This window comes from Capra hircus, chromosome 3, assembly GCF_001704415.2.
Source record: "Capra hircus breed San Clemente chromosome 3, ASM170441v1, whole genome shotgun sequence".
NCBI lineage: Eukaryota > Metazoa > Chordata > Mammalia > Artiodactyla > Bovidae > Capra > Capra hircus.
The window spans coordinates 88,653,398-88,714,606 of NC_030810.1; the positions used below are offsets into that span (position 1 = coordinate 88,653,398).

The window sequence follows — 61,209 nt, forward strand, 5'->3', positions numbered from 1 at the left end:
TGAGTTTGAGTGAACTCTGGGAGTTGGTGATGGACAGGGAGGCCTGGCATGTTGCAATTCATGGGGTCGCAAAGAGTCAGAAACAACTGGTGACTGAACTGAACTGAACTGAATATTCCATTGTGTATATATGTACCACAGCTTTCTTATCCATTCATCTGCTGATGGCCATCTAGACTCCTTCCATGTCCTGGCTATTATAAATAGTGCTGCGATGAACACTGGGTTACACGTGTCTCTTTCAATTCTGGTTTCCTCAGAGTGTATGCCCAGCAGTGAGATTGCTGGGTCATATGGCAGTTCTATCTCCAGTTTTTTAAAGGAATCTCCACACTGTTCTCCATAGTGGCTGTACTAGTTTGCAATCCCACCAACAGTGTAAGAGGAATCCCTTTTCTCCATACCTTCTCCAGCATTTATTGTTTGTAGACTTTTGGATCGCAGCCATTCTGACCAGCATAAGATGGTACCTCATTGTGGTTTTGATTTGCATTTCTCTGATAATGAGTGATGTTGAGCATCTTTTCATGTGTTTGTTAGCCATCTGTATGTCGTCTTTGGAGAAATGTCTGTTTAGTTCCTTGGCCCATTTTTTGATTGGGTCGTTTATTTTTCTGGGAATTGGATTCAGGAGTTGCTTGTATATTTTGGAGATGAATTCTTTGTCAGTTGCTTCATTTGCTATTATTTTCTCTCATTCTGAAGGCTGTCTTTTCACCTTGCTTATAGTTTCCTTCGTTGTGCAAAAGCTTTTAAGTTTAATTAGGTCTCATTTGTTTATTTTTGCTTTTATTTCCATTACTCTGGGAGGTGGGTCATAGAGGATCCTGCTGTGATTTATGTCGGAGAGTGTTTTGCCTATGTTCTCCTCTAGGAGTTTTATAGTTTCTGGTCTTACATTTAGATCTTTAGTCCATTTTGAGTTTATTTTTGTGTATGGTGTTAGGAAATGTTCTAGTTTCATTCCTTTACAAGTGGTTGGCCAGTTTTCCCAGCACCACTTGTTAAAGAGACTGTCTTCTCCATTGTATATTCTTGGCTCCTTTGTCAAAGATAAGGTGTCCATAGCTGTGTGGATTTATCTCTGGGCTTTCTATTCTGTTCCATTGATCTATATCTCTGTCTTTGTGCCAGTACCGTACTGTCTTGATGACCAGTTGCTTCGTAGTATAACCTGAAGTCAGGAAGGTCAGTTCCTCCAGTTCCATTCTTCTTTCTCAAGATTGCTTTGGATATTCTAGGTTTTGTGTATTTCCATACAAATTGTGAAATTTTTTGTTCTAGTTCTGTGAAAAATACCATTTGTAGCTTGATAGGAATTGCATTGAATCTGTAGATTGCTTTGGGTAGTATACTCATTTTCACTATATTGATTTTTCCAATCCATGAACATGGTATATTTCTCCATCTATTTGTGTCATCTTTGATTTCTTTCATGAGTGTTTTATAGTTTTCTGTATATAGGTCTTTTGTTTCTTTAGGTAGATTTATTCCTAAGTATTTTATTCTTTTCGTTGCAATGGTGAATAGAATTGTTTCCTTAATTTCTCTTTCTGTTTTCACATTGTGAGTGCATAGGAATGCAGGGGATTTCTGTGTGTTGATTTTATATCCTGAAACTTTACTGTATTCATTAATTAGCTCTAGTAATTTTCTGCTGGAGTATTCAGGGTTTTCTATGTAGAGGATCATGTCATCTGCAAATAGTGAGAGTTTTACTTCTTCTTTTCCAATCTGGATTCCTTTTACTTCTTTTTCTGCTCTGATTGCTGTGGCCAAAACTTCCAAAACTATGTTGAATAGTAGTGGTGAGAGTGGGCACCCTTGTCTTGTTCCTGACTTTAGCGGAAATGCTTTCGATTTTTCACAATTGAGGATAACGTTTGTTGTGGGTTTGTTATATATAGCTTTTATTATGTTGAGGTATGTTCCTTCTATCCCTGATTTCTGGAGGGTTTTTATCATAAATGGATGTTTAATTTTGCCTAAGGCTTTCTCTGCATCTATTGAGATAATCAAATGGATTTTATCTTTCAACTTCTTATTGTGGTGTATTACATTGATTCATTTGTGGATTTTGAAGAATCCTTGCATCCCTGGGATAAAGCACACTTGGTTATAATGGATGATCTTTTTAATATGTTGTTGGATTCTGTTTGCTAGAATTTTGTTAGGGATTTTTGCATCTATGTTCATCAGTGATATTGGCTTGCAGTTTTCTTTTTTTGTGGCATCTTTGTCAGGTTTTGGTATTAGGGTGATGGTGGCCTCATAGAATGACTTTTGAAGTTACCTTCCTCTGCAATTTTCTGGAAGAGTTTGAGTAGGATAAGTGTTAGCTCTTCTCTAAATTTTTGGTAGAATTCAGCTGTGAAGCCGTCTGGACCTGGGCTTTTGTTTGCTGAAAGATTTCGGATTACAATTTCAATTTCCTTGCTTGTGATGGGCCTGTTAAGATTTTCTATTTCTTCCTGGTTCAGTTTTGGAAAGTTGTACTTTTCTAAGAATTTGTCCATTTCTTCCAAGTTGTCCATTTTATTGGCATATAGTTGCTGATAGTAGTCTCTTATGATACTTTTTATTTCTGTGTTGTCTATTGTGATTTCTCCATTTTCATTTCTAATTTTGTTGATTTGATTCTTCTCCCTTTGTTTCTTGATGAGTCTGGCTAATGGTCTGTCAATTTTATTTATCTTCTCAAAGAACCAGCTTTTAGCTTTGTTGATTTTGGCTATGGTCTCTTGTTTCCTTTGCATTTATTTCTGGCCTAATTTTTATGATTTCTTTCCTTCTACTAACCTTGGGGTACTTCATTTCTTCCTTTTCTAGTTGCTTTAGGTGTATACTTAGGTTATTTATTTGAATTTTTTCTTGTTTCTTGGGTATGCCTGTTTTGCTGTGAACCTTCCCCTTAGCACTGCTTTTACTGAATCCCATAGGTTTTGGATTACTGTGTTTTCATTTCCATTCATTTCTATGCACATTTTTATTTCTTTTTTGATTTGTTCTGTGATTTGTTGGTTATTCAGCAGCATATTGTTCAGCCTCCCTATGTTGGAATTTTTAATAGTTTTTCTCCTGTAATTGACATCTAATCTTACTGCATTGTGGTCAGAAAAGATGCTTGGAATGATTTCAATTTTTTTGAACTTACCAAGGCTAGATTTATGGCCCAGGATGTGATCTATCCTGGAGAAGGTTCCATGTGCACTTGAGAAAAAGGTGAAATTCATTGTTTTGAGATGAAATGTCCTACACATATCAATTAGGTCTAACTGGTCCATTGTATCATTTAAAGTTTGTGTTTCCTTGTTAAATTTCTGTTTAGTTGGTCTATCCATAGATATGAGTGGGGTATTAAAGTCTCTCACTGTTATTGTGTTATTGTTAATTTCCTCTATCATACTTGTTAGCATTTGTCTTACATATTGCAGTGCTCCTATATTGGGTGCGTATATATTTATAATTGTTATATCTTCTTCTTGGATTGATCCTTTGATCATTATGTAGTGTCCTTGGTCTCTTTTCACAGCCTTTATTTTAAAGTCTATCTTATCTAATATGAGTATTGCTACTCCTGCTTTCTTTTGGTCTCTCTTTGTGTGGAATATCTTTTTCCAGCCCTTCACTTTCAGTCTGTATATGTCCCTTGTTTTGAGGTGGGTGTCTTATAGACAACATATATAAGGGTCTTGTTTTTGTATCCATTCAACCAGTTTTTGTCTTTTGGTTGGGGCATTCAACCCATTTACACTTAAGGTAATTATTGATAATTATGATCCCATTGCCATTTACTTTGTTGTTTTGGATTTGAGTTTATATCCCCTTTTTGTGTTTCCTGTCTAGAGAAAATCCTTTGGCATTTGCTGAAGAGCTGGTTTGGTGGTGCTGAATTTTCTGAGCTTTTGTTTATCTGTAAATCTTTTGATTTCTCCTTCATATTTGAATGAGATCCTTGCTGAGTACAGTAATCTCTTTCATCACTTTAAGTATGTCCTGCCATTCCCTTCTGGCCTGAAGAGTTTCCATTGAAAGATCAGCTGTTATCCTTATGGGAATCTCCTTGTGTGTTATTTGTTGTTTTTCCCTTGCTGCTGTTAATATTTGTTCTTTGTGTTTGATCTTTGTTAATTTGATTAACAAGTGTCTTGGGGTGTTTTGCCTTGAGTTTATCCTGTTTCAGACTCTCTGGGTTTCTTGGACTTGGATGATTATTTCCTTCCCCATTTTAGGGAAGTTTTCAACTATTATCTCCTCAAGTATTTTCTCATGGCCTTTCTTTTTGTCTTCTCCTGGGACTCCTATGATTCGAATGTTGGAGCATTTAACACTGTCCCAGAGGTCTCTGAGATTGTTCTCGTTTCTTTTAATTCTTTTTTCTTTTTTCCTCTCTGCTTCATTTATTTCTACCATTCTATCTTCTACCTCACTTATCCTACCTTCTGCCTCCATTATTCTACTGTTGGTTCCCTCTAGAGTGTTTTTTATCTCATTTATTGCATTATTCATTACTGATTGACTCTTTTTTATTTCTTCTAGGTCCTTGTTAAACATTCCTTTCATCTTCTCAATCCTTGTCTCCAGGCTATTTATCTGTAACTCCATTTTGTTTTCAAGATGTTGGATCATTTTTACTATCATTATTCTGCATTCTTTTTCAGGTAGACTCGCTATCTCCTCCTCTTTTGTTTGATGTGGTGGGCATTTATCATGTTCCTTTACCTGCTGAGTATTTCTCTGCCTTTCATCTTGTTTAGATTGCTGTGTTATGGGTGGCCTTTCTGTATTCTGGCAGTTTGTGGTTCCTCTTTATTGCGGAGGTTTCTCACTGTGGGTGGGGTTGGATGGGTAGCTTGTCAAGGTTTCCGGGTTAGGGAAGCTTGCATCGGTGTTCTGGTGGGTGGAGCTGGATTTCTTCTCTCTGGAGTGCAATGAAATGTCCAATACAGAGTTTTGAGATATCTATGGGCTTGGTGTGACTTTGGGCAGCCTGTATATTGAAGCTCAGGGTATGTTCTTGCATTGTTGGAGAATTTGCGTGGTATGTGTTGCTCTGGAACTTGTTGGCTCTTGGGTGGTGCTTGGTTTCAGTGTATGTATGGAGGCTTTTGGATGAGCTCTTATCAATTAATGTTTCCTGGAGTGAGGAGTTCTCTGGTGTTCTCAGGTTTTTTAAGCCTTCTGCCTCTGGTTTTCAGTCTTATTCTTACAGTAGCCTCAAGACTTCTCCATCCATACAGCACTGATGATAAAACATCTAGGTTAATGATGAAAAGATTCTCCACAATGAGGGATACCAGGAGAGGTTCACAGAGTTACATCAAGAAGAGAAGAGGGAGGAGGGAGCTAGAGGTGACCAGGAGGAGAAGAGGAGGAATCAAAAGAGGATAGAGCAAGCTAGCCAGTAATCAATTTCCTATGTGCTCTCCACAGTCTGGACCCCTCAGAGAGGTTCACGGAGTTACACAGAGAAGAGAAGAGGGAGGAGGGAGCTAGAGGTGACCAGGAGGAGAAGAGGAGGAATCAAAAGAGGAGAGAGCAAGCTAGCCAGTAATCAATTTCTTATGTGCTCTCCACAGTCTGGACCCCTCAGAGAGGTTCACGGAGTTACACATAGAAGAGAAGAGGGAGGAAGGAGATAGAGGTGACCAGGAGGAGAAAAGGGGGAATCAAAAGGAGACAGACAGATCTAGCCAGTAATCAGTTCCCTAAGTGTTCTCCACAGCCTGGAACACACAAAGAGATTCACAGAGTTGGGTAGAGAAGAGAAGAGGAAAGAAGGAGATAGAGGTGACCTGGGGGTGAAAAAGAAGAGTCAAAGGGAGAGAGAGTAATCAACCCAGGAATCACACTCCTAAGTAAAAATGGGTAATGAAGATTGGATTCTTAAAGGTACAGAATTGATAACAAATAACAAAAAGCAAAGATTAAAAATCTAGAGTAGAGGTTAGACTCTCAAAAATATAATCTTAAAAAAAAAAGTCACAAAAATTATAAAACATATATATGAAGTTTGCTTTAAAAATTGGGTCTTTTTTTGCAAGGTGATAATAGGTTATAAAAATGAAAATTAGAGGAATAATAGAGGGCTTTAAAATAAAAAAGATTTTTTTAATTTAAAAAATGATAATAGTAAAAATATATCTAGGAATTCCTCTGGAGCTGTTGTGGGCAGTGTGGGGTCAGTTCAGTTTCAGATAGTTCCTTGATCTGGCTTATACTTCTCAAGATCTATAGGCCCCTTCCAATGTAGTCAGTGCTAGCTACAGGGTTTTAATCTGTTGCACCTGTCACTTCCAAAGCGGTTCCCACTGTTTATTTTAGCTTCTTCTGTTTGCTGGTCTCTTCAGTCTCTAATTTCCACCCTGACACAAGGGGGTGAAGGTGGTCACTTATTTAGGCTCACTTGTTCAGTTGTGCTGGGGGAGGCAGGAACACTGCAAACAAATATCACTGGTGTGTGTGGAGAGTGCTCACAGTGTCTCAGCTGCACTGGGTTTGCCCCCACTCACGGCATGTGTTCTTTCCCAGTCTGCACTGCTCAGACTCTAGGTTGCTCTGCCAGGAACTGTCTGAGGTGGGCCCTGGGTTGTGTGCACTTCCCAGGTCTAAGCTGCTCAGGTTCAGGTTCTCAGGTATTCCACAAAGGCACAGACTCAGTTGGGCATGTGTTTTGTGCCCTTCCCAGGTCCGAACAGCTTAGGTGACCAAGTGCTTGGCGAGAGCAGTCTCCCCAGGTGGGGGGTGCATCTTATCACCTCCCCAGTCCCAGCGCTCAGTTTTCTGGGTGGTAGAGGGTGTGTCTGTCTCAGGTGTGCCGTGTGGTTCTTTTGGGGAGCTGGCCTCTGGCTGTGACCCTCCCAGCAGATGTCAACCATCCAGAATCCCAAGAAGTCTTGGTTAGCAACTGGGAGCCAGTTGCAATTTGGTAGAGGATGCCATCTCTGAGGCCGAGATTGTGTCTTTCCGGCTCTGGCTGTCCCCCTCCTGCCTTCCTGCCTCCGGCAAGAGATGGGCCAGTCCACAGCTGGCTAGCTCTCCTCTGATATTCGCTCAGTCCTTTGTTCTGTGAGTGGGCCTGGCAGTGCCTTAGATTAGGGCTTTTCGCAGGATAGTTTCTCTCTCTCTCTCTCTCTCTCTCTCTCTCTCTCTCTCTCTCTCTCTCTTTTTTCTCTCTCTCTGGCTATCCCATAGTTTGGGTTACTATCTCACATTTGTTCCCTCAGATTGCCCTCAGGGCATTCAGGCCCGTTCCTTACCCTAAGCAATGCAGCCTGCGCCTCCCTGTTCAGCCCCCACTTGCTGGTGGCGGATGCAAGCGTCTGGGCTACTTCTCTGCTGGGAGTTGCCATTAGGCACATAACAAATAAATAAATATTTATTTATTTATTTTTCCTCCTGGTTATGTTGCCCTCTGGGATTCCAAAACTGCCCACAGACCTGCCAGTGAGAGGCTTTCCTGGTGTTTGGAAACTTTTCCTCTTTTAAGACTCCCTTCTTGGGATGGGTCTCCATCCCTAACTCTTTTGTCTCTCTTTTTATCTTTCATATTTTGTCCTACCTCTTTTCAAAGACAATGGGCTGCCTGTCTGGATGCCTGGTGTTCTCTGCCAGCATTCAAAGGTTGTTTTGTGGAATTTTCTCAGCGTTCAAATGTTCTTTCAATGAATTTGGGGGGTGGAGAAAGTGGTCTCCCCATCCTATTCCTCTGCCATCTTAGGACTGCCCCCCTAAAAAACTATTTCGTCTATTGCAAAGTGAGCTCTTTTAGTGAGGATACATGATTAATTTACCTTTTTAGCCCCAGAACAATTAACTAGTCTGCCTTTGGAATGCATGAGATAAGAAAATACACAGCCAAGAGTACACTCTGGCTTAGAAAGAGGCAACTGGCATTGTTACAGAAGCAGGGGTTGTAACAGGTATATTTTACATTACTTGTTTTTACCTTCCCATTTCCCTCCTGCGACTTTATCTGTTTTTGGATAGCTGTTTAGTTTAAGGTGATTATGAACAAATGAACACTGTCCCATGATGATAAGTTGTTGAGGGAACTTCGGGCATCTCTGTTGAGGACATGAAATTTTCCCTGCATTTCAGACAAGAGAGGGCACTAGAGGCAAACAGGGTGGATCGTACCAGATATTTTCCAATTGTCCCTCTACCTCCCCAACCTTCTCCACCTTTCTCTCTGACCCTGGAAGCCTGTTTGGACTACATCCAATAGCTCAGTAGGCTCTGTTTGAAAGAAGGGTAGAGTAAGGAGGAGAATGAGGTCAGGGTGTTTACTCCCCTGATCTCAAGGTGACTATATCCCTCCATCAAGGGTCACTGCTCCTCTCAAGGAGGACTGCTCTACCTGACTCTCTCTTCTTCCAGCTTCTAGAAACCTCTCCCTGTACCAGCTCCACTGTTCTAGCCCTGGTTTCATGGACTAACCCTGTGGTTCCCCTACATCACTAATCTTTGTAGTTAGTCTTTTTGCAAATAAATCCCCCTCAAATTATCTTGAGTGTACTATCTATTTTCCTTAGGATGCTGATTGATAGACTGTATAACCTTGGATCATGTTGCTTAATATTCATGAGCCTGTTTTCCCATCTATAACATTAATATATTGATAATTATCTTACAGTGTTTAGATTATTAAAAGTCTTGCTTTAAAGGCTAAGTACTCAAAAATATCATGCACTATTAACTACTTGTATTTGTTAGATGCAATAGAAAACTCAACTAGAAGCAATTCAACTAAAATAAAAACTTATTAACATTCACTACAAGAAGTCCAGAAGAGATGGCTTAATCAGCATTGCCTAATTCAGATGTTCAGCAGAATCATCCAGGACTCAAGTTCTTCATGTTTCTTCTCTGAAGGATGTGACTACCTGTGGATGAACAAAATCAAAGTCCATCAGTAAAGATGGAGGAAGGAAGGAGAATAGATGTTATACAGCCAGCTGCACCTGCTACACTATGACTAAGTCCTTCTCTGGTGTTTCAGGTGGTAAAGAATCTTCCTGCAATGATCCCTGGATTGTTAAGATCCCCTGGAGGAGGAAATGGCAACCCATTACAGTATTTTTGCCTGGAGAATCCCATGGACAGAGGAGCCTGGCGGGCTACACTCTATGGTGTTACAGTCCGTGGGGTTGCAAAAAGTCAGACAAGGCTGAGCAACTAACACTAACCAGCCTCTCTGACAGCACATCCATCAGAGTGGATGGGCCCCAGAAAGAATATTGGAAGAGTAGGGGCTGGAGTAAGCAGAGCAGCGTCAGAACAAGAAAGAAAATACCCCTAATAGAAACCAACAAAGAGGGGCTCTTATTCCTGATGACAGTGATGAAAGTTTCATCACATGACAGAAAGAAAGTTTCCCATAATTCTGACAACAGCTTCTACTTCACTTCCAACTGTATGGAACATGCAACATTTTCAGCACTGACCAAGACAATTGTTATCAGGGTAGTATGGATGCAAACAACAGACAGCAACTCTGGCTAAATCTATCCAAACAGAAAACCAAAGGAAAGCCTGTAAAGCTATGTGGAATCAATGGACATGTTGTGGAATAGTCTTAAAACACAGACAGGAGGCAAGAAAGACTATTTATAAAAGACACTGCCAGAGTCCTGCCATGGGAAGTCTGGTTAGGAGGTTCCAATGATGGTGCTGGTGCTGCTGCTACTGAGCTGTCCTCATCATTGTCAGATACCCATTCTTTGAATCTTTGCAGCTCTGCCTCCAGATTTAAGTTCCAGATGTGAGGAGCCAAATTACCAAGCCTAGTTCAGCTACCTACACCTTAGCAGCTCAGGTTAAAGGATAAAACAAAAACCTAGTATCCATCACGTTTTCACAGTCTCCCCTATAAAGTCCAGCACTGAAATCCATTTCAAAAGCATACCCAACAGGTCAATCACCTAGAGCCAGACATCCTGGAATGTGAAGTCAAGTGGGCCTTAGGAAGCATCACTAAGAACAAAGCTGGTGGAGGTGACGGAATTCCAGTTGAGCTATCTCAAATCCTAAAAGATGATGCTGTGAAAGTGCTGCTCTCAATATGACAGCAAATTTGGAAAACTCAGCAGTGGCCACAGGACTGGAAAAGGTCAGTTTTCATTCCAATCCCAACGAAAGGCAATGCCAAAGAATGTTCAAACTACCATACAACTGCACTCATCTCACATGCTAGTAAAGTAATGCTCAAAATTCTCCAAGCCAGGCTTCAACAGTATGTCAACCATGAACTTCCAGATGTTCAAGCTAGATTTAGAAAAGGCAGAAGAACCAGAGATCAAAATCCAACATCCGCTGGATCATGGAAAAAGCAAGAGAGTTCCAGAAAAACATCTATTTCTGCTTTATTGACTATGCCAAAGCCTTTGACTGTGTGGATCACAATAAACTGTGGTAAATTCTGAAAGAGATAGGAATACCAGACCACCTGACCTGCCTCTTGAGAAACCTATATGCAGGTCAGGAAGCAACAGTTAGAACTGGACATGGAACAACAGACTGGTTCCAAATAGGAAAAGGAGTACATCAAGGATGTATATTGTCACCCTCTTAACTTATATGCACCCTGTTAACTTATATGCAGAGTACATCATGAGAAAGACTGGGTTGGATGAAGCACAAGCTGGAATCAAGATTTCTGAGAGAATTACCAATAACCTCAGATATGCAGATGACACCACCCTTATGGCAGAAAGTGAAGAAGAACTAACGAACCTCTTGATGAAAGTGAAAGAGAGTGAAAAAGTTGACTTAAAGCTCAGAAAACTAAGATATGGCATCTGGTCCCATCACTTCATGGGAAATAGATGGGGAAACAGTGGAAACAGTGTCAGACTTTATTTTGGGGGGCTCCAAAATCATTGCAGATGGTGACTGCAGCCATGAAATTAAAAGATGCTTACTCCTTGGAAGGAAAGCAAACTAGACAGCATATTCAAAAGCAGAGACGTCACTTTGCCAACAAAGGTCTGTCTAGTCAAGGCTATGGTTTTTCCAGTAGTCACATATGGATGTGAGAGTTGGACGGTGAAGAAAGCTGAGCACTGAAGAATTGATGCTTTTGAACTGTGGTGTTAGAGAAGACTCTTGAGAGTCCCTTGGACTGCAAGGAGATCCACCCAGTCCATCCTAAAGGAGCTCAGTCCTGGGTGTTCATTGGAAGGACTGATGTTGAAGCTGAAACTCCAATACTTTGGCCACCTGATGTAAAGAACTAACTCCTTGGAAAAGACCCTGATGCTGGGAAAGATTGAAGATGGGAGGAGAAGGGGATGACAGAGGATGAGATGGTTGGATGGGATCACCGACTTAATGGACATGAGTTTGGGTAAATTCCGGGAGTTGGTAATGGACAAGGAGGCCTGGCATGCTGCAGTCCATGGGGTTGCAAAGAGTCGGACATGACTGAGCAACTGAACTGAACTGAACAGGTTACTTGACTGTTTTGAGATCCTCACCGTAACTCATAGCACCACCACCAGCAGCAACTAGCCTCATCTTTTATCCTGCACCCCCACCTCCATTTAACCCTAGCTGCAGTGACCTCCTTCTCTAGGGAGCTCTGAGCTCCTTCCACAGCAGAACTCTGTTCACACTGCCACTTCCATCTGGAATTCTTCCTCAGCCCCAAGCATCAGCTCCTCCACATTCAACCTTTAGGACTCAATCCAAATGTCACTTCACCAGGGAAGATTTACCACTTCTTCATTACTGGCTACAATCTCTCCATTTTCTAACAGTCTTCATTTCTTTTGGCTAGCACTAAAACAATAATTCTATCCTATCTCTTTCCCTCTAGACTAAGCTGCTGGAGGCTGGGCTGACCACATCTATCTTGCTCACTACCACACATCACAGTGCCCAAAAGCTCCTGACACATCAGAGTGGCTCACTTGTGAATGGCTGGACACTTCTCTGCCTGGTTCCTGAGCCAGTTAGAATTCTCAAAGGATAATCAAAGTCAGTGCTTCTCAACTTTCAACAGGCACTAGTCACTGGGAAAGTATAAATTATTATTTAAGAGACCTGAACATTCTGCCCTTCTCACAAGTTCCAGGTGGTGCTGCTGGTCCCACATTTTGAGGAGCAAGGCAACACCTTATAAAATCAAATGACAATCCAGTCACATAGGACAAACACAGTATGATTCTACTCATATGAGGTACCTAGAATAGTCAAACCCACAAACCTGAAAGTAGAAGGGTGGTTGCCAAGATCTGGGAGGAGAGAGTTATTGTTTAATGATTACAGAGTTTCAATTTGGGATGATGGATGGTGCTGATCGTTGCACAATAATGTGAAAGTACTTATGCCACCTAATTGCACACTTAAAAAGAATTAAAATGGTAAATTGTATATTACATCTTACTATAATTTTTAAAAATAACTACACAAATTAAACCCAAATTGGTCTTGCTATGAGGAATCTACCATGGGCCCAGGGATGGTGCTGGGCAGAGTCTGTGTCTCAGGTGCCAAGGTCAAAGGCAGAATTAATGCTAACTCTGCCAGGCAAGTTGACATTGAATAATGGTCATAGGCCTGTACATCAGGCAGTTTCTGACCTAATCAGAGGGCTTTTGTGAGAGACAAATTGCTTGTTAAAGATCTGGCAGAACCTGAAGCTGATTTGCTTGTACATGTAAAGCACATTTTCTGATCTAAACAAGTTTCATTTTTTCAACCAAGATCCCAGACAAAAGTTACTATTGGTGTGGAAAATTTTAGCTTGAAACTGAGGTTCCTAATGCATATAACATGGTGCCTCCCGAAGTAAAATGCTTCACTAGAATCTGACCCTCAACATTATGGTGATATTGAAATATGACTATATTTACTGAGGGAATTTGCAACAAGTGGCACTGGCTGGGCTCCCACCAGAAAGTTAAACAGTTGGTGTAAACTCTATCTATTCTTCCTTTGATTTATTTTTTATTGGAGTATAGTTGCTTTACAATGTTGTGTTAGTTTCTGCTGTACAACGAAGTCATCAGCTATGTGTTGTGTTGTGTTGTACTAAGTCGCTTCAGTCATGTCTGACTCTGCATGACCCTATGGACTGTAGCCCGCCAGGCTCCTCTGTATATCCCCTCCCTCTTGGACTTTTTTTGCACCCCTCCCATGCCACCCATCTAAGTCATCACAGAGCACCAAGCGAGCTCCCTGTACTATATAGCAGATTCCCACTAGCTATCTATTTTACACATGGTAGAGCATATATGTCAATCCCAATCTCCCATTAAAAGGAATAAAATTGCATCACTTATAGATAGGTTAATGGGCCTAGAGACTGTCACTCTTTTACTGTTAGAATGAAGTAAGTTAGAAAGAGAAAAAAACAAATATTGTATATTAACACATATTTGCAGGGCAGAAATAGAGATCAGATGATCTTTTGGATTTTGATGATATATATTGAAACTATGGCATATCACGTATAAGATAAGGAAATTTTCCACAATAAGTTGAGGAGGGTATTAAACCTTACACAAGATGACAAAAGATTTTAGGATCATGGATTATGTGTCATGTGCCTCTGTAACTTAAAGTAAGTTAAATTTCTCTCCCCATCTCTGTACCTGCTTGAGTCTTTCTGGACTGAATGAGTCTTGTGACCGTATAATGAAGATGAAAAATTCCATAGATGCCCATTTTTGATGGAGAAGGCAACAAAACAATGTGTTTTGGGTCCAAGACTGTTCTGCCTATTTTATTTTCCCAAAATTGATCTATATAGGTTACTGATGCTCTAGGGAAACTTTAACTCAAAATTGAGACTAGAGCTTGCTTACCCTTTATCCAAAAAAAAAAAACCAGTTTCTGCACAAGTGATTCTAATAATGTTCAGTGTGACCCAGAGATTAACCCTAAGAAACTCTCTGCAAAGGGTGATTGGATATAAATTCTCTCAGCTTCTTCCACGTTTGTTGGCTCTCCTTGGATGCTCTAAAGCTTCCTCAGAATGCATAGAAGCACTAAGTGTGTGACTTACTGAAAGAAAGGTTTATGTAAATATAATAATTTGGAACAAACCTCATACTTGCAAAACTTGCTGACAGTGAGTGGCTTGTTCTCATCCAGCTCCCTACAATTCAACAGCACCTGTTGGTGGTGGGGAGGAGGCTGAGTGAAACAAGCTTGGTTTATACCAAGACAGTAATTCACTTCTAGGATTCAAGTAGTCTATTGTCACTAAACTAACAAAATTATTTCTGTAAAAGGAAAGTCCACATCTTTAGAGGGTTTAACTAACAAGCCATTTAGCTTTATTCTGGCATTATTGTTGTGCTACTAACAGTCCAGAAAACTAGGTGGGGAAAACTTCCAGAAAAAGACAGGGGGAGATGGGATGGCTGGTAAAATCCATCATTCTGCTTCCAGTGAGAAACATTGGAAATTAACTTCTTAGGAGACAAAGATGAATCTCCAAAATGATCTAAGTAGCACACGGTCCAGTATGGTTAAATCTTTACCATTATTTGGACACTAATAAATATTTGTTGAATACTAGTCATAAAAAATATGTTGAATAATTCAGTGTCTTTTCAGTGACTGGCTAAGTAGGAAAAAACCCTCTAAATAACTTTCCCAACAACGTATCTTTCTTATCTCATTCAAGATCTAATCTAGGAACATATGTTGCATGAGATTTTCATGCTTCATCAATATGCCTGAATCTGAAGTAACTCCTCAGCCTTTTCATGTCCCTCATTTCTTTGGTACACATACACTTATTTTGTTTTTGTTAGTTCACACCCTCCTGGGCTCCTGGCCCTGGCGGTGCAGGTTCCCACTCAACGTAGCCCAACGTGGCCCATCGTGGCTCCGTGGCAGGCGCCTTTGCCACGCAGGCGCACCAGAGCTGGGGTTGTCTGCCAGCCTGTTCCCTAGGCAACGCGGTTCAAAACGCTCGCCCTAGAGGCCCTGGCGCGATGTGCTTCCCCAAAGCAGGTGAGGAGAGCTGAGTCAGAGTAGAGGCAGAAGGAAGATGGGGAGACTGGGAAAGACCAAGGGGGAAAGGAGGGAAAGGTAGCTTGCCCGTCTCCTTGGATTGGTCACGCTTTCGTTAAGAGTGCAGTCTGCTCAGGTCTCGACCACCTTTCCCCACACCGCTCCTGCCCCCAGCCCTCATTTGGACCACATGGACTTCCTTCATGTGGAGTTTCTCCTCTTTCTCGCTCTCCAGAGATGCTGGTTAACTACTCCTTTGGAACATGTCAACATAGGAAGATCTTTCCTCACTTCTATCCCCCAAACTTGTTGGGAAACAAGTTTCTCCCTATTAGGGGAGTGCCCCACAGAGGGCCTGGATGTTATATAGCAGAAGAAGTGAGTATTCACCTTACCTCAGGTGGGTGTCAGTCCCCAGACTATCTAAGGATACTCACATTTCCTGGAAGAAAAGCCCTGTGTGATTTGTGACCTTCCGGGTCCCAGCATGAGAAAGTGCTCTCTGGTTCTCTGTCTGCAACCAGCTGTCAGGGCCAATATCAGAAAGTAAAGGGCCATTACTTGCATTTGCCACCCCCACCAAATGCAAGCCTTGGCCTCATGCCATCCCCAGTAAGTGTTCCTTCATCATTCATACCTACAAAGGCCGGTGACTAAATATTTCCTCTTAGTCCAAACCTACCGTGTCTGTGCTGATAGGTAGTTTACGAAATCATAGTCAAATTCAGTTGAAACCATATAAAGCTGATTCAGCTCTGTGAGGCTCAGAAAAGTAGATTCACTGGATTCAGATGTCATTCACTCTACCTATCCAGCCACATTTCTTTGTAGAGAAGCCTGTGTTACATACGTAATTGTTTGGTCTTGATTCAGAGGAATCAAGAAAGAAAGGGCAACTTGAGCAGAGAAGATTCAGGGATACTCTTGAGATCACTCCGTTTTAATGACTATAATGTTCTCTATGCATGTTTTGTCTTTGTTTTCTACATAACACATGAAGAATAAAGACTTGGCATACAACCTCGATAAGATCCCAACCAGTATAAAAGGATATGGTTTTGGAGCCAGAACAGCTGTGAGGTTTAAGCCAAAGAACAAGGTTAGAAATGGCTGTACGTGCTTAGATTTCAGTGTGATCCATGTTGCTGCATGTATTTGCATTGGGGAGTATGGTTGGAGGTTACCTAAAGTATGTCCTGAAATTCAAAATGGAAGTCATCTGGACAAAAGCTACTAAGGAGTCTACATAAAAACTTGGGTGTTAACATGAAAAATGTGTGTGTGAGTGTCCTGGGAGAGTGGAAAATGATTCTCAGAAGAAATGGTACCAAGGCAGGGCTTCAGTCCTGAGACACCTGCTGATAAAATACTGGAAGCTTTGTTTATATGCATCATATAACTATATGTAATATATAGTATAATATCTTAGCAGTTAAAAAACCAGTTCTAACTTCTTAACCTTTTGTGTGATTGGATTTCAAGTCTTCAGTATAGGTTCCTAATCTCTTGTTGGACATTTTCTTGACACTTACGCTCAGGGAGAGGGATACTGGCTCCAAAAGAAAATCTGATTGGGGTGGTGGGATGTTGGGGATATTAGCTACGATAGGTTACCTTGGCTCTCTGCCCTCATAGGTTTTTTTTTAATATAAATTTATTTATTTTAATTGGGGGTTAATTACTTTACAATATTGTATTGGTTTTGCCACGCATCAACATGAATCTGCCACAGGTATACACGTGTTCCCCATCCTGAAGCCCCCTCCCTCGGTTTATTTCTATAGCCAAAACATTAGGTACCTTTAGGTAGCTGAACCATATTATCTTGGTTTTCTACCTACTGTAGGCCTAATTCTATAGCTTGAGATAGTTAAACCATAGCTGATACATGAAGAGGGGGAGGATGACTTTGTTTTTTCTACTTAGAAGTCTTTACATAGATATACATCACCCTCTGACATATTGATCTTTTTCTTGGAAACAGGATGTGACACCTTACCCAGGCATGTACCAGACAGTCAATCTTCAGGAGCAAACACACAAACCAAATTTTGCTCCATTTAATACCTTGTCACCTCGCTTTCGGACATACTCAAAGGACCCTTGTTATCCTGGGTATGTGCCCCTTCTTTTGGTGCACTTCAACAAAGAGCAATAGGAAAGGAAGTACAAAAAGGAGTTACATCCCAACCATGCCCTCGAAATAAGAAACCATCTATCTTTAAAGATTCAACCTCTTGCCTTCCACATCTCTAGAATTATAAAATTGTAGAGTGTGGTGATTCATTCAATAAATATTTATAAAAGGCCAAGAAGTTGTGTAGGTTCTAAAGATTTTGCATTACACCCATCATCATTTCTTGGCGCTTACATTCTAGAGTCCAGACAGATGAGAAGCCAATAAACAAGAAAGTAATCAGTGGTGATAGGGAGTGACCATATAATTTATTAGTCTGCATGTGACACTTCTGAGACTTTAAAGGGGGTCTTATTAATAATTATACCAAGATAGTAGCCATGAGCTGGAGCTACCACAGGCACACCAGGAAGTATGGTGACCTGGTGGAATGCTGAATAACACCAAACAAAATGATATAATAGGGCGGGTGGGGTGAGCGGGGGTGGCTTCCCTGGTAACTTAGTGGTAAAGAATATGCCTGGAAATGCAGGAGAAATGGGTTGGATCACTGATCTGGAAAGATCTGGCATGCCTTGGAGCAACTAATCCCATGCACAACTGCTGAGCCTGTGCTCTAGGGCCTGGGAGCCACAGCTAGTGAGGCCGGCACTCCCTAGGGCCCATGCTTCACAGCAAGAGGCACTGCTGCAATAAGAATCCCACATGCTGGAGAGTAGCCACTGCTCATCGCACCTAGAGAGAAAGCTTGTGAACCAGCAGAGACCCAGGACAGCCTCAAGTAAATAAATAAATAAAAACAGTAATATTTTTTACAAAGATGATAGGACATAGAGTGATGGCTGGAATCTACTTTGGCAAGGATTGGTCTTTCTGGGAAATGACACTTCATCTGAAAGCACAATGACAAGACTGAACTGACCCTGTGAAGATCTAGGCCGAGAGCTTCCCAGCCATAAGGAACTACAAGTACAAAGGCTGTAGTGGGAGGTGTGAGGAAAAAAGAAAGAAGGCTGGTGTGGCTACAGTGGAGTGGGCAAGGAGAAAACGAGAACAGAGGAGGAAGAAGGGCTACAGTCCATAAACCTCATAGACCAAGGCAGGGGGTCTCAGTGCTTTAGGAAGCCATTGAAAATTATAGGGCATCATCAAGGCCTTTCTTTTACTGGTGAGAATTCCAAGGATCAGAGAGGAAATATAACTTTCTTAAGGTTGTAGTAAAGAAGTGGAGATAATGAAGCTTGTTTCGCATGTCCACTCTACATCTTATTTCCACAGTTAAGCGTCTACACCAAAAGACAAAATGATATGAACAAAGGCAATACAAAATACCCTATTGTTGAGAAATTTCACATCATGGGTACTAATTAGCATCACTGTGGCAAATCTCTGTTATCATCCACCACTTCTGGGATCTCTTGGTCTCTCAGTTAAGAAGAGGTTACAGAAATAGCTTAAACTAGAGTTGATTTTCACCTTCACTGCATGTCAGGACTAAAAATCTTGAACACTAACACCTATTTAGAAGCACATTAGCAGGCAAAGGAACCCTATGCTTGCCAAACATTAAGATCTAATCTGTCTGTTGCCTTTTCCAAGAGAGTTAGGACTAGTTCAGGTACACAGGTAGTACTGATGAAGTTTGTGGTCACTACAAACCACTTCAGTATTTTTGCCTGGAGAATCCCGTGGACAGAGGAACCTGGCGGGCTACAGTCCATGAGGTCACAGAGAGTCAGACATGACTGAAGTGACTAACACTTTCACATCTGACTCTGCAACCCCATGGACTGTAGCCTGCCAGGCTCCTCTGTGGGGTTTCTCCAAACTAGAATTGTGGTGGTCACTAACTCTTCAACATAAGGTTTTATATTTTTATTTCTAGCCCTGGCACATATAAACTAGAGAAAAAGGCACCCCAGAAAGTCACCTGGCCAATGAGATTTGGATCTCCAGACTGGGCTCAGGTTCCATGTCTACAGAAAAGAACCCTGAAAACTGAGGTAATATGATTGGACTTCTGTGGAGCCTTTACCTAATACTTCCACATGTATCTGTGATTCTTAACCAGGGGTCTGTGAATAAGCATCAAGAAATCCTTGATCCCCTGAAATTACTTGCACAATTTTGTGTAATATATACATATGGGAAGTTTTGGAGAGTTACACAATTTCACTAGATTTCTAAAGGTGTATGTGACTGAACAAAAGTCACAGTTTCTTATTTAGTCCTCAAATAATCTTTGTGGTAGTCTGAGAGAATTATCCTCTGTGATTGAGGAGGAAACTGAGGATTGTGCTGTGCTGTGCTGTGCTTAGTGACTCGATTGCATCTGACTCTTTTAGAGAAGGGAATGGCAACCCACTCCAGTATTCTTGCATGGAGAATACCATGGACAGAGGAACCTGGCGGGCTACAGACCATGGGGTTACAAAGAGTCAGACACGACTGAAGTAACTAACACTTTCACATCTGACTCTGCAACCCCATGGGCTGTAGCCTGCCAGGCTCCTCCATCTGTGGGAATTCTCCAGACTAGAATATTGGAGTGGGTTGCCACACTCTCCTCCAGGGGCTGTTCGCAACCCAAGTATCGAACCCAGGTCTCCCACATTGCAGGTGGATTCTTGACCAGCTGAATTACCAGGGAAGTCCAAACTGAGGCTTAGATGGATTAAATGGCTTGTTGAAGTTGCTCAGCCAGAATATAGATCATGTGACTTTTAAGCCAGTGCTCTTCCCATCACATCACTTAGTGTTAGATCATTAAGGTGCAGTGGATCATTCTGGCAAGAACATGGATTTTAGGAACAGACTGCCTGAGTTCAAACACTAGTTCCATATTTGTTTGCTATGTATCCTCTAACATTTTAAGCCTCAGTTTGCATATCTTTAAAATGGATATAAACTAGACTTGATCTGATGAAGTTGTAAAGATTGAGATATTATAGTACCAGACCTGTAGCATAATAAATGGTCAGCCCATGTCACTTGTAATAAATCCAGAGGTGTCCTTTTCCCCCCTGGTGGAACTTTGGATTAATTCTGCAAGTGTTTATTAAATGCCAAATGTACTAACATCATTGTGCTAGGGCCTACAGGTAACATTCAAGAATTAAACATATAGTCTTTGTTTTCAAGAAATTTACCAGCTATACTTGAGGATAGTATATTTTATACTTGATTTGCCAAGTAGAAAATAATTCCTAGCATGATATATTCCAGAAAAAAATGACAAAGAGTAGATATACAGAGCAATGTTGAGAGATTCACTAGGTTAGGTTACTGTGTGGTTGGGACTCAGATAGACTAAAACAGCTCTAACATACGGGTCTATTTCGCACATCCAGGAAGACCAGAGGCAGGGAGTTCTCATGTGAATATTGACTTTGACAGTATTTTTCATTGCAGCTGTCCACAGACAAGGACTTTAGAAAGCATCGGAACCGTTTGGCCTACCTAAGCTTGTACTACAACTGAAAAGCTGTGACTACCTTCACATGCTCCTCCTGACCACAGACTCTCCAGGACTGAGGACAGAGCTGCTCTTGTCCTTCTGCATTGCTCTGACCCTCCCGTCTGCCAGCATGGGGTGCAGGGAGGGGCAAAGGGCTCATAATTACTATATGACAGCATAAAGACTCATTGTACAGAGGGTGCTCTTTCCACGTGCTGGTTTGTTCTGTAAAAATGTAGAAGGGTCCGAGGGTTTCCTAACTGAGTGCTCAGTAGAGTGGCTTCACTTTACTGAAATATTATACTTGTGCATCCCCACTCTCTAGCTATAAGTCCCAGGAATGAGTTTTATGTTTTCTACTGCTAGCCCTGGCGATAGGAGATTGTTGGTCTATACATATCAAGGATTTCTATGGCTTTCTTTGCTTTGTATTTGGGCTTGCTAGATGTAGAGGATACTTAAGGCAGAGTAAATGTTTTAGGGGCTCTTCCAATTCCTAGACAAGGTGGCAGAGTAGAAAAAACTTTGTGAGCTCACCTCTTCTCACAAGCACACCAAAATCACAATTTGCTGCTAAACAACTATCCGGCATCCAAAGACATAAAGAAGTAACCACAATGAGACACTAGGAAGGGTACACTTGTGATATGATCAGATCTCACAAACTGAAGAATAATACGACAGAAGTTCTTCCCCAGGTGTGAAAGTTCTGAGCTCCATGCCAGCCTTATATTTGACATCGAGAACAGCCTCCAGAGCCTTTGACTTTGAAGGACAGTGGGGCTTAATGGCAGGAGCTTCACAGAACTGGGGGAAATAGAGACTCCACTCTTAAAAGCTACACACAAAATCTCATGCACACCAACACTCAGGGCAAAAGCAGTAACTTCAGAGAAGCCTGAGCAAGACCTATCTGTTGGAGTTTTGAGGGTCTCCTGGGATGGTGAGGAGAGTGGTGGCTCATCCTGGGGACAAAGATATTGGTGGTAAAAATATTGGAGGGCAGGGGGTTCATCTGCATGAACTCTGACTGGAGGTAGACATCTTGCTTGGGTCATTAGCAGCAAGACCTGGCCCCATCCAACAGACTCTAGGCTCCAGAGCTGGGATGTCTCAGGCCAAACAACAAACTGGGTGGGGATGCAGCCCCATCCATCAGCAGACAGCCTGTCAAAAGACTTCCTGAGCCCACAGCCACCTTTAAACATGCCCCTTGACATGGCCCTGCCTGCTGGAGGACCAAGACCTACAGCTCCACTCACCACTGGGCAGGCACTGGGCCCTCCAGAGGCCAGACAAACCAGGAAGCCTGACAAACCTCTAGTCTAGCCTCACCCACCAGAGGGCAAGCGTCATAAGGCAGAAAACTATAATCCTGCAGCCTGAGGAACTGAGTCTGTAAACAGGTCAGAACTTACCCTGAGACCACTGGTCCCTAGTCCTTGGGAGATGAACGGGGAGTGTACTCCTAGGTTACATAAGACATACCTTACAGAGAGCCACTTCTCCAAGGCTGAGAAATTTAACTAATAACTAACATTCCACCTACATAAAAATACAAATAGTTCAGACAAAGTGAGATGGCAGAGAAATACACTTCACTTGAAGTAAGATAAAACCCCAGAACAACTAAATGAAGTAGAAAGAGCCAGTCTACCTGAGAAAGAGTTCAAAATAATGATTATAAAAAAGATCCAAGAACTTGGGAAAAGAATGGATGCACAGAGAGAGAAGTAACAAGAAGTTTTTTAACAAAGAAAAAATATAGAGAACAGAGTTGAAGAATACAATACCTGAAAAGGAGCTCTTCCAAGTGTCCGAGTTCCCTGGTGTGGAGTGGGAATGTCCCAATTTGATAGCCTGTCCTAAAGTCATGTAAAACCAAGTCAAAAATCCCCCCTTTCCCATTACATCATCTATTTAGTCTGTCAGTCATCATCATACTGAGTTCTTACCATGCAAATCAGGCAGAGTGGCAAGCACTGGGGTCACAAAAAGAATTAAAATAAACTCATCTACTGACACCCTGGGCCTGGACCGAAGTACAAGGACTCCCTGGGCAGGTTAGTGGATTGGCTACCCTCCTCTCCCCATTTTAGTGATGTCCTGAAGTCTCACAAGTTACTCTAGGTGTGCCAAGGTCAGACCTCATAGAAGCTCCATTCAAAGTACTTATCTAGACACTGCCTGGTGTGTACCCCACTCTGTGAATACTTAAAACTTTCAAACCATAGATCTTGGTGAAACGGGCTCCTGATAAGCTTAGGATTCAAAGCTAGAATTGTATTTTTTTTTTACATTGTCCATAACATATCTACAGCTCTTAATATTGTGACAACCAAACCACTCAGTGTTTTTATAAGCATATAGGACTTTTTGGTCTTCAATTGTGGCTTTACTTAGGAATGTACAGCTCTATGGAGGAATGAGGAAGGCAACACTGAACATGTCAGATTATGTCATGTGTTGGAGAAGAAAGGACTTTAACTGGGAGAAAAATAGTAAGAAATGGGAAGGGGATGGAAAAGGGGACATTGTGAAATATCTACATTAATTTCACATATGTATTTCAAAAGTGATTTTGTTTCATAAAATGAACACAAATCTCTATGAAAACAGGCAGCAAGCAAGTGAACTTTTAATTCTGTACATAGGAGAGATTGAGAAATGGTAAGCATGACCATACGTGCTGAGATCATTCTTCCACAAACACTTGAGTAACAAACACTGCTAATCATTCTGTGTATTTTCAGTATAAATTTTTAGTAAATTCATTCAATTCAGGTTGGTGGAGAAATCATAATATTTGCCCTCCCCAGGCTAGTCTGTTGAAATCCTTTTCCACCTATTTACATGGATGTCATGAAATTCAGTATAGCTTTGGGCTGTGGGAAAGATGGTACCATACACTTCAAAACTGGATGCTTGGGGCTGGTGCACTGAGACGACCCAGAGAGATGGTACGGGGAGGAAGGAGAGAGGAGGGTTCAGGATGGGGAACACTTGTATACCTGTGGTGGATTCATGTTGATGTATGGCAAAACCAATATAATATTGTAAAGTAATTAACATCCAATTAAAATAAATAAATCTATATATTTTTTAAAAAACCCAAAAGACAATTCAGGTAATTTTCTTAAGTGAAAAGTATTCCACAGCCACCAACCTGCCTTTCCACAGATCGGTGAAAGCCAAGATATAAAATCTCAAGAATATAAGAATAGCAAGATGACTTGGAGGGTTGAATTTTCCCCAGGGCATTTTAGCCTGAATTAGCCATAGTGGTTACCTCATAGTAAGCCCAGAAGCCAGCCTTATGTGTGTAAGTACCAGATGACCCTGTTCCAGAGACTGGGGCACAGACTGAGGTGTCAGAAGTGCTGAGCTGGAAGGTCCTCCCATAGGTGGCGAACTCCATGAGTTTCTCCGAAGGGATGCCGTTGTCTCTCCAGTACTTCATAGCATATCCCTGCAGGAGCAACACAGACTTTATTCTTCACCATTGTTTGTCCCACATGATTAACAAAGTCTAGCTAATTGTCCCCCAAAGAGAAAATCTGTTTTCGCACAACCAAGACTCCAAATCCCTTCCCCATCTTCCTTCTGCATATTTGAGTCTTCTCTTTCTTACACAGCTGAAATAACCCATGTCACATCAATCCTTGTTCCTACATACAGGAGACTATTGTGCCTGTACGTGTGTCCCAGCTACCATGGAAGTCGTAGGTCATCACGCTTATGAAATCAAGGTGCCTGGAACAAGAGATTTGAGCCATCAAGATCCTGGGAGCTTTTTCTTGTAGACAATATAAGAGCAAGAAAAGATAGCACTGAAAATTCATGATGGCAGGTAGATAGCCACATGGATCCACTAATGTGGCTTCCTGAGTGCCTTCCTATTATCTTCTGTGACTCCCATGGACCTAGACAGAAAGTCTCCTTTACTTCCTTAAAAGACTAAAGGCAAACCCAAAAAGAAGTCAAGCAAATGTTGTTTGAAGGGTATGTGTTTCAGAAATACACTTCTCCAGGATCATGGGAATCATAAGTGAGTAGCTTTGTCAATAATAGTTTTCCATATTTCACAACCTTTTCCAAAAGGAACCGCTAATGAGGATTTCTGTTATATATATCAATTTGGCAAGGTCTTGAACCTTGTTCCTCTTTTCCCCAAGATCCATCATAATGGCAATTTAAACAAGTCAGCACTTTATTCCAGAGCCACTCATTATCCAAATTTCTTTGGCAATTGAAGGTATCAACTTTTTAAACATTACATAACTACTTGGGGTGCTCACCACCAAAAAGTTTAGGAATCTCTGCTCTAGGATTTGGGGACCCTGGGAGGCTCATCACACTCACTTCCCAGTCATTGCAATTTTATATCCTGTGTCAGTGGTCCCTTGCCAGCAGAATCAGCTGCTTGATCAGCAGTCTGGGCTATCCTGTTTCTTTAGCTTCTTCTTCCAAGTGAAAGTGAAAATCACTCAGTTGTGTCCAACTCTTTGCTACCCCATGGACTATACAGTCCATTGAATTCACCAAGGCCAGAATACTGGAATGGGTAGCCTATTCCTTCTCCAGTTGATCTTCCCAACCCAGTAATCAAACCAGGGTATCCTGCATTGCTTGGGGCTACTTTCCAACTTATAGAAATTCCCTTATTTCTGGAAATAGCTCCTGAAATACAAGGATAGGTCCTGGTAAGGTGTAACCTTTACCAAAGAGATACAGGACAATAATATTCCTTGAATCTAAGTCATATTTAATGACAATTCTAATGAAAAAGCCCAGGAACTCCTTGTACAGGGTCTGGGAGCTTACTGTGACTTCACTCTCCTTTTTAAAGCTCTAGTGTCTCATTTTTTAAAAACAGCTATGCTAAACTCCTCTAGTCAATAAACTCTGCTTTATTGACTATGCCAAAGCCTTTGACTTTGTGGATCACAATAAACTGTGGAAAATTCTGAAAGAGATGGGAATACCAGACCACCTGACCTGCTTCTTGAGAAATCTCTATGCAGGTCATGAAGCAACAGTTAGATCTGGACATGGAACAACAGACTAGCAAAAGGAGTACATCAAGGCTGTATATTGTCACCCTGCTTATTTAATTTATATGCAGAGTACATCATGAGAAATGCTGGGCTGGAGGAAGCACAAGCTGGAATTAAGATTGCTGGGAGAAATATCAATAACCTTGAATATGCAGATAATACCACCCTTATGGCAGAAACTGAAGAAGAACTAAAGAGCCTCTTGATGAAAGTGAAAGAGGAGAGTGAAAACGTTGGCTAAAGCTCAACATTCAGAAAACTAAGCTCATGGCATCTGGTCCCATCACTTCATGGCATCTGGTCCCATCACTTCATGGCAAATAGTTGGGGAAACAGTGGAAACAGTGGCTGACTTTATTTTTTGGGGGCTCCAAAATCACTGCAGATGGTGACTGCAGCCATGAAATTAATACACTGTTGGTGGGAATGCAAACTAGTACAGCCACTATGGAGAACAGTGTGGAGATTCCTTTAAAAATTGCAAATAGAACTGCCTTATGACCCAGCAATCCCACTGCTGGGCATACACACTGAGGAAACTAGAATTGAAAGAGACACATGTACCCCAATGTTCAGTGCAGCACTCTTTATAATAGCCAGGACATGGAAACAACCTAGATGTCCATCAGCAGACAAATGGATAAGAAAGCTGTGGTACATATACACAATGGAGTATTACTCAGCCATTAAAAAGAATACATCTGAATCAGGTCTAATGAGGTGGATGAAACTGGAGCCGATTATACAGAGTGAAGTAAGCCAGAAAGAAAAACATCAATACAGTATACTGACACATATATATGGAATTTAGAAAGATGGTAATGATGACCCTGTATGCGAGACAGCAAAAGAGACACAGATGTATAGAACGGACTTTTGGACTCTGAGGGAGAGGGAGAGGGTGGGATGATTTGGGAGAATGGCATTGAAACATGTATACTATCATGTAAGAAACAAAGCACCAGTCTATGTTCGATACAGGATACAGGATGCTTGGGGCTGGTGCACAGGGATGATCCAGAGAGATGATAAGGGGTGGGAGGGGGGTTCAGGATTGGGAGCTCATATACACCCGTGGCAGATTCATGTCAATGTATGGCAAAACCAATACAGTAGTGTAAAGTAAAATAAAATAAAAATAAAAGATGCTTACTCCTTGGAAGGAAAGCTATGACCAACCTAGATAGCATATTAAAAAGCAGAGACATTACTTTGCCAACAAAGGTCCATCTAGTCAAGGCCATGGTTTTTCCAGTGGTCATGTATGGATGTGAGAGTTGGACTGTGAAGAAAGCTGAGCACTGAAGAATTGATGTTTTGAACTGTGGTATTGGAGAAGACTCTTGAGAGTCCCTTGGACTGCAAGGAGATCCAACCAGTCCATCCTAAAGGAGATCAGTCCTGGGTGTTCATTGGAAGGACTGATGTTGAAGCTGCAACTCCAATATTTTGGCCACCTGATGGCGTGCTGCCATTCATGGAGTCGCAAAGAGTCTGACACGACTGAGCGACTGAACTGAACTGAACTGATGTGAAGAGCTGACCCATTTGAAAAGACCCTAATGCTGGGAAAGATTGAGGGACGGAGGGAAGGAAAAGGGGACAACAGAGGATGAGATGGTTGGATGGCATCACCATTCAATGGAGATGAATTTGAGTAGACTCCAGGAGTTGGTGATGGACAGGGAGGCCTGGTGTGCTGTAGCCCATGGGGTTGTGAAGAGTCGGACACAACTGAGTGACTGAACTGAACTGAACTGAAACTCTTCTTGGTAAAGAATCTGCCTGCAATGCAGGAGACCTGGGTTCAATTCCTGGGTCAGGAAATGCCCTGGAGAAGGGAATGGCAACCCAATACAGTATTCTTGCCTGGAGAATCCCATGGACAGAGGAACCTGATGGGCTACAGTCCACGGGGTCTCAAAGAGTCAGACATGACTGAGTGAGTTTCACTTTCACTTTCAAACTCTTTCTTGCCTTCAATCCTTTGCTAAAGCTGTTACCACTTCTTTAGAAAATCATTCTTCTTAACTTTTGCTTGCCTGGCTCCTTTCAACTCTTCATTGTTGTTGTTATTGCTCAGTTACTAAGTCTTGTCCAACTTTTTGTGACCCCATGGACTGCAGCATGCCAGGTTTCCCTGTCCTTCACTTACTTCCAGTGTTTGCTCAGATTCATGTCCATTGAGTCAGTGATGCTATCCAACCATGTCATCCTCTGTTGCCTCATCTCCTCCTTCCCTCAATCTTTCTGTGCATCAGAGTCTTCTCCAATAAGTCAGCTCTTCACATCAGGTGATCAAAGTATTGGAACTTCAACATCAGTCCTTCCAATGAATATTCAGGGTTGATTTCCTTTAGGATTGACTGGTTTGATCTCCTTGCAGTCCAAGGAACTCTCAAGAATCTTCTCCAGCACCACAGTTCAAAAAAGCATCAATTCTTCAGGGCTCAGCCTTCTTCATGGTCCAACTCTCACATCCATACATGACTACTGGAAAAACCATAGCTTTGACCATATGGACATTATTTGAAATATGATGCCTTTGCTTTTTAATATACTGACTAGGTTTGTCATGGGCTTCCCTTGTGGCTCAGATGGTAAAAGAATCTACCTGCAATGCAGGAGACCTAGGTTCAATCCCTGGGTCGGGAAGATTCCCTGGAGGAGGGCATGGAAATCCACTCCAATATTCTTGCCTGGAGAATCCCCATGGACAGAGGAGCCTGGCAGGCTGCAGTCTATGGGGTCACAAAGAGTCGGATATGACTAAGCAACTAAGCACAGGTTTGTCATAGCTTTCCGTCTAAGAAGCAAGTGTCTTTTAAGTTCTTGGCTGCAGTGACTGTCTGCAGTGTTTTTGGAGCCCAAGAAAATAAAATCTGTCACTGCTTCCACTTTGTCCCCATCTATCTACCACAAAGTGATGGGACCAGATGCCATGATCTTAGTGTTTTGAATCCTGAGTTTTAAGCCACACTCTCCTCCTTTACCTTCACCAAGAGGCTCTTTAATTCCTCTTCATTTTTTGCCATTAGAGTGGTATCATTTGCATATCTGAGGCTGTTGATATTTCTCCTGGCAATCTTGATTCCAGCTTGGGATTCATTCAGCTTGGCATTTTGCATTATGTACTCTGCATAGAAGTTAAATAAGCAGGTGACAATATATAGCCTTGATGTACTCCTTTCCCAATTTTGAGCCAGTCCATTGTTTCATGTCTGGTTCTAACTGTTGCTTCTTAACCTGTATACAGGTTTCTCAGGAGGCAGTTAAGGTGGTCTGATATTCCCATTTCTTGAAGAATTTTCCACAGTTTGTTGTGATCCACACAGTTAAAGGTTTTAGTGCAGTCAATGAAGCAGAAGTAGATGTTGTTCTGGAATTCCTTGCCTTCTCTCTGATCCAATGAACATTGGCAATTTGCTCTCTGGTTCCTCTGCCTTTTCTAAATCGTTTGTACATGTGAAAGTTTTTGGTTCACATACTTCAGAATCCTAGCTTAGAGGATTTTTAACATTACCTTGTTAGCATGTGAGATGAGTGCAATTGTGTGGTAGTTTGAATATTCTTTGGCATTACCTTTCTTTGGGATTGTAATGAAAACTTACCTTTTCCAGTCCTGTGGCCACTGTTGAGTTTTCCAAATTTGCTAACATATTGAATGAAACACTTCAACAGCATCATCTTTTAGGATTTAAAATAGCTCAGCTGAAATTCCATCACTTCCTCTAGCTTTGTTTGTAGTAATGCTTCCTAAGGCCCACTTGACTTCACACTCCAGGATGTCTGGCTCTAGGTGAGTGACCACACCATCATGCTTATCTGGGTCATCAAGACCTTTTTTGTATGATTCTTTTGTGTATTCTTGCCACCTCCTTTTAATCTCTTCTGCTTTTGTTAGGTCCTTACTGTTTCTGTCCTTTATTGTGCTTGTTCTTGCATGAAATATTCCAGTGATATCTCCAATTTTCTTGAAGAGATTTCTGCTAAGTCGCTTCAGTCGTGTCTGACTCTGTGCAACCCCATAGATGGCAGCCCACCAGGCTCCGCCATCCCTGGGATTCTCCAGGCAAGAACACTGGAGTGTGTTGCCATTTCCTTCTCCAGAAGAGATCTCTAGTCTTCCCCATTCTATTGCTTTGTTCTTTGTGTCTATATGAGATGACTGGATGTCCACTAAACTTATTGTGGTAATCATTTCATGATGTAAGTCAAATCATTATGAAAATGTTAGTTGCTAGGTTGTATCCACCTCTTTGCTACCCTGTGGACTGTAGCTCGTCAGACTCCTGTCCATGAAATTCTCCAAGCAAGAATACTGGAGTGGGGTGCCATTCCCTTCTCGAGGGGATCTTCCTGACCCAGGGATCGAACCCAGGTCTCTTGCGTTGTAGGCATATTCTTTACCATCTGAGCCACCAGGGAAACCCTTAATCTTAGACAATGCTGTATGTCAATTATATCTCAATAAAACTGGAAGAAAAAAATAAACAATTTAAAATTTTTAAATACAAAATTAAAATTTTTTTTAAAAAGAAAACAAGCAACATGCTCCACTTGGCTGAAAATTTCTAAAGGGCCAGAGCCAAGCCTCACCTATATTTACATGCCCCAGTAACTTGCACACAACCAGCTTCATTACATAGCAACATGATAAATATGTCTGGATCTGATTTTAACACTAACTACATAATTGTCATTTGATGCCTCAGTTCTTTCCACTGTAAAACAAGATTGGGGTGTTAAACTCAAATGCTTTCAGGCCCAGGCAGGTAAAGTGAATCTGTGAGGCAGCCTGAGAGTACATGTAGGGTACAATGGCAAAAAAGTCAGAGTATTCAGATTCATTAAAACTGTACTGCTCTTCTCAATAACAAGCACACACACAAACTGTTTTCTGATCAGAGTTGGCCATCGGAGCACCTATTTAAAAAGCTCTCTTAGGTTTCTGTTTACTTAAAAATTCTTGAGTCATCAATTGCTCTGGTTCACTTTCTTTTTTAAGAATGGAGAGAAAATAATGATGGAGAGTGCTAGGAGTGGTGAAAACCTCTAACCAGGGACCCTCATGCAGAAACCACCGTGTCCTTGATACCCATGCTACGTGCAGCCAGATACCATGCCTCCTGTTCTCATCCATCAGTTAACAGATCCCCCAACAGCTATTGCTAACTTTCAAATTGGAATCAAATACGAAGTTGTTTATTGGAAGGAACCTCAAAGATGTTTGAAGATTTCTGAGTTTATTAGTTTCATGAAGAAAGGCTCTTGTGAGCTGAAGGAATCAGGGTTGTTTGAAACGTTGCCCTCACCCCAGAGGCATCAGGGCAACTGCAGAGTCCTCAGGGAGAGTGGAGATGGCTGCCTCGCACTCCTCTAGGCAGAGAGGGCAAAGCCCACCTAGTTGTTGGCCATGTCGAAGACAGTAAAACTCCTTGAGGAAGACATCACCCAGAATCCACAGGGGCTCCCTGCTGGAGGAGGACAGGTAAGTGGCCTCAATCCCCAGCATGCAGTAATCATCGTTCTGAAGAGACAGCGGACAGGCCATCACCAGCGGCATTGCAGAGGCCTTGCCCCATGGAAATGTCCCCCACCCTATGTCCTATGACACCTGGGAGCCCCTGACTTCTTGTTCACCCTCAGTCCTGCCCCTGGGAATTGCTTATAGGTGCCCAGATGCGAGCTGGGACATAGAACAGCCTCTGGGCCCATCTGAGCACATATGCAGGGACCCTGGGACAAATGTGTACATTGAAGACATAGGCAGAGGGCAGCAGTGGGAGCTGGGGCCTGCCAATGGTGAAGGTGATGGTAGGCAGGCTCTCCACAGAGTCTCAGCTCACCACAAACTGAGAGGAAAGAGGCAACGCTGCAGAACACCTGGGGCTATGGGCCCAGAAAAGGGCCCAAGGCCCTCTTTTCCTGTGGGACTCTCTCCTCCACTGTCCAGCAGAGACTGTTGCAGACACTGGAAGGCCAGGCCTGACTCCCAGGTGCAACACTGACCAACCCTCTGGCTTCTTCTCCTCCCTTAAACACACCTCAGCTCTCAGATTTTGGGAGTACAGATATGGTCATAAGGAGTTAGGCTTTCCCAGGACCAAATTCTAACCTCAAATCACAGAGAAAAGGCATGGGCACACATTTGCACAAGTACAGTCACACCCTCTCATGTCCAGGTGTGTGTGCACCAGTCGATGTAGTCATCTCTCTCTCTCTCTCTCTCTCTCTCTCTCTCTCTCTCACACACACACACACACACACACACACAAACACAGATATTTGCATGCAAAGAAAAGCAAACCAGCTATGGGTACCAAGGAGAGCAGACATGGGGACAGAAGGCTATTCAGAGTAAAGCCCAAAGGTGCATTCCTAGTGAAGGAAGAAAACCAAGTGGAATGGAGAAGTACATTGTGCCCTGACTCTATTTCATGCAAATGACAGCAGCCAGACTGAGCTGAAATGTGCTCCTACAGTGTCCACCTACAGTGGACAAGCAGCACCTCCTGACAGCCACTCAGCGCACCCTCACAGTCTAGATGGAGTTAGTGTTACCCTCTCCCTTTTCCCTTCTTTGCATTGGAGGTTCAAGCTTTGTTTCCACTGGTTCTGTCCTGCCAGGGGTTCGGGTCCCCCACAACGCTTCTTCCTCCCTCTCATGAACTCATGCTGTCGGGCTCCTGTCCTGAGGCTACCTGCATGTGCAGAGAAACCCTTGGCTTCTGGTTATTCACATCACCATTCTCATTATCCTGGGCTCCCATTGCCTGCAGGAAGGAGGTCATGAACTGCTGGGGAACAGCCAGCAGGAAAGTCCCTGTATCCACAATGGCCTGGCAGCCTTCGGAACACCAACCAGTGGCCTGGTCGCAATTGCAAACCTGACAGAGGCACCAGTACAAAGAAAAAGTCAGGTGCCTCTTCTGCAATCATGAGCCCTGTCCTCCTCTTATCACCCCCCAGTTCAGGAGCTCTAACATTCTGCATCTTTCGGGAAGCAGGGCCACTCTATGACACATCCGCCCACCTGATGCCACTGGGCCTTTGTAATTATGGGAATAACAGCCTCAGTCTTGGACTGGGGACCTCTCCGGTCCTTGGAAAGCAAAAACTGTGCATGTCTTCTTTAATCCACTTGTGCCAGGTTTTTCCAGTACTTACCCAGCAATTAGGACATACAACCTGTGATACGAGCACAGGTAAATACTATTGGATTCAAAGAGAGATCACCATAGACTGGGCCTCCAGGAGAGGTTTTGGAGGAGATAGGAATTAATCCAGGCTCTGAAGTTTGCCTAAAGTTCAAATAAGCACAGAGGAGAAGAGGGGTACACCAGGTGATACAAACAGAAGAAGCCGGAAAGTTATGATAAGGTGCAAGGACTTGACATCTATGCTTCAGATCAGGAAGTAGTGGGAAGGCTGTATTGATAGGTAAGGCCTAGGTTTTGTATGGTCTTGAGTACAAGGCCAAGGCATTTTGTCTTTAAACTTGCATGTGATGGAAAATACTTGGCGGCTTTAAGTATAGAAGTAACAGACTCACAATCATAAATTTGGAGATCTGATAAGCTTGTGCTCAGATTTTAAAATTCGTGAAATGTGTGACTTTGGATAACTTACTAACCTCCCAGCCTTGATTTCTTTTTATCTATAGAATACAATATGATACTGACATCCTTATAGTGTTGTGTATTCTTATATGCAATAGTATAATAAAATATTTAGCATATCTGGAATGTGGAAAACACCAGTGACCGCATTCAATTCAGTTCGGTTCAGTCTCTCAGTCATGTCCGACTCGTTGTGACCCCATGGACCACAGCATGCCAGGCTTCCCTGTCCGTCACCAACTCCCAGAGCTTACTCAAACTCATGTCCATCAAGTCAGTGATGCCATCCAGCCATCTCATCCTCTGTCATCCCCTTCTCCTCCCGCCTTCAATCTTTCCCAGCATCAAGGTCTTTTCCAAAAAGTCAGTTCTTTGCATCAGGTGGCTAAAGTATTGGAGTTTCAGCTTCAACATCAGTCCTTCCAATGAATATTCAGAACTGATTTCTTTTAGGGTGGACTGGTTTGATCTCGCAGTCCAAGAAACTCTCAAGAGTCTTCTCCAATGCCACGTTCAAAAGCCAGATGGTCAATACCAAAATCAGATTGATTATATTCTTTGAAGCCAAAGATGGAGAAGCTCTATACAGTCAGCAAAACAAGACTGGGAGCTGACTGTGGCTCAGATCATGAACTCCTTATTGCAAAATTCAGACTTAAATTGAAGAAAGTAGGGAAAACCACTAGACCAGGTATGACCTAAATCAAATCCCTTACGATTATACAGTAAAAGTGCAAACTGATTCAAGGAATTAGATGTGATTGACAGAATGCCTGAAGAACTACGGACAGAGGTTTGTGACATTGTACAAGAGGCGGTGATCAAGACCATCCCCAAGAAAAAGTGACAGCATTACTCTTACTGATGATGGAAGTGGGTAGAAATTATGCTGATGATATAATGAAGTTTTAAGAACAAAGCTGTGATGACCAACCTGCTGGCATGGCAAAGCTCAGTGGCCAGTTCTAAAGGTTCAGTCAAGAGCTAGATGCCAGCATCTACTGAGCTCCAGGACCACCTCAGCCTGGGGGTTTGGTAATTCTTTAAGAAATTCGTGTCATGAGAGGAACAGGCAATATTGTCATGCTGGGGGACTATGGGAGTGCCCATAATCCCTAGGAACTGTCCACTCTACTTACTCCTGGATGACAATCTGCCAGTACAGCTCCCAGGTGACAGGGGTCCTGACGAGATCACCGGAATAGAGCTGAGTGTCCACGCCTCCCAAGATAAGCTCTCCACCATACTGATAAGTCGGCTGGCTGGGGAGAAAGGCCAAGGGCATGAGTCCTGTAGCACAGATGGGTCAGGCAGTTCCTCTCTCTCCTCCCCACTTTCCTCTCTCCTTCAGACAGGGAGGAACAGCAGAACAAGGGTATGCTGTCCTCTCAGCCGCTCACCTCAGACTCCACCTGGCTCGAGGTACAATAGAGAGAATTCTCAGAGAAACACCCAAAGCGGCAGAGACTTGGAAACACAGACTGCATCACAAAGGAGAGGACGGGCACCTGAAAACAGACTGTAAGCTTATCCCAGAGAGGCCTTCCCCAAAAGGGAGAGGATAAGAAGAAACCCCACTGAGAGTGCCTGGGATGGGGCCTGACAGAGACCCCGAGCGGGCCATGATGGGGACGCTCCTATCAGGGTCAATTTGATAACTAGATAATCTGAAGAGGTTCTAGGCCTCCTGTGTTTACTATCTTGGCCTGCCAGTCATCAGAGTAAGCCATTTGGATCAGGTACCCTGAGGACCATGTGTTTAGGAATAAAGGAGCAGGGAGTAAAATTTGCCATGAAGTTTGAGTCCAGATGAAAAGTACTGGATTTCTGATCAAGATTTTTTAGCTGGAGTCTTAGCTTCATGCCTACCAAAGACTGAACTTGTTTAACATTCACAACATGTTTAAGCCTCCATTTCCTCACTGGCAAAATGGGGCTAATAGGATTTTTCAGATGTCATTTGAAGTTATTGCTACAAGAATATTTTATAAAGCCAGTTCAGTTCAGTTCAGTTCAGTCGCTCAGTCGTGTCCGACTCTTGTGCATCGAGTCGGTGATGCCATCCAGCCATCTCATCCTCTGTCATCTCCTTCTCCTCCTACCCCCAATCCCTCCCAGCATCAGAGTCTTTTCCAATGAGTCAACTCATCGCATGAGGTGGCCAAAGTATTGGAGTTTCAGCTTCAACATCAGTCCTTCCAATGAACACCCAGGACTGAGCTCCTTTAGGATGGACTGGTTGGATCTCCTTGCAGTCCAAGGGATTCTCAAGAGTCTTCTCCAACACCATAGTTCAAAAGCATCAATTCTTCAGTGCTCAGCTTTCTTCACAGTCCAACTCTCACATCCATACATGACTACTGGAAAAACCATAGCCTTGACTAGACGGACCTTTGTTGGCAAAGTAATGTCTCTGCTTTTGAATATGCTGTCTAGGTTGGTCATAACTTTCCTTCCAAGGAGTAAGTGTCTTTTAATTTCATGGCTGCAATCACCATCTTCAGTGATTTTGGAGCCCCAAAAAATAAAGTCTGACACTGTTTCTACTGTTTCCCCATCTATCTCCCATGAAGTGATGGGACCAGATGCCATGATCTTAGTTTCCTGAATGTTGAGTTTAAGCCAACTTTTTCACTCTCCTCTTTCACTTTCATCAAGAGGCTTTTTAGTTCCTCTTCACCTTCTGCCATAAGAGTGATATCATCTGCATATCTGAGGTTATTGATATTTCTCTGGACAATCTTGATTCCAGCTTGTGCTTCTTCCAGCCCAGCATTTCTCATGATGTACTCTGCATATAAGTTAAATAAGCAGGGTGACAATATACAGCCTTGGCATACTCCTTTTCCTATTTGGAACCAGTTGTTCCATGTCCAGTTTTAACTGTTGCTTCCTGGCCTGCATATAGGTTTCTCAAGAGGCAGGTCAGGTGGTCTGGTATTCCCATCTCTTTCAGAATTTTCCACAGTTTATTGTGATCCACACAGTCAAAGGCTTTGGCATAGTCGATAATGCAGAAATAGATGATTTTCTGGAACTCTCTTACTTTTTCCATGATCCAGAGGATGTTGGCAATTTGATCTCTGGTTCCTCTGCCTTTTCTAAAATGAGCTTGAATATCTGGAAGTTCACGTCACATATTGCTGAAGCCTGGCTTGGAGAATTTTGAGCATTACTTTACTAGTGTGTGAGATGAGTGCAATTGTGCGGTAGTTTGAGCATTCTTTGGCATTGCCTTTCTTTGCGATTGGAATAAAAACTGACCTTTTCCAAAGCTAATGGAGGTGATGGAATTCCAGTTGAGCTATTTCAAATCCTGAAAGATGATGCTGTGAAAGTGCTGCACTCCATATAAAGCCAGAGGTGTTGTTATAGTTATCACTTCACTTCTGTTCTCTTTATTGTAAATGCTCATGGAGTTTATTCAATCACTCTACAGCTGTGCAAATCTAACACAGCAATCTCTGGATTTACTGAACAAATGTTGAAGGAGCATTGTCCATTTTTAAGAAGAGAGTCATCATATGGCTAGTATGGCCATTATTAAAAATTCTTCCAGTGCATTTAAAATAAAATTCCCCCCAAAATGTAATTACAAATTTTCAGAAATGTATGTGGGGTTGTATATTGCACATTATACTCATTGTATAAGGAAACTTTTTTACCTGGGCTCTGTCTGATGTTGAGTTGTCCAAAGCCCCTACAGAGCCTCATTTGATGGGTCCTTCCCGGGACAAGAGTTCTTACCAAGAGAAGTAGAAGCTGAAGAAGGGTTGGGTCAGCTTGTCCCACTGCAGCATGTTCTGTGTGAATGCTGGGGTGCCCCTGACCACCAAGCTGGGGTAGGCCATCTCCATAATCCCATCAAAGTTTGAATAGTAGAAAGGGTCACTGGGCTCATTCTCACTCAGGCCAAATTCATGGTTATCAATGACAATGTTCTGACCCCTGAGTGAGCTAACAGAGAACTTCACAGTTCAGGTGGGTAAATTCTTCCAGACTTAGGTGCCCAGGGTCTGGGATATAGAACCCCTCCCAGGAGAGGAAGCTGGCTTTTCTCATGCTGAGCTCAAACATGAGGGCAAGGGTGGAAGGGGAAAGGGCAACAGTATCAGTCAACCATGTGTATCCCAGAAAAAAATAGGTAGGTGTTGGGGAAGCAGAGGTAATCATTTTCTGGAGTTATAGTTTCCGTACCCATTTACAGTGAAAGAATAGGTTTTTTTTCTATTCTTCTATTTATTTTTCTATTTATAAAACCATAAAATTGGTTTTATGCTCAACAATCCATGTGCAAGAACCACAGAGAACTTTGAGAATTAGACATGAGGAAATAAGAAAATAGTGAAAGGACAAGTCATCAAATATCCAAAGTGAAACTGTGTAGAGGAGAGAGGGGATTTATTCTAGGTGGTTTCAGGGGGCAGAGTTAAGACTAGGAAACAAAGTCACAAGACATAGCAACCTTAGCATCACATAAAGAGCTTTCTGCAGTCAGGACTGCTGTGGAAGCCTGTCTTGGGAGGAAGATTGAATTACATGGCCTTTGACATTCTTTCCAACTTTTAGCTTCCAGGGAGGTTGTACTAAATTAGTAATTATGGATTTTTCTGGAAGCTTGAGGCTCTAGAAACTAGGAGGCAGACCACAGAGCCTCCACAGTTATGAGAATATCACTCACAGACACAGTGTCATATCCCAGGACCATACTCAGGCTTCCACTCCCATAAGACAGCATATAGGTGTGTCTGTTGAGACTCAAAGTAGAGGACTTGCTGGGGTTGAACCTATTGTGAGTGGCTATAGGAAGATAAAATATTACTGTCAATCATTAATTCCCAAAATACTTGGAGACAACTTAACCTTGACAACCTAGGGTCATCAGACCACGGATGTGATAAGGCCTCAGCCTCAGCAATTTTGTGCTGTAGATACACTATGTTGGCCACAGCAAAGCCTGTCCCCTTGAATAACATACATTGCCAAAATTCTCTCCAACCCACCATCCCTGAGGGATGGATCTCTTCAAAAATGCCAGGAATTCCAGCGCATGGGAGAGAGCTGAGGGAAAGACAAAGTAGAAAGGAATGGAAGCCTCAGTCTGTGTCTGCTGTCTCTCCCCAGAACTGCCAGCACTTTTGAGACGTAGACCAAGGGCAAGACATCCAGATGTTCCCAACTTTAGCAGGAAGAGATAATGTTTATGCAGCAAGAACTCTGGACTTAGCAGTATAAGCCTGTGCTCAATTTGGATGCTGCCCCTCCCACTCAGGGGTGGTAGTGATGGTGGTGTACTCACAACAGGCCTCTGTCTGGCAGTAGGTGGACAGCACCCACAGGTTGGAGGAGCCTGTGTCAAAGAGGACCAGGAAATTTTGGGGTGGTGTCCCAATGCTGATCTCCCCAAAGTAGAAAGACTGCAAAGAAAGGTTTGTCACCCTCATTGCAGCCAAGCCTTGTCCAAAGGATGTGGAAGAAGTTGGCCCACTGGAAGTCACATTTTGCCCACATGATTTCCTTGGGGAATAAGAGGCTTCTCCCACCAATTCTCCTTTCCACCTGGAGTCAAATGTTCTCAGTATTCCACTTTTTTATCCCTAATTGCAAACCTTTGACCAGCTAAGACCTGGTCTTGAAAGACAATATCCTCTTCCAAAAGTGTTTTCTGCTTTGTAATATCAGACTACTCAAAGAAGGAGAAGAATCGCTTTTTTCTCTTTTCCCAGTGTCTATCCACTGTCCAGCTTTACAGACGCATGCCTACATTGACACATGCACACATACACACTCGTCTCCCCTTCTCTTCCAGTGTTAGATACTTCCACCACCATTCTCCTCCTTCCTGGTCACATACTTGCAAAGGGAGCTAGAGAGTCTAGAGTGAAAGGTAGCATGGAAAGAAGAGAATTTTATTAAGAGATAGTTTTAGTTCTAGCTGAATTGAGGTCAGCTGTGTCATTTACCTGCCTCTAGTTCCTCTATCTGTAAAATGTGAGATTTGAAATAGGAGGTCCACTAAAGTACCTTCCAGCTCTGAGACTCTATGTATGTTAAGATGCCTATGCAGTTATTGTAGCCTCAAGAACATTCAAACAATTGCTCTAGGTTCCTGTGAATCTTTTCAGAAAAAGGAGATTATACAGTGTATGGAGCCACTGGATATTTTGCCCGGTGGACTTGCATGTGTTTTCCTTCTTTCCCCTGCAGCTCATTGTTAGGCTGTTCTTTCACTCTCTCAATTGACTTGAACACTCCCACTATGAATCACTTTACTACATAGACAAGGCTGTAGAAAGATGAGCCAGTAATAAGAGAAAAGGAGGGAGGAAAGGAGGAAGAAAGATGAGAGGAAAGAAAGAAAGAAAGAAAGAAAGGGAGCTTCTATACTATTAGCAGCCCTGCGTGCGAGCTCAGTTGCATCTGACTCTTTGTGACCCCATGGACTGTAGCCCATCAGCTCCTCTGTCCATGGGATTTTCCAGGCAAGAATATTGGAGTGGGTTGCCATTTCATTTTCTAGGGGATCTTCCTGATCCAGGGATCAAAGCTGTGTCTCCTGCAGTTCCTGCACTGCAGGCAGATTCTTTACCACTGAGCCACCTGAGAAGCCCATACTATTAGCACCAACTCGTAACTTTCAGATACTTTCCACAGGAATATGAAACTTAGGTTCAATAACTAGTACAAAATCAAAGCTAATGAGAGGCACAAGTAAGCATTTAACAACATTCAGAAAACTAAGATCATGGCATCTAGTCCCGTGTCTTCATGGGAAATAGATGGGGAAACAGTAGAAACAGTGTCAGACTTTATTTTGGGGGCTCCAAAATCACTGAAGATGGTGATTGCAGCCATGAAATTAAAAGACACTTACTCCTTGGAAGGAAAGTTATGACCAACCTAGACAGCATATTCAAAAGCAGAGATATTACTTTGCCAACAAAGGTCCATCTAGTCAAGGCTATGGTTTTTTCAGTGGTCATGTATGGATGTGAGAGTTGGACTGTGAAGAAAGCTGAGCACTGAAGAATTGATGCTTTTGAACTATGGTGTTGGAGAAGACTCTTGAGAATCCCTTGGACTGCAAGGAGATCCAACCAGTCCATCCTAAAGGTGATCAGTCCTGAATATTCATTGGAAGGACTGGTGTTGAAGCTGAAACTCCAATACGTTGGCCACCTGATGCAAAGAACCAACTCATTGGAAAAGACCCTGATGCTGGAAAAGATTGAAGGCAGAAGTAGAAGGGGACGACAGAGGATGAGATGGTTGGATGGCATCAGTGATGTGCTGGACATGAGTTTGAGTAGGCTCTGGGAGTTGGTGATGGACAGGGAAGCCTGGCGTGCTGCAGTCCATGGGGTCACAAAGAGTCAGACATGACTGAGTGACTGAACTGAACTGAGGATTTCAAGTCTGGTTTGTCTGAACTCAACTTCTGTCTAACCATGACTTCCTTTCATAGGGCCTCTGTGTGCAGTCTCTTTGTTTCAGTGTGCCTGTAAGCATCAACTTAAATGATAATAACAAAGATATTTATATTTGATTTAATAGTCTAATTCTTTTCTCATACTCTCCTAGCTTTCTTCTTGCCTCCATTTAAAAAAAATAAAATGCATTCATGGACTGCAAGGAGATCCAACCAGTCCATTCTAAAGGAGATCAGTCTTGGGTATTCTTTGGAAGGAATGATGCTAAAGCTGAAACTCCAGTACTTTGGCCACCTCATGCGAAGAGTTGACTCATTGGAAAAGACTCTGATGCTGGGAGGGATTGGGGGCAGGAGGAGAAGGGGATGACAGAGGATGAGATGGCTGGATGGCATCACCAACTCGATGGACGTGAGTCTGAGTGAACTCCTGGAGTTGGTGATGGACAGGGAGGCCTGGCGTGCTGCGATTCACCAGGTCGCAAAGAGGCGGATACAACTGAGCGACTGAACTGACCTGAACTGAAGCTGCTGCCACCTAGTGGCAATATTTCTAACTTAGAAAAATTTTTAGAAATCTTGAAGCTTTTACGTGACTTCAAAATTCAAATTAGAAAGTGAGCGAAGTACATAGCACCCACAGGTCACTTTCCTAGGTAGATATAACTGGTACCTGCTTATTAGCCATGCCCCTGTTAGCCTGCACCCTGCCCCCTTCCTACCCACGTTAGACAGACAAACTATCTGCTTTCCAGCAGTTCCTAAGACTCTCTGCCTCTGGCTTCTTGTCAACCCACACACTGCAGGCTCTACTACGGCACTTTAAAAATCTTTGCTGAATGATATCAGTACCTAAGCTGTCTGCTTTCTCACACAAGTAAAACAATGTCTGCAAAGCACAGTGTGATCTCTTGAGTTCTCTCAGATAATCATTTGAATGATGGTCTTGTCTCTCTCACTGGTGTTAAAGTCTTGTAGGGACCTGATTCCCGACATACCACCTACTGCCCATACCACAGTGGCTTCCACTCAGAAAAATCACTCCGAATTTTCCACCAAAGAGGGGAACATTACACAGGTTTCTGTCCCCTGTTAGGCAAAGGTTGCACATCACCTTCTCTTCCTGGCAATGGGTCTGATAGGAGACAAGCACTAACAGTGCTGCTTGGCAACTGCAGCTCTTTCAGACTTAAGTAAATTTGTATGTGTGCCATATCCCTGTGGGAACTGATCACAGTGTCTAAAAAGACCACGGGCACGGCCAGTTGTTCTTATCACAGTAAGTATGAAGAGTTTGAAGAGCCAGGTGGGGCATATTCAGCAGGTGCTATAATTCTTATGAAGCATCATTCAAGAACTGAAAAATTCCTCCACTTCTCAGCTCACGTTTATCCAGTCTAAGTGACAGCACCCATCTGGAAAAGTGCAAAGAAGACAAGGAATTAGAGGGAGGTGTTGGGTTCTAGAGCTCCCTGACCTTTAGGGAATCATTAGGGCAAAGCTTGCAATTAGGCATTGGAGGCTTTGATGTATTACTTATCTAAATATTTGTTACCACTGAGTCCTTTGGTTATTATATGGTGCCATTTTTGAGGGCTTGCAAACTGAGATGTGTGAGGAATATGCAAGGGTGAGGCTTTTATTTTGCCAGCAATGAACTGGCTGTACGATCGTGAAATCATGAAATTTAGCCCATTCGGAGTGGACATTTCAAGACTGACTCTAGGACTTCATGTACAACATAACTCTTCAGTTGTTAATTCATAGTCATGTACAATTAGTAGGGTACAATTACAAGTATTTAAGTTAATGAAGTACTTACAAACCATGGATACTGGGCAGGAGGAAATAAGGTCTAGAAAGGCTATAACTTTAGAATTCACTGTTATTCTGCCCTCTTTTGATGTGTTGTATCATCCTACATGCAGAGATCAATACAATCCCTTCTCCAAAGTCACAATCTCCACTCTCCAGAGATTATAGTTTTCTTTCTAAAGACATTAATGAAAAAATTAGAAGTAGGTTGAAGCTTTACTGCAGTGAAAAATTAAGGGTGAGCATCAAAGAAAATCAACAGAAAATAGTCCCTTATTCCCACAAAGGAGGTCCCCAATTGATGCTAGTTAAGACTAGGGACAGGAGTATGTCACCTGCAGACATTTCCAATAAACTCCCAGCTAATTTTTGGAGTAAAATTTTCCCAACTTGAAGACCTGCTCTAACTTCAGGAGCCAAACTTACTGAATTTGAATTGCTGCTTGCTGCATCCCAAAGAAAGCTCTTCTCATGGCCCATGTTGTGCTAGGCACTGAGCCAGATCCAGGGAAGGCATGGGGCAGAACTGTACTCTGGAGGACAGCATGCTCCATCGACTCTAGAGACAGGGCTACTTCCCTGGTAGTCCAGTGGCTAAGATTCCCTGCTCCTGATGCCGGCAGCCCAGGTTCAATCCTTGGTCAGAGAACTGGATCCCACACACCACAACTAAGCTCACATGCCACAACTAAAGATTCCGCCTGCCATAACTGAGACCCGTACAGCCAAATAATAAATATTTTTTTAAATAAAAGACTTTAGAGATGGGGGTCTAAGTTCAGCTCTAACATTCTAAATATTCCTTCTCACTGTTAGCCTCTGTCCTCAAGAAATGTCAAAAAATAAATCCATACCTCCAGCTGTTAAGTCAGAGAGTGCAAAATACCAGGTGCTTTGCGTACTGTAGTTCGACAAACCTACACAGTAATACCATGAGTTGTATTAGATTTTGTCAGCTCCAGCAGCCTTTCTTAGGAATTCACACTTCTCTTACTTCCATTTCCTTCTAGAGAGGCACACTGTGCATTCCCTCCGCCACTTCTGGTTTCAGTGTGGGTACATTACTTAGACCTAGTTTTGGAGCCTCATTCCCCACAAACAGTGTCTGATACCAGGATTGGCACCTGACCCTCATGAGGCCACCAGAGTGTTTCTTGAGACTGACATGGAGTTATCATATGAAAAAAATATTCTTCTTAACACTGGGAAGATATTTTTTGAGAATTACATCAGCAATTGACTTGATCAGATGAAGAAGACTATTTGCAAAATTAAAGCAAATAAAAGCAAGCAGAGATTGAATGTGTGTGTGTGTGTGTGTGTGTGTGTGTGTGTGTGTGTGTGTAAAAGAGAGAGAGAGATCCAACTCTACTGACCACCCCAGGGCAGGTACAGTGGAGTAAAACAGAAAATGAACATTATTTCCTCAGGCTCTGACTTCACAGTCTGACAATTATTAGCATCTTACTTTAAATTTTGATTCTTTCATAAATTTCTATCCCTGCCATGCAATTCCCCAAGGACTGTGTACCACCCCAAAACCTCTGAGGTGGATGTAGTAACGGAAAGGACTTTGGAGACATTTTCCAGAAAGATAACATGTGGTTTCTAAACATAAAAGAAGGGTTTGCACAGATATGTGAATCGCCAAAAGGGCAAATGTATGGCAAAGACAGCTATTTACCCCCCAATACCTGTCCTTACTATTATATATTTCATAAGCATAAAAATCCTAATAGTTACCTCAGATAAAACCAATATTTCTCAGGTTTCATGTCAGAGTAAGTTCACTTTCAGAATAAATTCACAATAGAACATGTAACTTCAACACTGAACACTCCTCTGCCCTTTTCCCTGTAACCAGTACAGGTAAACCTTGACTGTCCACTGATCTGTGTTGTGAGATAGATGATGAAGCCGGAAGTCTCAACCAGTTTATATCTAAAAGATAAGTACCAGGAAGCTTATAAGTTAGAATTCTTTTAAACACATAGGTAAGTATAAACTTCCAGGCACATTTTATTTGAATAAGGCACATGCAGAAAAGGGGACAGAAAAAAAAATCACAAAGATTCATCAGAAATATTTATTGTCCATATAGGAGCTGGTGGGAAAATCTTCACCTCTTATCTCTTTTCTACTCTAAGAATGTCCAATTAAATATATAATTCCTAATCTTTAAGGAGATGAGGGTAGGGTTTATACAACAAGTAGGAGAAAAACTCTGACAGTTCAGTGTCCAGAATGGAATGTAATCCATCTCTATTCCATCAGACCTTACTGCAAACAAGGAACCCTTCATCCAACTGCCCTATCAAAGCACATGCGTGCATGTGCACGCACACATACATCTAATCTTAGATGTTTTAGCTTTTCTTAAAGTCATATTGAACTTGTTATTGCAGTAATATCCTCCAATTTATTTATGCCTCCATGTATCCACTTGGATAATTTCCTACCATTCTACCTCTGGGCTTGGGCATTTGACTTGCTTTGACCAATGGAACAATAGTAAATACGCTTCAGGAAGAGATTTAAAAATTAATTGCCTATTGGAGCTTTCTCTCTTGCTTTCTAGTAACAATGAAACCACAATCTTATAAACTAGCCAGATGAAGAATGGGAGGTCTCATAAAAAGAGACCTCAGTCAGCCCAGCTGAGGCCATGATAAACCAGCCTAGCCCACCCCAACCCACTAGCTAACTGTAGATGCCTGACCCATTCCAACCAGGACCAGCTAAGACCAGTTCAGAACATACAAACCACCTAGTTCTTCAATTTTAAAAAAAAATGAATTCTTAAAAAAAAAACACCTAAACACAGCCTAAATTACTTACCTCTAGAATTATGAGCTAAATAAATATAATAGCTGCTTTGTAAGATACTAAGTTTTGCAGTTGGTTTGTTTTGCAGCCTAACTGATTTGTGATATATGCTGTGGCAACATGGTCCTAGGGCCATGTGTCTAGACATGTATGGACATATTTTCATAAGACCTTTATAGTCTAGGAGGTGCACTTCCAAAATAAAAGATAACACTGATGGCAGATCTGACACTTACTAGCATCATTGTGTCCCAGAAGGCGAGGACAAGAAATTGATCCTGTGTCTATCCTGACTTATGAGGGTCAATCATGCCCAGAAAAATACTCCATAGGTGGGTAACAGTGTGGAGTACAGGAACTGGGGTTTATGGAGGGGACCCAGGAGGAGTATGCAGGTAACTTAAAATATACTGATTGCATCTTTCCCTCCACCACCTCTTTTCTTTTTTCTTTTTTTTTGGCCTTGTATGTGGGATCTTTGTTTCCCAACCAGGGATCAAACCTATGTCCCCTGAACTGGAAGGCAGATTCTTAACCACTAGACCACAAGGGAAGTCACCCCTCCACTACTTCTTGTGGAGAGAACAGGTGAAGGTGTTTTATCACAGATAACTAAGACTTCCAAAGTAGGGAATATAACTGGAAGATACAACTCCCTCCTCCTTTTCTCAGCACCCTTCAGCAACAGGGAAAACTCTAGAGATTTTGGCTCTGACCATCAGTGAAGTCAGCAGTGTTCACTGCAAAGACAGCACATAATCAACACTGGAAAATATCAGGGTGGGACAGACACAAATTCCCTCCTTCCAAAAATTACAGGAGGGGAAAATGACCTTGAAAGAAAGAAACTGACAATTCACGACCACTGGTCAGTTCAAGAAAAGAACTTCAGAGAACTCAGTTGGCTTCTTATGCTTAGTTTATTCAAGAGAGAAGAGATTAACTCACTATGACCTGGGGCCTGTTTGCCCCAAGAATGATGCATGAATGGCTGGGCACAGGCAGCTTCTGTCAGGGACCAAGAAGAAAAGATAAGGACTTCCCCCAGCTTCTGCCCACAACAGACTCTAGGATCCTTTATTCACAGTAGAGTTTTCCAAGTTTCTTTACAGAGAGGACTCACTGGAAGGGTTATCAAGTCATCCCAAGAATGAGCTCATCAGTGGGAACAAAGGGGTTGTCAAAAGCAAGAGGAGTTGTCCAAGGAGGTGAGATGACAGAGCCAGAGAGCAGCACCCACTTTTCAGCTTCTGTCTGAAGACCAAAGTAACCCACCAGGCCTCAGGGTCCACCTCAGAGGTCAAAGTCTCTCCAGAGTCTCAGCCCTCCCATCAGGGGTGACTGTCATCTTTCCAGAGGGGGTGGTCACCTTCTCAGGGACTCCAGCCTTCCTTCCTGGGGGCGTGACCTTCTGTCCAATCTGAAGGTGCACGGGACCCACAGCTATCCCTCCAGGGCTCACCACCAGATGGCCCACAGTGGTCAGGGGCTTCTCTCCAGGGCTCTCAGTCTTCCCTTCTGGAGCAGCAGTGCGCCTTCCAAATGATAGAGGGGTCCTTGTAGGGGTTGCAGTCTCACCTCTGGGGGTTGTGGTCATAGTTGCAGACTTTCTATGAGTCTCAGTGGCCATAGCCTCTCCTCCTAGCGGCAAAATGCCCAAACCAGTGGTCAAATCTCTGGTCATAGTTGGCATTTCAGGGCCAATTCTTGAAGAATTCACAGCAGTTGAGAACCAAAATTTTGGAGAAGGAGTTGAGCTGAACTCTAGAAGAAATCAACAGAAGAGGGTGAGACTCCTACCTCTTCCTTCCCATCTTGTCACTGGCAGAACCAGAGCTGCTCCAGGGATGAAGTACCAGCTCCCAAACCAGAAGCAGAGGATTTCTGAATGCACCCACTTGTCAACACAGATAAAGTCTCAGCACACAGAAGCCCAGCTTCCCCACTTAAACGTATCAACAAGATCCCAGGCACCCATGGACACTCGGTGGGGTTTGCCACATTTCTGGTTGAGGGACCCCAAGCAAAAGTCTGCCAGTTCTGTAAGCTTAAGCCTTTGCTTTAACTTTTGCACCTTGAGCAAGACCTTACCCCGAAGCCTATTCCTAACCTGTGGAATCCACAGGAAGAATCTTTCATGTCCCACTTTTGGGAAGCACAAAGTCCAGGCTGAGGGAAAGGAGGTTGCCCTAGAAATCATGTTGTAAAGAATTAAGTTGGAGTCTCATTTCCACTCCTGACTAGCTGTATTATCTTTCTGAGCCCTGGTCTCCCACAAAATGAGGGTTATAGACTGTCTCCAAGGATACTGCCGCTCTGGCATGCCAGGTTCCATCTCCAAACTGCCAGGGAAGTCTCTGCTATCAAAGAAATATCAAAAAGAAACTTAATTTCTTTTTCTGGTGTTTGTTACATGAAAGCAAGGAAAAGAAATACAGAAATAAACTGATATGTATTGAGTGTTCACCATGAGCCAGCATGCTTTCATTTCACATCTCATTTAGTTTGTATAATACTGACATGAGTATAAGGATTATTCCCATTTTGTAGATGGGAAAACAAAGTTCAGAGAGATTAAATGGAGCATGCATTCAAACCAAGATTAGAAAGCAGACTGGCCTGGCCATCAAAGCTTATTCTCTTCCTTCGCTGTCATTTTGCCACAACAAAGCCTTTAGATCTTACAGAAGGGACCCACCCAGTGGCTGCTTGTGCAATTGCCAATCCCAGCTTCCAAGTCATAGCTACTCACCATCATTCACCAGGAGATTATTCAACGTGTGGACAAGGGGGAAAGGGCCAGTGCCGCAGAAATTGCCCCTGAAGTCATCCAGGTCCAATGTCCACACCATGGCCCCCCCAAAATGCTCTCTCTTTATGAAAAATGCCTGAAAAAAAGGAGTGGTCAGTCAACCTGCTGTTCTCACCATCCTCCAGACTGAGTACAATGGCAAAATCAGATGGACTCTCAGAAGGCAATATGGCAGGATGGTTAGCCACATAACCTGTCTTGGAATCTAGCCTCTATTGCTTATTACCTGCGGCATCTTAAAAAAAAGTTACATAAACTTTATGTGTCTTAGTTGCCTCCTGTGTAAAAAAAAAAATGGATAATAACATTTCCAACATTTTTAGGACCCAAAGAATTCCTACATGCACACGTTACAACATGGATGGAAGTGGAAGACATCATGCTAAGTGAAATAAGCCAGTTACGAAAGAACAAATACTAAGATTCCACTCATAGAGGCTCTTGGAGTAGTCAGATTCATAAAGATGGACGGTAGAGTGGTGATTAAGAGGAGGTGTGTGAGGGAAGAGTGAGGAGCTATTTAATGTGTGTGGAGTTTCCGTTTGCGAAGACAAGAAAGTTCTGGAGACGGATGTGTGATAGTCACACAACAGCGTCAGTGTACTTAATGCTATTGAACTGTAACAAAAAGTAAGTAAAATGGTAAATTTTATGTTACGTATATTTTGCCACAACTTGAAAAGAAATTTTTTAATTCCCACATGTAAAATATTTGGAGCAATACTTTGCACATAGTAAATGTTCATAAATGTTAAGTACTGTCTGACTTCCCAAACTGCTAATTACCATTATCATCATACTGAACAGTAGATATTGCTTTATATTTTTTAAAAATCACCTCAACATACCTCATGCCAAAATGATGCTATAAAAGAGGAATAGAATAGATAATATCATATCCTTTTCACAGATAATTAACATAGTCTTTGTCCATGATTTTTTAAATCACAGATATAACTAAAAGGCAGAGTTTAGACCCCAAACCAGGTTTTATTATTACTTTGCCAGCACTCTCTGTGCTGGCGGAAAAGGCAGACTCATATGCAAACATCTGCATGACGGAAATGACTTGGTCAAATCGGTTGGCTCCTTTCTGAGGTTTAATTTCCCCAAATGTAAAATAAGACAGCAAAGCCTACTGATTACGCTTGAAACTGTGAAGATTCTGAGATTTTCTCCTACTTCTAAGCTAAACTGGGCTTCCAAAGTGCCACTAGTGGTAAAGAACCTGCCTGCCAATGCATGAGGCGTAAGAGACTTGGGTTTGATCCCTGGGTTGGGAAGATCCCCTGGAGGAGGAAATGGCAACCCACTCCAGGATTCTCGCCTAGAGAATCCCATGGATAGAGGAGCCTGGCAGGCTACAGTTCATAGGGTCACAAAGAATCAGACATGACTGAAGCAACTTAGCATGCATACATAGGCTAAATTAACCTGTTCTATATGTACATACACACACACACACACACACACACACCAGACCTCCAGATCAAAAAAGTGACCATTTCTACTCACAGTAAAAAGTCAGATTAGCACCTGGAGTTTGCTCTCCATTCCCCAATTATCCAAAGAGTGATGTGGAGGCAACCAGATATTCACCTGCACGTGCAGCAGAGTCTGCACCACAGGAGAAGAATCCCACAGTTTCGACTCTCAAGTGACACAGGAAGCAGGCACATCTTGCCCTCCTCCCCTCTAGCTTGGCTCTGGAAAGTAAACAAGGCCTCTCTGGGAAGATTTTACAGTCCATGCAGGTAAGGAGATGACTCTGGGAGAGAGGGGAGGGGAACCTTTCTGTTTAATTACAGCTGGCCTATTTGCTTTACTCAGAATGCCTGGACAGTGCTGGAACACTGAGAGATCCAGGGATTACTGCCTCCCAGTGATTACCTGCAAGGTTTCTTTCAGCTGAGATTCTGTGATGGGAGCTCTTAATTATTCTTACACTGGGCTCGCGTCCACCTCTAGCTTGGTAAGGCTCTATAACTGCCCCTCAAAGCAAGGCCACCCTGCACTGCTGGCTTCTGGCTTTCCCCAGCAATGGGGTCCAACCCCCCTCTTCTGTGTCCTATGGATCATATATTTAATTCCACCCAACTGGATAATTCTAGGGTCACTGACCTTTTTTGTGTCTTCTGTGTCCAAACCACAGAGTAAGATGCTGAAAGCTGAAAGTCATGCTCTCTACCTCTCTCCCCACAGCGGGTCTCACCCAGGATTAGAGGAAGTCACAGTGACTCTTCATGATAACCGCCATATTATCTCTGCTTTCTACCGCAAATGTTTCCCAAAGAACAACCAACACCAGTGACTTCCACATCACTTATGAGAGGAGACACTGTGACATCCCTCTACTTATAAACCCCGACATCCAGGCAGTGACAGACTTCTGACAACTGCTCACTCATCAATGGCCTCTCCTCCTAAACTCCCTAGTCCAGACCCTTATCATTTCACACGTGCACACCCGAAGTGCCATACAGATTAGAGTAGATCACAAGGGGATATACTGCAAACAGTTTCCAGATTCTTTCTAAGACCTGATGAATATTCAGGGTTGGAACTAAGAATTTCTACATCTATTAAGTCTACATCTAATCTAGGTGATTCCAAGCAGAGGCAGGTTAAGGAAACACTGGAACATGTCTTTTCTGTTTTAATTCACTATTAAAAAAACAAAAACTCGCCAGGTTCAATATCATAGACCACTGTTGATACGGGGTGCAGTGGTGGTGACAATTACCAAAGTCTAAAGATTTCAAACTCACAAATCATATACCTGGCTCAGAAACCTGATTTTGCCTGAAAATGCATACAGGATGAAGGCCAGACACCTTCATCAGCATTCAAGTGTCTCCATAAATCCTCCTTTTTAAAATAAGATGATTGGGGCAGGTTTGATTGGGAAGCTCCAGTTAGATCTGGTATGCCTAAAACTCATCTAATATAGTCATTCTCACCTTCATTCTCCATGCAGTACACACACACCCATACACACACACAAACACACAGTACGGACAAGGGCCTCACAGAAGCCAGAGGAAAACTAGGCTGGAGCAAGAAAGGACCAAGGTCTCACCTTGTAACCGAAGCTGATGGCATCATCATAGCCAACCCACTCCTTCCCCTTGAAGGCATATGGGACATACTGATCATTAATCCAGCGCTTCTTCGCTCTCTGGACAAAAGAGCAAACCTGCCAGGAAGATCCCCAGGGTAGTTCTATGAAGTGCCACGGAGGGAAGCAACAGCAAGGAAAAAGAACCCAGGAATCCCGCACCAGGGGGTGACAGGAAGGCAGACCAAAGAGGGGGTATGGAAGCCACTCACAAAGGACCTCCTGTCTATTCCAAAGAATCCCTACTACTGAACATTCCTTCCATGACATCTGTGATGGATACACAAAAAGAACACTAAGGAGTGGGGGACAGCCTTAAGAAAACAAACCAGGGTTTGGTAAAATCAATACCAAACTACTACAGGAACAAACCTGACCTTTGACCAAACCTGTTCCTTTCTCAAAGACTTTTTATGAGTAAGTGTCTCCTCTGTTTACTAAAACCAACATAAACTGCCCCATCTAGGCAGTTATCAAACTAACTTTTGAATCTATAGTAACTGTAAAGGCCTAGAATGCAGGGAGAGCTAGGTTATTATAATCAAGAAAGCACTGAGTGTGGATTGGGTACCCAGCCCTGAGCTGGAGACCATATGCCACAAAGATGTAGACATGTTCAACTTGGGCTGTCGAAGTTAAGGTGTAAAAGTCTTTCCTTTGGGGGTGGGGGTGGTCATTTAAAGTTTATCAAAATCTCTTTCACGTAATGTCCTTCAAGAACACTCCCTCGACTAAGTCATCATGCATAACTATGCTTCACTGGATTATCAGGGAAACATCTTCAGGAGTCAGGACAGAGCAGAGACTGGAGAGACACCAGCACCTCCACTACCACCACAGGCAAAGACACAGCTCGCTCTCTGGTGTCGGCTGTCCTCTGCCTAGAAGGTCCTTCCCACCCATCAGGACTCTGACTGTCCATCACAGCTCTGCACAGAATTCACCTAATCTAGATCCTTACAGCCATGCAATCCATGCCTCTTACTATCTTCCCTTGTGTTTCACGTTGCCCTGGGTCCGTGGCTCTTTCCTCCACTAGAGCAAGCTTTGTTGAGATGGGGATTAGGGGGTGGAATTGAGGTAGAGGAGAAAGAATCTGTCATGAGGGATGTCTTTGAATCATTTCAGAATAATCTACTAGTGAGAAGGAAGGAATCAGGGAGAAGAAACAATATTGAGAAAAAACAAGACTGGCCAAGAGTGGTTAATGACTGAAGCTGGGTGAAGGGCATCTGGGAATCAGGGAATAAGAGGATGTTATACTATTCTTTTACTTTTGAAAATGTTTGAACTTTTGAAAAAAAATATATATATATATATCTTGCAAATATTAATTAGGTTCATTTAGGCCATATAGTAATTCAGGATTGACTTAAATATTATTTAAGAATCTTCTAAAGAGTGAAATATCTGTCCCCCTCCATTCAGACTTCACCCAGTCCCTCACCTCTTACAAAGGACTCAAATAACTTCCCCAAAAGAAAAGAGAATATCCCAGAGACTGAATGTCCCTTACCACAGCAAACCACCTCCTTGTCCTATCTCTAGCCCTCAGTCTTGCCTTGGTCCCTTGTCCCTGCTTTGGCCCTGGGCTCGGGTCGGGGAGCCCTAACTCACAGACACAGGTTCCCATTCCCGTCACCTCATAATAAGCCAAGAAGCCAGCTTGCTTGGTGTACTTCCCTGGAGATGCTGGTCCCACAGCTCCTGCCCCGAGCTCATTCTGAGAGGCTCTGAGGAGGTGAAAAGTACGTCCATAGGTGGGGAGCCCCATGAGGAGCTTCTCGGGGGGGACCCCAAGCTGTCGCCAGTAGCTCATGGCATATGCCTGTAGGGAGGAAGAACACAATACCTCCTTGTCACCAAGAGCCACTGGCCTGGCTCAGGGGTGCACGTCTGGGCTGCCTGACAGCTTTCCTTTTCTTACCGAAGATTTGGGGTCTCCAGGCAGAGAGAACAGAGGGCTATTGTGTCCTGTGACCTTTTCCCAGCTTCCATGTAAGTCGTAAGACAAGACGCTGATGAAATCCAGGAGTCTGTAAGAGGCAAGAAGAGGAAGTATGAAGATCATGCTAGCTAGACTTTCACAGCACCAAGTAGCTAACTCGCTGAACATCGGCTACCCAACACCGCTGCCGTCTCTGCCCATGAGGACTGCCCAAGCTGTGCCCTGCATGTGAGAGGCTGCCCTAGAACACACAGCCAGTGAGGGACAGCAGTGTGTCAGGACCTATGCCCTCCAGAGAGTATCCAAGGGGTCAGACCAGGAAACAAAGTGGACGGGATCAAACCAGGAAACAGAGGCGTTCTGGCTGATACGAGTGCAGCAGAGGTCTGCATAAATAACATGTGTAATCAGACAGCACAAAAGCGCATCCATCTTTCTACCATTGCAGGAGCCACTGGAACCCACCTCTTCCAGAAAACTTTCCAGATGGCGAAGTGCAGTTGAGCCTTATCAGGGCACAGTGTAGAGGCTAGCATGGATCATCTAATTTAATTTTAATGTAGCCAATTTAGCCACAATTGTCTCTATTTTAAAATGAAGAAATTGAAGGGCTTCCCTGGTGGTCAAGTGGGTAAGAATCTGCCTGCCAATGCAGGAGACATGGATTCAGGCCCTGGTCTGGGAAGATTCCACGTGCCCCAAGCCCATGTGCCACAGCTACTGAAGCCCAAGCACCTAGGGCCCGTGTTTCGAACAAGAGATATCCACTACAATGAGAAGCCTGTGCGCTGAAATTAAGGTGCAGCCCCAATCGCCACAACTAGAGAAAAGCCTGCACACAGCAACAAAGACCCAGTGTAGCCATTAGTAAACACATAAAATAAAGAAGTTAAAACTCAGACAGTTACCTAATTTGTCTAAGGTGACCCAGCCTGGTGAAGATGAACTCCCTCAATCCTGCATGGCTCTAAGACCAACACTAGGCAACTCCCTCCACTGGGGTCCACCTTTCCTGCCTAACCACTCTCCATTGAAACCACGCTCCCTAAATAAAGTCACATTCAGAAACACCCCCATTCACCTTTTGTGTTCTGCATCTAACTCAGCTTTCATATCTGTAAATACCTGATTCTTAAGCTTTGAGAAAATTAGTAAAGAACTGGCATTTCCTGAAAGTTATAGGCTTTCTTGGGGCTTCCCAGGTGGCATCAGTGGTAAAGAAGCTCCTGCCAGTGCAGGGGACATAAAAGACATGGGTTCGATCCCTGGGTCAGGAAGATCCCCTGGAGGAGGGTATGGCAACCCACTCCAGTATTATTGTCTGGAGAATCCTATGGACAGAGGAGCCTGGCAGGCTATATAGTCCATAGGGTTGCAAAGAAATGGACACGACTAAAGCAACTTAGCATGCATGAGTGTTCCTTGACTGATTTTGTGATTTTGGCATGAAGATCTCTGCTCTGAAAACAGGCCCTGACTTGGCATTCCTGTTTTTATTTCAGAGGCAGTAGTTGGTAATTCACAAATGTCTCTGATGCCAGCCATCTGGCACTTGGTGCACATCCACAGGGGACTCCAGGAAAACAGAGGCCAGGCCCCTGGATTCACTCCTTGAGGCCCAGCTATGGGTAATGCAGATCTCTACCCAAGAGGATGCTGTGGTGTAGCCTGATGCGCCATCACTTCCCTCTGATCTCCTCAGGAAAGCCTGGGCTATAAGGAATAATCCTTGTCCCCACCTATGTTCCTGCTAGGCCCACCTCCCATAGGTGTTCTCACAGCAAGGCAGGAAATCGAAGCTCCAGGACAGTGCTGGGCACCTCTGGGTTCTGAGCCCAAGATGCCTTCTTCCCTCCAGTGTTCCTTCCCCCAACACCAAAGAAGGACCCACTCACCTGCGCAGAAGGCGTGCATCATATGCTTTCTGGATGACGTGGGGGTCCCCAGAGACGGCAGCAGACAGCAGCAGCCTTGGGCGCATGGTGAGCTGGGCCTCATTCTTGAAGGCCTGCAGGAGCTCCTGGGAAGAGAGAGGCAAATGAGAGAAATGGACAAAGCAGAGTGGAGTCGGGGAAAGCAGGAGTCATCCAGGAAACAATCTTCTGCAATAACAGAGCCCCTGGAGCCAGGAGAGTCAGACACAGGCCCTGCCCACAGGCTCCTGAGAAACGGGGACGTGAGCCAGTGTGGTAAGTCGCTGAGCAGAGGGCTGGCTGCAGGCCCAGGAGCAGAGTTCAGCAGCCTGCCTGAGGGAGTCCAGTGGATGCATGGAGAAAGTGTCACTCAGGCTGGAAGGCTGGGGCCAGGCCAGTGGTGACCGGGGGAAAGGCCTCCACAGGGCCCCTGCTCAGCAGCCCTCTGTCCACACCACTCTCCTGTCCAACCCTGGTCTTAGGCTCCTCCTGTGCCCGGGGCCCAGACATGGTCAAAATAGAATCACTTCTGGATTCAGGATCTGCCAAGCCAACCTTACCTCAAGTAAGAAGACAAAGGTCCAGCGGTCACGCGCGGGGCTGCCTCTGAGTCCAGGGTACAAGAAGAAGAGGTCCAGACCGTCGAAGCCATGTGTCCTCAGGAGGGCGATCACTGAATTGACAAACCTTTCCCGGTTGGAAAACGTGGACAGCATCTTGGTAAACCTGCAGGGGGAACAGGGATGAGGCCAGGAGTGCTTTCGGCATGACCGTGCTCCCCCCAACCACTCCCCTGCAAGGTTCTTTGGTTTACATGTGACTACGGAAAGGAAGGCAGAGCTTTGAAACACTCAAACCCTCTTAAAGCTCTACCAAGTCCTGGACTTCAGGCTCCAGGGAGGATTAGCAAACCACCCCTGCCCCTGCCAGATGGAAACAACACTCAGCCCGGGGTAGAGACAGTGGTTCAGAACAGCTCTGCCTTTGAAAACCTGGTTACTCCTGGCCAAGTGCTGACCCTCTGCCTAAACAGATAAGGGGAGGGAAAATAAGCCAAGGGCAAGTATTTCCAGAAAGATCTCTGAGCTAAGGGGCCCATAAAGTGGCAAAGAGCGCCAGGCTCTGACCAGGGGTTCAAGAGTCTCTGCTCTTCTATTCACTGGCTGTTTGACTATTTTCTATATTTTGTAGTATTTTCTCTTCCATAATGAAGACCCTATTGGAAAATCTTTAGTATAGTAAAGCAGAACTTAAAGTAATTTGGAGCTAGTCCTACATGCAATATTAACCAGAGTCAGACTTAGGCAGGCCTGGTTCCATTACCTGATCATCACCCCAGCTGGTCACCTCACAGGGACACCTGGGTGAAATACGGTAAGCTCCCTAAGCGCTCTCTCATGCTTTTTTCCCTACAAATCTGGAATGCAAACAGCCACTTTAATCCTTTCCCCTAGCAATCATGAGACAGTGAGTGTAAAGCTGGCCTGCTCCCCTGACCCATCACCTCAACCCCACCCCAGAGATGAGACCTAACAGCACAGACTCACCTCGAGGTGCCGAAGTTCCACCCCCCGACGGACAGCAGTGTTTTCAGCCCCCTGTTCCTGTGATGAGAGACAGAGTTGGTGAGCTGGGTTCTCATCAGTCATTTGGGGAACAGTGGGAAGTAGTGGGGATGGGAGGAGGGGGAGGGAAAGGGGACAGTGGGTGGAGTAACCTAAGGGAGAAAGGAGCAGAGCCAAGGAAGGGGAAGAAGGATAAAAGAGACAGCAACCAACCCCCATAAAGGTCATCACACCCAGGACCCCAGGTTGTCCAAGCCCCGCAAACTCCAAAATCGCATGACAGTCCCACAAAAAGGAAAAGAAAAAGCAGCCTAAATTTTCTCTTCACTCACTTTCTTGGTCAACAAACGTTCATTGAACAATTAATATGTGCCTCTGACTGCTTTGGGCTTCTCTGGTAGCTCAAATGATAAAGAGTCTGCCTGCAGTGTGGGAGACCAAGGTTCGATCCCTGGGTTGGGAAGATCCCCTGATGAAGGAAATGGCAACCCATTCCAGTATTCTTGCTGGGAAAATCCCATGGACAGAGGAACCTGACAGGCCTCACTCCATGGGGTCGCAAAGAGTCAGACACAACTGAGCGAGTTCACTTTCACTTTTCACTTTCTGACTGCTTTAGGTGCTTGAACACAGCAGTGAACAGACGGACAAGCTCCCTGCTCTCCTCTCTGGAGGCTGTGCTCTAGTGACATGGATTTTCTCTGCCCTTCTACAACCATGCACACAGCGACAGACCACTCCCTGCAGAGGACAGCCCAGGAGGCCTGGGGAGAGAACACTGAGCACCAGCTCTCTGCTGGGCGCTGACCCCGCCACTGGTGTACAAAGACCATAGACACCAGCCCTTCCCTTGGGGTTCATTTGCAGGTGACAAAGGGTAATGAAACACTAGCATTTGTGAAGCTTTTGTGATACGCAGCTCTCTCCGAAGCATTTGAAAATAGAATCCTGAGCACTGGGCTTGAAGGGTGAGTTGGGGTGCAAGGCAGAGAAGAGAGAGGAGCATATTCTAGGCAGGGGCACAGCAGCCACAAGGGCAGGGAGGCAACGACAAACTCAAAGTGCTGATCAATGGGGAACTCCCAGAGCAGGGACACTACAGAGAGCCATTGACAGGAGGAGGGACCCAAGGATCAGAGGACAGGTGACGACTAACAGAAGAAAAGATTTACTCCTCTTTACCTGTAAAATACAGCCCCCACACACACAGTGAACACACCTCTCCTTGAGCTTGTTGAACTCTGGGTAGAGGATTTTCTCATCCAGGGGATCCTTAGGAACAATCTGATTGTTGTTCATCGAGGCAAAGGCAAATACCAGGTGGGTGCAGAGAAAGGGGTCCAGATCCCGGGGCAGGATCGAGGCAGGGCTGGGCCGACTGAATGCCCAGTTGGTGAAATAACACACCAGCTTGTGGGCAGCACCTGGCAGGGGACAGCAGGCATTACTGATAGAAACCAAGTGGGGATGGAGCTCAGCATCCACAGCAGCATGGAGACTTCTCTAGAGGCCAATCCACTGTAACTCCCACCAAACACATCCCCTCAAAGCTACACTGAGGGCAGGTCCATCCCCCACGGCTGGGGTCCCCCAGGGAAAGAAAGCCTCATGAAACCCTGGTCAGAATGGACCTGAGAGTCTGGATCCTGGCAGAGAAGACCCAACAGTGACTGAGAATTTGCTGCTGAGCCACACTGGGTTAATAATCCCCAACACAGAGCCAAGGCAGGCACAGGGGACACTGGATCTGGAGCAGTTCTCAGTGGACACTCTCCCCGGCTCTGGAGAGGACCAGTTTCCTCACCATCATGGTGTTTCAGCATGAGGAGCAGCCCTGCAGGAGACGAAGGAAGAAACACATGCAGATTCACGGGTACACCCAGAGTGACACACCCAGCTCACCCTCCAGCTCCCACAAATGCAGACACACACACCCTTCCCTCCTTCCTCTTCTCTACACAGAGCGGGTGAAGCCAGATCTAGCTAAGCTCCTTCCCACTCCAATATACTCTACATGCAGACACACAGGCTTTGGGACAACCATGGCACTGAAAGTCCCAGCAAGGTTCAGGCCAGTGGTTCTCAACCCCGGAAGCGTTAGTCACTCAGTCATGTCCGAATCTTTGTGACCTCATGGACTGTACCCCACCAGGCTCCTCTGCCCATGGAATTCTTCAGGTAAGAATACTGGAGTGGGTAGCCATTCCCTTCTCCAAGGGATCTTTCTCATTCAGGGATTGACCCCGAGTCTCCTGCACTACAGGCAGATTTTTTACTGTCTGGGCCATCAGGGAAGTTCTCAACCCTGGATGCTAATTTAAAAGTAGTGATATCCTGGTTCCTCCCTCAGAGACTCTGATTAACTGGTCACAGGTGAGAAAGGTTGAGAACCACTGCTCTGATCACTTCTCCTTTCACCGTGTCCTGTCCACCTCTACCTAATCCTGGCCCCCAAGTCCCAGGATGCTCCTTTGGGTAACAGTGAGACAACAAGCTTATGAAGCCTCCTGAAGCCTCCTGAACTAAGAGACATTGAGGGGCTGGGACCCACCACACTCACCAATCCACAGCAGCAGCTTCCCCATCTCTGTGGTCTGACAGCTGCAGGCCTAGGGCTCGAGCCCCTTTATATGAGATTCCCCAGGTACAACTTTGGGACAGTGCTGATACCGCCCAGCCACACACACACAAAACCAGTGATTAATAGGCAGCTGCCCAGTGTCACAGTGACCCCAGCATCCCCTGTTGTCCCGCCCAGCAGAGCCACAGTTCTCAGATCCGACAAAGGAACAACTCCCTCTGACACTGGCTTAGACGGGGTGTCCACCACCAGCCCTGGTGAGGGCAGGGCCGTGCTCGGCCCCTCTTCCTGGAATTCAGCCCCACATGGACTGAGTACGAGGAAGAAACACTGAAGGGCAGCAGGAATCCTACTGCTATGAGATTAGTGATTTGGAGGGTTGCATAGTGTAGTGTTAAAAAGGCTCAGCTATGGACTCTGCCAGGCCAAAGTTTGAATCCCACTGTCAAGAAGCATAAATTCTAGCATCTTGAGCAGTTAGTCAGCTCTTTGAGCTTTAGCTCCCACACTTGTAAAATGGAGGTAACACGTGAACTCACCTCATAGGGTTTTATATGATTTAAAGAGATAAAAACTGTATGAAAAACTGTAAGTTCAGTGCTTTGCATATATGAGGACCCAAATCCCACAGACCAGGGAGCCTGGTGGGCTGCAGTCCATGGGGTCACGAAGAGTCAGACACGACTGAGCAACTTCACTTTCACTTTTCATTTTCATGCATTGGAGAAGGAAATGGCAACCCACTCCAGTATTCTTGCCTGAAGAATCCCAGGGATGGGGGAGCCTTGCCGGGGTCCAGCCCCGGTGGATCCAGGGAATTCGAAGGGTGGACGGCGTTGGCGTGGAAAGACTTGTTTATTTATTAATATAAGATTAGATTAAGAAACTGTAGCGTAGTAGGAAGATTAAGTGGAGGAAGAGGGCTGAATAGCTTGGTTTACGCGGAAGGCCAATAAAATTCCAGACAAGGAATTTGCACCATCTACGTTGGGCCACCGGCGCCCGCTTGAATATCTAAGGGTGCCTCGCCTTAAGCTCCCTTTCGCGCGGGTCTTAACAGCCAGGGCAAGTAAGTAGACCTGGCGAGCCTCCGCGCCCCAGGTGGAGATTCAGCCTAAAGTTAAAGTAAAAAGCAGAGAGAGGGAAAGGGAGAGAAGAAGAAAGAGAGAGAAAGACACGGGGGGAGCCAGAGTCCCAAGAAACCAGGCCGAGAGACTAGTTCGAGAAACTGGTCCGAGAAACTGGCCCCAGAAACTGGCCCCCATCCTTTATTGTTCAGAAGGCCTTTTATACTTTTGATAAAACACGGAGATCAATGGGTAACACAAAATTATGTAGCGTTCGCAACCCAGATTCTTTCCGTATATCATTTTGTATACAAAAGGTCTCAGGTGATTTACATTATCTTCTGGCCAAGAGGCTTGTTAACACTTTTTGGCTCTCTTCCTTAATGAATGTTAATTTTGTTTCCCCTGAAGTGTTTTTCTTTAATCTGCATCTCCTTAAAGCACTAAAGTTACATCTCTAAAGAACAAAGGTGCAGTGGGTTATAACAAAGAAGGTACTTAACTCAAAGGTCTAATGTTGCTAATACCAGGTCTACTACTTGCATTTCTATATACCAACTATATCTAAAAATAAAGGATATGAAAATTTGGCAGCAAGCATTGACTCAACAAATGAAACTTTTAATCAGTCCTATTCTAAAGATTTTGACTCCTCGGAAGCTCCTACATTCCTAGGATGTTTTAAGCTTCCTGTGCCTCCTGCGGTCAGGAGGCCTCAAACAATCACATGCGCAGCTGTACGAGTCCTGCAGGCAGGCTAGAAAGCCATCAGAGGGGTTTTTGGATTGAAACACTCTTTCAAATGCAGAAGACTAAAGCCCTGAATTGACTTTTACCAGAAAATGTCAGAAGAGTGGAAAAGCAGAGCACAAAAGCCGGCAGATTTTTGTTG

At 43.7% G+C, this 61,209-nt stretch overlaps 2 protein-coding genes and 1 pseudogene across 2 annotated transcripts; 1 reads left to right on the forward strand and 2 right to left on the reverse strand.

Annotated features, from left to right (window-relative positions):
- On the forward strand, positions 14,919 to 20,759 carry LOC102179531 (protein pitchfork). The gene is made up of 6 exons (XM_005677901.3): positions 14,919 to 14,970; positions 15,206 to 15,348; positions 15,971 to 16,069; positions 16,955 to 17,085; positions 18,993 to 19,110; positions 20,519 to 20,759. The coding sequence occupies exons 1-6, from the start codon at positions 14,952 to 14,954 to the stop codon at positions 20,585 to 20,587; spliced, it is 579 nt and encodes a 192-aa protein (XP_005677958.1). The 5' UTR covers positions 14,919 to 14,951; the 3' UTR covers positions 20,588 to 20,759.
- LOC102182844 lies at positions 31,001 to 38,687 on the reverse strand (annotated as a pseudogene).
- Positions 46,282 to 59,254, reverse strand: OVN (oviductin). Its single transcript, NM_001285584.1, is given in 11 exon segments — positions 46,282 to 47,077; positions 48,066 to 48,201; positions 51,205 to 51,321; positions 52,886 to 53,071; positions 53,171 to 53,279; positions 55,087 to 55,211; positions 55,665 to 55,830; positions 56,652 to 56,708; positions 57,889 to 58,093; positions 58,474 to 58,503; positions 59,230 to 59,254. Coding segments are annotated over 11 exon segments (1,620 nt in total). The 3' UTR covers positions 46,282 to 46,613.

Bases quoted from the DNA above. Each gene is read 5' to 3' on its own strand.
- LOC102179531 (XM_005677901.3), top strand. The intron at 15,349-15,970 runs GTGAGTATTCAC...TAACACATGAAG, and splicing joins GATGTTATATAGCAGAAGAA to AATAAAGACTTGGCATACAA. The intron at 17,086-18,992 runs GTATGTGCCCCT...TTTTATTTCTAG, and splicing joins AAGGACCCTTGTTATCCTGG to CCCTGGCACATATAAACTAG.